The sequence below is a fragment of the Coregonus lavaretus genome, assembly GCF_964263955.1.
Source record: "Coregonus lavaretus genome assembly, chromosome: 23".
Taxonomy (NCBI): domain Eukaryota; kingdom Metazoa; phylum Chordata; class Actinopteri; order Salmoniformes; family Salmonidae; genus Coregonus; species Coregonus lavaretus.
The window spans coordinates 38,024,450-38,096,538 of NC_140010.1; the positions used below are offsets into that span (position 1 = coordinate 38,024,450).

The 72,089-nt window shown below is 42.9% G+C and overlaps 2 protein-coding genes and 1 pseudogene across 3 annotated transcripts in view; all 3 read left to right on the forward strand.

Moving 5' to 3' along the window:
* The window catches only part of LOC311150515 (regulator of G-protein signaling 5-like), a 10,019-nt pseudogene extending 7,564 nt beyond the window's left edge, over window positions 1-2,455 (forward strand). The window contains exons 3-5 of the transcript in view: window positions 562-633; window positions 2,208-2,221; window positions 2,263-2,455. The product of the transcript in view is annotated as a regulator of G-protein signaling 5-like (transcript). The remainder of the gene's footprint in view (window positions 1-561; window positions 634-2,207; window positions 2,222-2,262) is intronic.
* A 12,427-nt stretch (window positions 2,456-14,882) lies between these two features.
* Window positions 14,883-49,306, forward strand: LOC311098798 (carboxyl-terminal PDZ ligand of neuronal nitric oxide synthase protein-like; the record flags this gene model as incomplete). Its single annotated transcript, XM_084139372.1, has 10 exons — window positions 14,883-14,987; window positions 15,460-15,531; window positions 24,724-24,816; window positions 25,490-25,548; window positions 25,683-25,791; window positions 30,909-31,053; window positions 31,528-31,652; window positions 34,996-35,148; window positions 41,905-42,073; window positions 48,768-49,306. The coding sequence occupies 10 exons, from the start codon at window positions 14,883-14,885 to the stop codon at window positions 49,304-49,306; spliced, it is 1,569 nt and encodes a 522-aa protein (XP_083995498.1).
* Window positions 49,307-66,327: 17,021 nt separating this feature from the next.
* LOC311098794 (discoidin domain-containing receptor 2-like) overlaps window positions 66,328-72,089 on the forward strand; it is a gene marked incomplete at both ends in the record, with an annotated part of 9,380 nt that continues 3,618 nt past the window's right edge. The window contains 9 exons of the mRNA XM_084139363.1: window positions 66,328-66,400; window positions 68,392-68,494; window positions 68,745-68,988; window positions 69,371-69,518; window positions 69,752-69,863; window positions 70,341-70,524; window positions 70,893-71,136; window positions 71,492-71,560; window positions 72,026-72,089. The exon at window positions 72,026-72,089 is cut by the window's right edge and continues 73 nt beyond it. Coding sequence (XP_083995489.1) covers window positions 66,328-66,400; window positions 68,392-68,494; window positions 68,745-68,988; window positions 69,371-69,518; window positions 69,752-69,863; window positions 70,341-70,524; window positions 70,893-71,136; window positions 71,492-71,560; window positions 72,026-72,089 — 1,241 coding nt within the window. The remainder of the gene's footprint in view (window positions 66,401-68,391; window positions 68,495-68,744; window positions 68,989-69,370; window positions 69,519-69,751; window positions 69,864-70,340; window positions 70,525-70,892; window positions 71,137-71,491; window positions 71,561-72,025) is intronic.

Below are 72,089 nucleotides of genomic sequence, written 5' to 3' on the forward strand. Positions count from 1 at the left end.
TATAGCCCAGAGGACGTTTGTTTTTTTTTTGTTATTTTGTCAAGTGTTTATTCTTATTAATAAACATGTACGCATACCACGCTACACCTTGGTCTGACCCGTCTCTCAACGATCGTGACAGGTTCTTAATGTGGAATGCAGTGTTTGGTTTTCGCCAGACATATAATGGGACCCATCTCGTCCAAAAAGTTGACTCAAGTTTGTCAAAAAGCACCTGGAAGCACCTGGATGATCATCAATATTTTTGGAAGAATGTTCTATAGATAGATGAGTCAAAATAATAACTTTTTGGACGATGATCAACAACCAACTTGACAGAGCTTGATATTTGTTTTAAATAATAATGTGCAAATATTGTACAATCCAGGTGTGCAAAGTTTTTAGAGACTTACCCAGAAAGTCACAGCTGTAATCGCTGCCAAAGGTGTTACACAACAAAATATGGATTAAGGCAAGGGGTATGAATACTTTCTGAAGGCACTGTACACACTTACAGGGATAGAAATATACATCCCTATTTTCCTGGACGTCCTTTATAAATACAACACATTATAAAAAAAGATGTATCTTTCAAGACCATCAAGAGAGGAAGCATCACAGGGAAGGCCCTGGACAATGTACTGACCAACAGCTGTAAGTGTCAACAGACATACAATATCCCTAATTAGACCATGTTGCAGTCAGTCATTTACATTTACATTTTAGTCATTTAGCAGACGCTCTTATCCAGAGCGACTTACAGTTAGTGAGTGCATACATTATTTTTCTATTTTCCATACTATTTTTCATACCCCCGTGGGAATCGAACCCACAACCCTGGCGTTGCAAACGCCATGCTCTACCAACTTATGGTATGGGCAGGCATAAGCTACGGACAATGAACACAATTGCATTTTATTGATGGAAATTTGAATGCACAGAGATACCGTGAGGAGATCCTGAGGCCCATTGTCGTGCCATTCATCCGCTGCCATCACCTCATGTTTCACCATGATAATGTCGCAAGGATCTGTACACAATTCCTGGAAGCTGAAAATGTCCCAGTTCTTCCATGGCCTGCATACTCACCAGACATGTCACCCATTGAGCATGTTTGGGATGCTCTGGATCGACAGCGTGTTCCAATTCCCGCCAATATCTAGCAACTTCGCACAGCCATTGAAGAGGAGTGGGACAACATTCCACAGGCCACAATCAACAGCCTGATCAACTCTATGTGAAGGAGATGTGTCGCGCTGCATGAGGCAAATGGTGGTCACACCAGATACTGACTGGTTTTCTGAACCACACCCCTACTTTTTTTTAAAGGTATCTGTGACCAACAGATGTGTATCTGTATTCCCAGTCATGTAAAATCCATAGATTAGGGCCTAATTTCTTTTTTCAATTGACTGATTTCCTTATATGAACTGTAACTCAGTAAAAAATATATATTTTTGTTCAGTATAGAAAAGGTAAATGTCTTACCCAGTACATTTTGTAATATCTGTGCTTAACTACACATCACATACACCTGAACTCTGTCACATAGGATACACTGAAACATGGACCTTCTCTTTATTATGAATTTATCAGAGTCCAAAACGTGTATGCGTACGCACAGCAGTATTCTAGAATATTAGACGGTTGGCATTCATACTTTCCGAATTCTCAGCACGGCTCAAGCAATTTCTCCACTGTCAACACATTCAAATGAATAGAGGACGCGTACGTGGAGCCACGTTGGTTGGGAATTTTGGTGAGGTGCTCGTTCGGGCTGTGCGTCCGCCCGCGGGTGGTGATCTCAGAGCCATGTAGCTATGTCACAATGGGACGCTGGTCTATCACTTTTCTGCATCTTTGCACTATGAATTGCTACATCCATTTTTGGACTTAGAAATGAATCATATGTACCCATTGATTCTTGAAGAATATAACTTATAAATGGCTCATGAGCTTAGTTTAACTGTCACACCCCATCAGAACCCAAAATATAAGCTTGTTTAACTCCAATGTTTGTAAATAAAGAAAACGTAAGCAAACACTATAGCCTCAAAACATGGTTAAAACTCTAAATTAAATCATGGATGATCAGTCTTTGCATCCATAGCTCTGTCTATGAATTTGAGAGAGGTTACATTTCTCCAGACCCATCCCTCAGCTTTTTACTGAATCAGGGGTGGGGCGACCACTTTGTTATTGTTTCTGCTGCTGATTGCCGCTTTAAGGCACTATCCCTGAGGTAATTTGGTTCTAATGCTCAGCTGACTCTGCCTCTAACAGGTAAACATTGACCACTTCACATTGAGGAACCTGGGCCGACTCTCCTATGACCTTTGACCTGGCCCAGAGACAGGTATTTGCTCTGATGGAGAAAGAGTCATATGGGAGGTTCCTCAAATCCACAGACACCAGGAGATTAGAAAGTAGCATCTCAAACACTGGTTGGCTGGAGTCATGTCATCGGACTGATTGAGTGGGTGGGTGAGTGGATTGATTGGTGGGTTGGTAGGTTGATTGATCAGACTGATTGGATGGTTCTTAGGTTGATTGATTTATTGATTGGTCTGTTGGTGCGTTTTTGGAATCGGATATGTACAGTGCCTTGCAAAAGTATTCATCCCCCTTGGCGTTTTTCCTATTTTGTTGCATTACAACCTGCAATTTAAATTGATTTTTATTTGGATTTCATGTAATGGACATACACAAAATAGTCAAAATTGGTGAAGTGAAATTAAAATATAACTTGTTTCAAAAAATTCTAAAAAATAAATAATGGAAAAGTGGTGCGTGCATATGTATTCACCCCCTTTGTATTGAAGCCCCTAAATAAGATCTGGTGCAACCAATTACCTTCAGAAGTCACATAATTAGTTAAATAAAGTCCACCTGTGTGCAATCTAAGTGTCACATGATCTGCCACATGATCTCAGTATATATACACCTGTTCTGAAAGGCTCCAGAGTCTGCAACACCACTAAGCAAGGGACACCCCCAAGCAAGCAACACCGTGAAGACCAAGGAGCTCTCCAAACAGGTCAGGGACAAAGTTGTGGAGAAGTACAGATCAGGGTTGGGTTATAAAAAAATATCCAAAACTTTGAACATCCCACGGAACACCATTATATCCATTATTAAAAAATTTAAAGAATATGGCACCACAACAAACCTCCCAAGAGAGGGCCGCCCACCAAAACTCACGGACCAGGCAAGGAGGGCATTAATCAGAGGCAACAAAGAGACCAAAGATAACCCTGAAGGATCTGCAAAGCTCCACAGCGGAGATTGGAGTATGTGTCCATAGGACCACTTTAAGCCGTACACGCCACAGAGCTGGGCTTTACTGAAGAGTGTCCAGAAAAAAGCCATTGCTTAAAGAAAAAAATAAGCAAACACATTTTGTTTAACACTTTTTTGGTTACTATATGATTCCATATGTGTGTATTTCATAGTTTTGATGCATTCACTATTATTCTACAATGTCGAAAATAGTAAAAATAAAGAAAATCCCTTGAATGAGTAGGTGTCTCCAAACTTTTGACTGGTACTGTATATATCGTTTTTTTTCCCCCAGTCGGATAAGCACTCCAAACAGCCTACCCGACTGCTTGAAGGCGTCCTCATGGTCCTAAATCCCACCGTTGCCTTGTTTTGTATCACATTCCAATAACAAAACTTGGGGGGGACAAAAATGCCATTTCAAAATGTAGGGGGGACATGTCCTCCCCGTCCCCAGTGAACGTTGCGCCCCTGGTAGCAAATTATATGCTACATGACAGTCTCCTTGCAAGGTTTGAGGGAGGATTAGGTGACAGTGCACTGACAACACAAGTGAACCTATATCACTAGCTACACACACTGCCAACGGATGATATAGTTAGTACATCAGAGCTTTAAATGATACATGCATGACACCTGAAAATAGAAAGTGTTTTAATTAAATTTACATTTTAGTCATTTAGCAGACGCTCTTATCCAGAGCAACTTACAGTTAGTGCATACATAATTTTTTTTCATACCCCCTGTGGGAATCGAACCCACAACCCTGGCGTTGCAAACGCCATGCTCTATCAACTGAGCTACATCCCTGCTAAATCATTCTGCAATAAAAAGATGTCAAGCAAGGTAACCTTTTTTCAATCTGTTTAACACTTTTTTTTACATGCTATAGCAAATGTTCTTGGAGAAAGCTAAATCTCAAGTTCGAACAATTCCAGCCCTGTTCCTAACTGTATTTCACTGTTAGACATCCAGAATATTGCTTATCTAGTAAAACCTAGTGTCTGTAACTCTCATCATGGCCTTAAAAACAGATGACTTGTTTTGGGAAGGGGCTTTCAAGCTGAAGCAAAGATTATATATTTGGGTTGAATATAGAAAATTCACTTTTTCAGCTGCCCTGACAAATCACCAGCACAGTCACTATCCAGACTGAAGAATAACTGAATACCAACCTTTGTGTCAGGTTAGGGATTTGAAGATGCTGTATGAACATTATTCTCTTGAGGACATGAGCATGACATGTCACATAAGAAAGTGTGTTATTTTGGTATTGGTGTATCAGGCTTTCTATGCCTCACAAAGGAGGCCATTAATTTCAGAACACTAAGGCAAGAAAGAGTGAGGTTACAGTGACGGTGACTGGCAGACATTTTGGTTCAGTGATTTATTTCAGATGTCATTCCCAACTCAACATGGTCAAACTCCATTTCCATCAAGCCAAGGACATTTTGTCAGTACTTACTGTGTCAAACTCTAAGTGAATTCAAAATGTGGAACTAATATAATTCGATAAGAAGAACCATTGAGCCAATTTCCTGGTTATTGTTTACTATTTCTATTGAAAATCAATCTGAAATGGTACATTACGCTTGCACTACATTTACATTTACGTCATTTAGCAGACGCTCTTATCCAGAGCGACTTACAAATTGGTGCATTCACCTTATGATAGCCAGTGGGACAACCACTTTACAATTTTCAATTGTTTTATTTTGTTTCATTTTGTCTTACTTTTTGTATATAAAAAAAACTATATATATATATATATATATATATATATATATATATATATATAGCGATTCTTTTTCTAATTGTATATTATTTTTTCGAGTATATTTATAATTTTCATTAGTTTTATATATATATTGTTTTTTTTTGTTACTTTTATTTTTACGTTTGTTGTTGTTTTATTTAATTTTTTTGTGTTATGTTTTATATATATATATATATTATTATTATTATTATTATTATTATTATTATTATTATTTTAAATTTATATTTTTGTGGGGGTGGGGGGGGGGGGGTAGAAGGATTACTTTTATACTATCCCAGGTATTCCTTAAAGAGGTAGTGTCTCTGGAAGGTGGTCAGTGACTCCGCTGTCCTGGCGTCGTGAGGGAGCTTGTTCCACCATTGGGGTGCCAGAGCAGCGAACAGTTTTGACTGGGCTGAGCGGGAACTGTGCTTCCGTAGAGGTAGGGGACCAACAGGCCAGAGGTGGAAGAACGCAATGCCCTCGTTTGGGTGTAGGGACTGATCAGAGCCTGAAGGTAAGGAGGTGCCGTTCCCCTCACAGCTCCGTAAGCACCATGGTCTTGTAGCAGATGCGAGCTTCAATTGGAAGCCAGTGGAGTGTGCGGAGGAGCGGGGTGACGTTAGAGAACTTGGGAAGGTTGAACGCCAGACGGGCTGCAGCGTTCTGAATGAGTTGTAGGGGTTTAATGGCACAGGCAGGGAGCCCAGCCAACAGCGAGTTGCAGTAATCCAGACGGGAGATGACAAATGGCTTGGATTAGGACCTGTGCCGCTTCCTGTGTTGAGAGAAATCCGGCATGTGTTATAATGTTGTTGAGATTTGTCAGCATGTAATCGTTTCCAGTTTCAAGTTGTAATGTCACATGCACAAGTACAGTGAAATGCCTTTCTTGCAAGCGAACCGCAACAATGCAGTAATCAATAACATTGTAATGCAAAAATTAACAAGGTAGAACCAAAACTTAAAAATAAGAAATAAGAACACAATAAAGTAAGTAAGGGTACTGTAAATCACTTTGGATAAAAGCGTCTGCTAAATGGCATATTATTATTATTATTATATACAGGGTCAGTTCCAGTACCATATTTACAGTGTGCAGGGATACTGGATCGATAGAGGTAGATATGTATAGGGACAAGGTGACTAGGCATCAGGATATATGATAAACAGAGTAGCAGCAGCGTATATGATGATTGTATATGAGTGGGTGTGCGTGTGTAGAGTCAGTATACATGTACACTACGGGTCAAACGTTTTAGAACACCTGCTCATTCAAGGGTTTTTCTTAATTTTTACTATTTTCTACATTGTAGAATAATAGTGAAGACATCAAAACTATGAAATAACACATATGGAATCATGTAGTGATGAAAAACATGTTAAACAAATCAAAATATATTTTATATTTGAGATTCTTCAAGTAGCCACCCTTTGCTTGATGACAGCTTTGCACACTCTTGGCAGTCTCTCAACCATCTTCATGAGGTAGTCACCTGGAATGCATTTAAATTAACAGGTGTGCCTTCTTAAAAGTTATTTTGTGGAATATCTTTCCTTCTTAATGCGTTTGAGCCAATCAGTTGTGTTGTGACAAGGTAGTGGGGGTATACAGAAGATAGCCCTATTTGGTAAAAGACCAAGTCCATATTATGGCAAGAACAGCTAAAATAAGCAAAGCGAAACGACAGTCCATCATTACTTTAAGACATGAAGGTCAGTCAATCCGGAAAATGTCAAGAACTTTGAAAGTTTCTTCAAGTGTAGTCGCAAAAACCATCAAGCGCTATGATGAAACTGGCTCTCATGAGGACCGCCACAGTAATGGAAGACCCAGAGTTACCTCTGCTACAGAAGATACGTTTATTAGAGTTACAAGCCTCAGAAATTGCAGCCTAAATAAATGCTTCACAGAGTTCAAGTAACAGACACATCTCAACATCAACTGTTCAGAGGGGACTGTGTGAATCAGGCCTTCATGGTCGAATTGCTGCAAAAAAAAAACACTACTAAAGGACACCAATAAGAAGAAGAGACCTGCTTAGGCCAAGAAACATGAGCAATGGACATTAGACCGGTGGAAATGTGTCCTTTGTTCTGGAGTCCAAATTGGAGATTTTTGTTTCAAATCGCAGTGTCTTTGTGAAACGCGGTGTGGGTAAATGGATGATCTCCGCATGTGTATTTCCCACCGTAAAGCATGGAGGAGGAGGTGTTATGGTGTGGCGGTGCCTTGCTGGTGACACTGTCTGGGATTGATTTAGAATTCAAGGCACAATTAACCAGCATGGCTACCACAGCATTCTGCAGTGATACGCCATCCCATCTGGTTTGGGCTTAGTGGGACTATCATTTGTTTTTCAACAGGCTGCGTAAGGGCTATTTTACCAAGAAGGAGAGTGATGGAGTGCTGCATCAGATAACCTGGCCTCCACAATCCCCTGAACTCAACCAAATTGAGATGGTTTGGGATGAGTCAGACGGCAGAGTGAAGGAAAAGCAGGCAACGAGTGCTCAGCATATGTGGGAACTCCTTCAAGACTGGGTGAAAAGCATTCCAGGTGAAGCTGGTTGAGAGAATGCTAAGAGTGTGCAAAGCTGTCATCAAGGCAAAGCGTGGCTATTTGAAGAATCTCAAATATTACATATATTCTGATTTGTTTAACACTTTTTTGGTCACTACATGATTCCATATGTGTTATTTCGTAGTTTTGATGTCTTAAATATTACTCTCCAATGTAGAAAATAGTAAAAATAAAGAAAACCCCTTGAATGAGTAGGTGTTCTAAATCTTTTGACCGGTAGCGTATGTCCATATCAGTGGAGGGTGCTGAGGGGAGGACGGCTCATAATAATGGCTGGAAAGGAGCGAATGGAATATCATCAAACACATGGAACCCATGTGTTTGATGTATTTGATACCATTCCACCTATTCCGCTCCAGCCATTACCACGAGCCTGTCCTCCCCAGTTAAGGTGCCACCAACCTCCTGTGGTGCATATTATGTGTTTGCGTGTGTGAGCAAATTATGGAGTGAGTGTTTTTATGTGTGTTGGAGTGTCTGTGTGTGTAAGTGTGTAGGGCCCTGTGAGTGTGCATAGAGACTGTGCAAGAATAAAATACAAGGCTCAAGTCAGTCCGTGTAGCCATTTTGTTAGCTATTTAGTTAGCTATTTATTTATTCTTATTTTATTTAACCTTTATTTAACTAGGCAAGTCAGTTAAGAACATTCTTATTTACAATGACGGCCTACACCGGCCAAACCCGGACGACGCTGGGCCAATTGTGCGCTGTCCTATGGGACTCCCAATCACGGCCGGTTGTGATTCAGCCTGGAATAGCACCGCCCTTGATCGCAGTCTTATAAAAGCTGTTCAGGGATAGAAGCTGTTCAGGAGCCTGTTGGTGTCAGATTTGATGCACCGGTGCCATTTGCCGTGCGGAAGCAGAGAGAACAGTCTATGGTTTGGGTGGTTGGAGTCTAACAATTTTCTGGTCCTTCCTTTCACACCGCCTGATATAGAGGACCTGGATGGCAGGGAGCTCGGTCCCAGTGATGTATTGGGCTGTTGGCACCACCTTCTGTAGCGCCATGCGATCCAGGGCGGTGCTGTTGCCATACCAAGCAGTGACGCAGCCAGTCAAGATGCTCTCAATGGTACAGCTGCATAACCTTTTTGAGGATTTGAGGGCCCATGCCAAACCTTTTCAACCTCCTGAGGGGAGGAGGGGCTGTCGCACCTTCTTCACAACTGTGTTTGTGTGTTTGGACCATTTTAAGTTCTTAGTGATTTGGACACCAAGGAACTTGAAGCTCTAAACCCACTCCACTACAGCTCTGTTGATATGGATGGGAGCGTGCTCGCCCCCCCGTTTTCTGTGGTCCACGATCAGCTCCTTGGTCTTACTGACATTGAGGGAGAGGTTGTTGATCCGGCCCCACACTGCCAGGTCTCTGACCTCCTCCCTGTAGTCTGTCTCATCGTCGCCGGTGATCAGGCCTACCATATCGTGTCATCAGTAAACTTGATTATGGTGTTGGAGTCGTGCGTGGCCACGCAGTCATGGGTGAACAGGAAGTACAGGAGGGGACTAAGCACACATCCGTGTTGAAGGTCAGCGTAGCGGAGGTGATGTTGCTTACCCTCACCACCTTGGGTAGACATGTCAGGAAGTCCAGGATCCAGTTGCAGAGGGAGGTGTTCAGTCCCAGGGTCCTAAGCTTGGTGACAAGCTTGGAGGGGACAATGGTGTTGAATGCTGAGCTGTAGTCAATGAACAGCATTCTCACATAGGTATTCCTCTTATCTAGGTGGGTGAGGGCAGTGTGGAGTGGAATTGAGATTGCATCGTCTATGGATCTGTTGGGGCGGTATGCAAATTGGAGTGACTCTAGGGTGTCTGGGATGATGGAGTTGATGTGTGCCATAACCAGCCTCTCAAAGCATTTCATGATTACAGATGTCAGTGGTACAGGGCGGTAGTCATTGTGGCATGAAACCTTTGAGTTCTTGGGAACAGGAATGATGGTGGTTATCTTAATAAAACATGTGGGGATTACAGATTGGGACAAGGTGAGGTTGAAGATGACCTTGAATATGCCTGCCAGCTGTTCTGCGCATGCTCTGAGAACGCGCCCTGGAATACCATCTTGCCCCGCGGCCTTGCAGGTGTTGACCTGATTAAAGACTTTACTCACGTCGGCCTCAGAGAGCGAGATCACCCAATCTTCTGAGTCGGTGGCGGCCCTCACACCCGGCACAATGTTGTTATTGTCAAAGTGTGCATAAAATGCATTGAGTCCGTCTGGTAGAGCGACATCGTTAGGCAGATCACGCTGGGTCTTCCTTTGTAATCCAGAGATCTGGTGCCATCCTCTGGACACTGTGAGAGTGTGGCCATGACAAAAAATTATGGAGCAGTCAAAACTACAATACTGTATAAATAAGGTTTGTGTCAATCACTCAATACATTCGACTAATATAGAGGATTGTCATTTACATTAGACAATTATTTTTGCATCCCAAAGTATTTATAATATGAGTTTTCTCCCAAATGTGTCTATTGTGATGGACATTTCTACCTGTGGTAACTGAGATATCCAGAGCAGTTGAATAAACCAAGAAGACTAAATAATAGAAGAAATCACAAAGTCAAGACTGTAAAACACTTCAAAACTGACTTCCACAGTGCAACTCCAGGTAGACAAACAGATTTAGCCATGAGGCAAGGGGTATCACTATAATGAAAGTTACAAATAAATGCATTCCGGCTAGTAGGTTCATTGGGTACGTTTACATGGACAGATTATTAGGAATACTCAAATTAATAAAATAGTTTGATTAAAATGTTTACATGCTTTGCAAGAGGAAAGATTTCCCTAATAATCCTGTTTACATGGTCAATCAAAACCCTTAAAGCCGCAGGTTTTTTTTACAGCAGCTATTTAACCACATCTGTCCTCCAGGTACATTACACATGGTCTTTGCCCTGTTGGTATTGTGTAGCAAATCCATTCTGGGGCCCATGGCTTGGTCCTTGTGCCTAAACCTATCAAATGGATTATGTGATTAGTTGTTGCCAAATAGTAACATCTGCATAGGCCTACTTTGTTAATCTGGAGACCAATAGTGAAAACAGTAGGCACGTTTGAAAACAGCAGCTGTGCTATTTCCAGATTATACCACTAGATGTCATACAACCCTTATTACATATTGTGTGGTTTTATCTGAATTGGAGAGAGAGTTGTACCAAAGATACTGGTAACTAACCCAACATATCTCATCGGCGTTGTTTCTAATGAGAGCAAATGAAGCATAGTGGGCAGAATAAATGGGCAGAGCCAAGCACGAGATAGTGAGATCCTATTGGCGCGTTTTAGTATGTATTTGCATATTTCCGTTAGGGAACACCTTCTCTGTGAAGTATTTCCCACTTACCACAGCCACAAAGTCATAATTGGCTATATAGTAAATATTAATGAAAACAAACATTTGCTTTTTGGTCTTCATTTAAGGTTAGGCATAAGGTTAGCACTGTGGTTAAGGTTAGGGTAAAGATTAGGTTTAAAATCACATTTTAAGAAAATACATTGGAGAAATAGGCAGGGTTTATCGTTATGACTTTGTGGCCGTGGTAACTAGTGACGATCCTGTGAAGTGCGCTTGTGCAATAACATAAAAATAAAAATAAACTTTAGCAAAGGGTCAATTCTACACTCTGTTCATAACAGATACTTGTATACAGAAAACTTCATTGAGATTGAATGTTTCATTGCCAATTTTCAGTAAATGTGAAATAGAATACGGCTTTGTAGTGAATTCCCATTAATATTATTTTTTCAACAGAACAGTCTCAACAGCCAATTATTGTATATATATTCGAGCATATGCAGAAACAACAACCACCAGTATTTCATTTCTCAAACGGGGGTGCGGGGGTGTCCGGTACGCCAGTGGCTGCTGTGCTCTGTTCCAATGAAAACAGTGGAATCCACCGATTTAAAAAACCCACAGCTGGTCTTCAAGAGGACGATGCTTTCAAGACAACTGGGAACTCTGGGAAAAAAACAAGGTCAATAGTTTGATAATTGAAAACGATCTTTCCCAGTCTAAGCTAATTTTTACCCACAGTTCCTAGTTGTCTTGAACGCAGCATTAGATGCTGGGAGGCAGGTAGCCTAGCAATTAAGAGCGTTGGGCCAGTAACCAAAAGGTTGCTGATTTCAATCCCTGAGTCGGCAGTTAACCCTCAACTACAACTTCTCCACAGGCGCCGATGATGTCGATTAAGGCAGCCCACCGCACCTCTCTGATTCAGAAGGGTTGGGTTAAATGCGGAAGACACATTTTAGTTGAATGTATTCAGTTGTGCAACTGACTAGGTATCCCCCTTTCCCTCATTTGTCACAGGCTCCGAGACAGCTTCTACCGCCAAGCCATAAGACTGCTAAATAGTTAATTAATGGTTACCCGGACTATCTGCACTGACCCTACACACACACTCACTAAATTATACTGAGTGCACAAAATATTAAGGACACCTGCTCTTTCCATGACATAGACTGATCAGGTGAATCCAGATGAAAGCTCTGATCCCTTATTGATGTCACTTGTTAAATCCACTTACATCAGTGTAGATGAAGGGGAGGAGACAGGTTAGACATATTTTTAAGCCTTGAGACAATTGATTGTGTATGTGTGGCATTCAAAGGGAGAATGAGCAAGACAACATTTTAGTGCCTTTGAACGGGGTAAGGTAGTAGGTGCCAGGCGCACCAGTTTGAGTGTGTGGGGGGGTGCAACTCAATATTAGGAAGGTGTTCCTAATGTTTGGTATACTCAGTGTATATATACACAGGCCGGTTCCAGGCATAAGCAACAGTCGGGGTTGCAACTTACTATTAAGAGAAAGAATATTATTAGAATACACCAGGTGCAATTTCTAAATTTGGTTGTGCATCAGCAGTTTTTCTCTTGTTATGTCAGTCATTGACAGTCACTCAATTAGCCATGTCAGCTAACAATTTTTGATTGGTAGTTAGTCTAGCCAGCTACAGTGCATTCGGAAAGTATTCTGACCCCTTGACTTTTTCCACATTTTGGTACGGTACAGCCTTATTCTAAAATTGAATATATTGGGGGTTTTTCCTTAGCACACAATACCCCATAATAACAAAGCAAATGACAAAGCAAAGACAGGTTTTTTACGAATTTTTCGCAAATGTTTGAAAAAAATTACAAGCTGAAATATTGCATTTACATAAGTATTCAGACTTTGTTGAAGCACCTTTGGCAGCGATTACAGCCTTGAGTCTTCTTGGGTATGATGCTACAAGCTTGGCACACCTGTATTTGGGGAGTTTCTCCCAGTCTTCTCTGCAGTTCCTCTCAATCTCTGTCAGGTTGGATGGGGAGAGTCGCTTCACAACTATTTTCAGGTCTCTCCAGAGCTGTTCGATCGGGTTCAAGTCCAGGCTCTGGCTGTCAATTGAAATCATGTCCAGTCAATTGAATATACCACAGGTGGACTCCAATCAAGTTGTAGAAACATCTCAAGGATGATCAATGGAAACAGGATGCACCTGAGCTCAATTTCGAGTCTCATAGCAAAGGGTCTGAATACTTATGTAAATAAGGTATTTCTGTTTTTTAAATTTGCTAAAATGTCTAAACCTGTTTTTGCTTTGTCATTATGGGGTATTGTGTGTAGATTGATGAGGGAAAAAAGTAATTTAGTCCATTTTAGAGTAAGACTGTAACGTAACAATAATAATAATAATAATATGCCATTTAGCAGACGCTTTTATCCAAAGCGACTTACAGTCATGCGTGCATACATTTTTGTGTATGGGTGGTCCCGGGGATCGAACCCACTACCTTGGCGTTACAAGCGCCGTGCTCTACCAGCTGAGCTACAGAGGACCAAAAGTAACAAAATGTGGAAAAAGTAAAGGGGTCTGAATACTCTCTGAATGCGTTGTATCTAAACTTGTTGTAATCATGGACAAATACCGACCGGGCACACAGGGTACATGCCTAGGGGCCCTGACCTCCATAGGGCCCCCATTGATATTGTTAGTCATTCTCACTCAGATATCATATTAACATGGCATAAAACATGGCAAAATGTGTAGAATTGCACAAAATTAGCTTTACAACGGTAAACATGTCTCTCCACCCGATGGCAAAATGGGTAGAATTGCAGGAAATTAGCTGTAAAACCGCACAGTTTTTCTCTTTGCCCCATGGCAAAATGTGTAGAATTGCAGAAAAACTTGCTTTAAAACTACAACATTTTCTTTACACTCATCATTTGCTGCTGATACTCTGTTCTTTATTTTACTTGTATTATTATCTATCCGGATACCTAGTCACTTTACCTTGACTTCATGTACATATCTACATTAAATAACTAATTGATCTGGTACTGGTACTCCCTGTAGCTCCATTCTTATTATTTTATTCCTCTTGTTAATCTTTTTTCTTTTTATTATCATTTTTAAACTCTGCATTGTTGGGAAAGGCTCGTAAGCAAGGATTTCACGGTAAAGTATACATCAGTTGTATTCGGCGCATGTGACAAATACAATTTGATTTGGCACGCGCGTAAACTGCGCATCACCTGTTGTTTTTATTTATGGATAATACAGGAAAAACGGACAACCTTGGCTTGATTCGATTAATCTGCCCGGGACCCCGGTTAGGCATGTTTTGCACCGGGTGAAAGTTGATTGCATTAGTTTTGGAACCGGGCTGCCTCCCAGGCTTGAGCCAGGTGCCCAGTTAAAAGCACACGCCAAAGTCGGCTCAAAACAAAAGTGAATGTGGAGTAAGGAGTAGGATGCTATGTTTTCACATGTAAATGTGATTGCTTTTGATACAATCGCTTTATCTGCCTTCCCAATGAAAACCAGTTTGACAATTCAAACATATATTTCATGGAAAAGAGATGTATGTTTCTGGACGATGCACCATGCTGCCTTGTTGACAACATGACCGGGGAAGATAAATGTTCGATTTGAGAAGTTCGCTCCTCCCTCACCGCTTTTGCCCGTTTCAGTCATAGACCGGTGCCCCGCGGCTCAGCATAATCGAATCCGGCCCTTGAGAATTGTGCGTCATCCAAAACGCCACTAGAGCGGCAGATATTCTAGCTCGGACTGTATCAAATTGGACCGCTAGACGCATATGGTGCTAACATAATTAATTTGTCGCGCACAGTGGTTCCATCCGAATGACCTCTGGGAGCTAGGCGACTAACCAATCAAAGACCTTCGTGAGTGTTGAGCGAGATGCGCGTATTTACAGTCTTCTAATAGCGTTGGCATAAAACTAGTGTCGGACTAGTCGTGTATCAGAAGGGCGATGCCAGGGATAACCAAGTATAATTTAGTGGATGATGCACAGGACTTGAGGATCCCCATGCACAACGAGGCGGCATTTCAGCATGGGGTCTGCTTCGAGGCAAAGGTAAGATTACCTAGTAGGCTATAAACAGCAGTAACTGCTTATCAATGTGGGGCAACAATGTAGCTAAGGATAGTAGGAGTGACCTGGCGTCGGGCTTAGTAAATAATGTATTGATATCCAAAATTATATTCTTCCAAAATATTATGACAATATAATGCAATGAGGATAGATTTACATATTATTATTTTTTGAATCGTACCCTAATATTACACTGTGCTTGTTGATTGAATTCTAAATACACTGTGTTAGATTATAGGTTACAGTGCGCTTTTTGACATCTATTCATACATTTTATTAAGCTATATACCCACTTGTTTGCTATTCAAATCCATTTACAGTACCCTAACAATTTCTTCAGAATGTATAGTGAACTCCTTTTGACAAGAAGCAGTTGAGATCAGAGTAAGAGTTGAAAATATCAATAGGCTACTTGAATTACTAATGACATCTCATAACTTTGTAAATATTATAGTACATTGGCAGTCTGGAAGTCGGTCGTCCCAATAGCCGAATGGAGATAGTGGCTGCAATGAGAAGGATACGGGTAAGAGACTTTCAACAATACTTCAACACAATTATGTAGTTGTTATCTGTAGGCCATAATATTACATGTTTTTCTCTCCCTTCCAGAAATGATACTTTGTCTATATTAGGAGTATTGCAATGCCCTTCAAAACTTGGACTGTATGTGTGTGTGTGTGTGTGTGTGTGTGTGTGTGTTCATGTGTGTGCATGCCGAATATATTTTTAAGAGACTAATATTCTACTCTCTCACATTGGTATGGTATCTGCATATCAAACAGAATGACATTGCTTCTTATCAAATATTGCAAATCAATCATACTATTCTAAGGCTATAAGACTATAATAACAGTCTAAAGGCCCGCACAGACTGTACGATCTTCGCCATCTTTTGCCACGATTTTGTGGACCCAGACAAAAAGTCCAAGTTTTGGGCAAATTCTTAGGTCATAAATGATTGTCGGACATCTTGGCTAGTTCAGTGTGACAGAAGCTGTGTTCGAATACCCATACTAACATACTGTATACTACATACTTATTGAGTATATACTACATACTGTTAGTTCATTTAAGTATACTGTAAACAAATGGTATCTTTCAGTTGAGCATACTAGCGCTTCACCTGTCTACCGGAAGTTGATGCTGTTGCTATGCAACCTCTTGCTAGCTTGTTAGCATAACAAATTACTAGCTAGACATTTTACGATTCCGGGTGTGTTCGCAAATTCAATCTGGAGTGCCAGAGAGCGCTCAAAGTAGGAGGAGTAGGATTGAACCGAGCGTTCTGACCTTACAACGGCAGTCAAGCAGCCAAGCTAATTGGCTAACGTTGGCTAGCTACTTCCAGACACAAATGAGAGAATACTTCACTCTGACCAATTTTCGCGCCCTAGCAGAGCTGGTTAGGCTGTTTTCATGTTATCCAGAGCATTGGTGACTGTAACTGTGCTGCTGGCAACAATTTAATTATGCTTTTTTTTGGCAACATTTAATACTGACACCGGCCATATTCAATGGGTGTTGAGCGTTCGTAAATTCATCAGTTATTCTGCGCTCTGGCACACTCAAATGAGAGTGCTCTGAATTGGAGTAGATAGCCAGAATTAACAATGTCCATTGAGAACGTACAACGACTTAGCTAAGAATGACATGAATAATCAAGACAATAAACGTTGGGTAGTTAGTTAGATAGCATATAGTTAATATACTGCCTGGCAAGTTCGATGTATTAGTAACCAACTAACGTTAGGTAACTTGCTAACATACCGGTACATACTGCTGTAATGCTATGCGGTTCGTAAGGATAGCGTAGCTAACAAATTGTCAGCCAACATAATGAGTAACATAACTTATTTGAAAAGTCATTACTTTATTACTTTGCTCAACATTTTCTTAACATTTGTCATAATTAGTTAAAGCAATGAATTTATATCCGCTCTCGTCGGACTTCGGCTGCATATTTTCCACCATTTTATTCAAATCTGAAAATATGAAGCCACACCCATTTTCTGAAGAATTGCATTATGGGCCCTAAAAGCACGGAAATAGTGTCCACTGCTTGTATACTTCGTATTTTGTCAAATTTAGTATGACATCCGGGAACTTTTGGCATACTAACTATATCCATACTATGACCAATAAGCATACTACATACTCAATTTACTTCACAAATAGTAAGGTTAGTGCGGTAAGTATGAGTATTCGAACACAGCTAGAGTCTACGTCTGCCGATTAAGTACCACTACGTGCGGTCGTAGGCTCGGACAAAGTTATGGCAGTGTCAGAACTTTCTAGCATTTATAGTGTAGTGTTCCTGGTGTTACGAGCCGATCCCGGTGACTGACCAATAGTCATAGACTGTTCTCTCTGCTACCACATGGCACGCGGTACCAGAGCGCTAAGTCTAGGACCAAAAGGCTCCTTAACAGCTTCTACCCCCAAGCCATAAGACTGCTGAACAATTAATCAAATGGCCACCCAGACTATTTACATTGACAAATACATCGCTGCAGTTGACGTAGCAGTCAGCTGACGTAGCCTCGCAAGACAATCGCAGAATGTGGCGACAGAACTGAAGCAAATGGTACGATCTGGCCAGGTTGGTATCAAGATTTTAATTTGGTAACATCGCACAGTGTGACGGAATAATCGTAAAAGACTGAATCCGATGTACAGTGTGGGAAGGCCTTAAACCAACCATCCCTTCTAATCTTATAAAACCAATATATACTAACCATCTCTGTATGAAGAGTCCTCTTTCTAAGTCTTAAAATCAATATCCCTAACAATCTCTTTAAGAGACGTCCTCTCCTCTGGAGAGATGAGACAGAGATGGCAATGGTGTCTGGCATTAACGGATACTGCAGTGGCCAGAATATTACAGTGTTACAGAGATGATTTAACTGCTGCAGAGTCAGCTGGGAGAGCCAAATGTTACATTTAATCTAGTGATGCCTCCTCGTCTGTGTCACACAGTGGTTGGCCAGTTCCTCAATGACACCCAGAGAGAGACAATTTCTATAAGTTCAAGTTTTATTGTCACATGCACAAGTACAGTGAAATGCTTAAGTTGCCTGCTCTACCCAACACTCCAGTAATCAATATCAAAATAGTTTAATATATATATATATATACAGTACCAGTCAAAAGTTTGGACACACCTACTCATTCAAGGGTTTTTCTTTATTTTTTACTATTTTTACAATTTTTACTATACTGTAGAATTATAGTGAAGACATCAAAACATTGAAATAACACATCCGGAATCATTTAGTAACCAAAAAAGTGTTAAACAAATCAAAATATATGTTATATTTGAGATTCTTCAAATTAGCCACCCTTTGCCTTGATGACAGCTTTGCACACTCTTGGCATTCTCTCAACCAGGTTCACCTGGAATGCTTTTCCAAAAGTCTTGAAGGAGTTCCCACATATGCTGAGCACTTGTTGGCTGCTTTTCCTTCACTGCGGTCCAACTCATATCAAACCATCTCAATTGGGTTGAGGTCGGGTGATTGTGGAGGCCAGGTCATCTGATGCAGCTCTCCATCACTCTCCTTCTTGGTCAAATAGCCCTTACACAGCCTGGAGGTGTGTTGGGTCATTGTCCTGTTGAAAAACAAAATGATAGTCCCACCAAGTGCAAACCAGATGGGATGGTGTATCGCTGCAGAATGCTGTGGTAGCCATGCTGGTTAAGTGTGCCTTGAATTCTAAATAAATAACAGACAGTGTCACCAGCAAAGCACCCCCACACCATCACATCTCCTCCTTCATGCTTCAAGGTAGGAACCACATATGCGGAGATCATCCGTTCACCTACTCTGCGTCTCACAAAGACACGGCGGTTGGAACCAAAAATCTGACCAAAGGACAGATTTCCACCAGTCTAATGTCCATTGCTCGTGTTTCTTGGCCCAAGCAAGTCTCTTCTTCTTATTGGTGTCCTTTAGTAATGGTTTCTTTGCAGAAATTCCACCATGAAGGCCTGATTCAAACAGTCTCCTCTGAACAGTTGGTGTTGAGATGTGTCTGTTACTTGAACTCTTTGAAGCATTTATTTGGGCTGCAATTTCTGAGGCTGTTAACTTCTGCAGCAGAGGTAACTCTGGGTCTTTCTTTCCTGTGGCGGTCCTCATGAGAGCCATTTTCCGTATTTTCCGTATTTTCTGACCTTTATGTCTTAAAGTAATGATGGACTGTCGTTTCTCTTTGCTTATTTGAGCTGTTCTTGCCATAATATGGACTTTGTCTTTTACCAAATAGGGTTATCTTCTGTGTACCACACCTACCTTGTCACAACACAACTGATTGGCTCAAACGCATTAAGAAGGAAAGAAATTCCACAAATTAACTTTTAACAAGGCACACCTGTTAATGGAAATGCATTCCAGGTGACTACCTCATGAAGCTGGTTGAGAGAATGCCAAGAGTGTGCAAAGCTGTCATCAAGGCAAAGGGTGGCTACTTTGAAGAATCTCAAATATAAAAGATATTTTGATTTGTTTAACACTTTTTGGTTGCTACATGATTCCGTATATGTTATTTCATAGTTTTGAAGTCTTCACTATTATTCTACAATGTAGAAAATTGTAAAAATAAAGAAAAACCCTTTAATGAGTAGGTGTGTCCAAACCTTTGACTGGTAGTGTATATATACTTTTACTTTTACTTTTGATACTTAATTATATTTTAGCAATTACATTTACTTTTGATGCTTAAGTATATTTAAACCAAATACGTTTGGACTTTTTCTCAAGTAGTATTTTAAGTAGTATCTATTAAGGTATCTTTACTTTTACTCAAGTATGACAATAAGATACTTTTTCCACCACTGCTGCCAGGTCTCTGACCTCCTCCCTGTAGGCTGTCTCATCGCCGTTGGTGAGCAGGCCGACCACTGTCGTGTCGTCAGCAAACTTAATGATGGAGTTGGAGTCACACAGTCGTGGGATAACAGGGAGTACAGGAGGGGGGCTAAGCACACACCCCTGGGAGGCCCCTGTGTTGAGGGTCAGTGTAGCGGAGGTGTTGTTGCCTACTCTTACCACCTGAGGTCTTCCCGTCTGGAAGTCCAGGATCCAATTGCAGAGGGGGGTGTTCAGTCCCAGGGTCCCGAACTTGGTGAGAAGCTTGGACGGCACTATTGTGTTGAACGCTGAGCTGTAGTCGATGAACAGCATCCTCACATAGGCATTCCTCTTTTCTAGGTGGAAGAGGGCAGATTAGAGTGTAATTGAGATTGCGTCGTCTCTGGATCTGTTGTGGCAATATGCAAATTGAAGTTGGTCCAGGGTGTCTGGGATGATAAAAGGAGGAAAGTGAAGGGGAATATTTTTTGTGAACATAATGGAATAAAGCCCAGTAAGAGAGATAACTTCTAAGGAGGAAAGTGAAACATATCCGTTGTGAACATTAAAGCATGGCACCCAACAAGTGTTTATTTAAATCATGCTTATTGGATTAGGTTCCACTTCCTCTGTTGGCGTACAAAAGGGGGAAAATTAGGAAAGTAAAGTGTCCTTTCTCAGCATAATGGCATTGGGCCCAACACGTGTTTAGTGTTTATTGAAGTCATACATCTTGGGCCAGGTTCCCTTGTTGGCATACAGGAGAGTACATGTCCTACTGTATGGTGGAAATGTTAGCCTGGTCCCAGATCTCTTTGTGCTGCCAACTCCTATGGTGATTTCTGGCAAGACAGTACAAGCATATCTGAAACCAGGCTAGGTAAGACTGCATCAGCTGGGACTAAAAAACACCACATCCGTTCTACAGGCGTTGCTGCCTTCTAAATCCCATACAATAGCATAAAGAGAGGGGAAATGCCCACTTTGCTCTATTCTCTATTTCTAGGCTTTGTGAGGCAGAACTTTGTTGATACACATGAATATAGGAGACCCATCCTCTATGTTCCCCCTCATTTCCCACTGTCAGAGGATAAGGGAAGGAGGTGGATGATGCTGTCTAGCCCCAGTGTCTATAGGGCTGTGTGGGGGTGGATGGTGGTGTGTAGCCCCAGTGTCTATAGGGCTGTGTGGGGGTGGATGGTGGTGTGTAGCCCCTGTGCCTATAGGGCTGTGTTGGGGAGGCAGTAGCAGGGATGCCCTGACATGTCTAATCTTTCTGGTTGTCCATCCCTTCCCCCACCTCAGGCATAATATCATTTTCACACCACTGAACCTGTGCTGAGCCAGGCTGTACTGTGCTGGCCTGGTTACGCATCTTTGATTGACCACGTTCCGAACCCGGATATCCTGTGTAAAACAAGACTGTGTTAACCTGTTAAGCTAACGCCTAGGCATTAGTTCGGGGCACCAACGTAAGTCTTCATGTCTACTGCACTCTTCAGGTCACGCTATAATGGTCAGTTAGCACTAAACAGTTTACCACTAATAGAAAAATAAGGGAGAAAATAATTATGTGTATTTACAGTTGAATTAGCTGGCATACAGAATCAAAGCAAAATCCCCCACAATCTACATTTCAATCATTTAGCAGATGCTCTTATCCAGAGCGACTTACAGGAGCAATTAGGGTTAAGTGCCTTGCTTAAGGGCACATTGGCAGATTTTTCACCTAGTCGGCTCGGGGATTGGAATGTATAGGCTCAGTGTCGGATCAAAAATGCACAATCAAGTCTCTGTTTTAGTTGAGCAACAATGCCTCTGTCCTCCAATAAAAAATCCATCAAGAAATCCCAAAAATGAAAAATGCAATGAAATAATAATTCAGCCTAAAATAAAATGAAATAAGGCAAGATCTTACCAGTTCAGTTGCTAGGAAAATACTCCACAGAGAAAACCCCCACATATATAAGTTGGCTTTAGAAATAGCCTTCCACACTTTGGTTCCTGTAAGTCAATAGTCCACACAAAGGAAACTTCTCTTGATGATCAATACAATATCCCTAAGTTTTGAGAAAGTTTTCACTTGTATGGGTGAGAACTATGCTTTTAAACTATTCCTTGTTTTACTACGGTGTGCGACTAATGAATACACCCTGTCACGATCGTCTAAGGAGGGAGAGGACCAAGGCGCAGCGTTGAAAGCAAACATATTTATTTATTAAATGCTCACACGAGCAAAACAACGAAACGTGACGTCCTTGGTTACAAAAAACAAACCAACACGGAACAAGAAACCACAACACAAAGTGAAAAGACCGATAGTTAAATATGGCTCCCAATCAGAGACAACCAGCTGTCACTCGTTGCCTCTGATTGGGAGTCACTCAGCCCAACATAGAAAATCAAACATAGAATACACACCCTGGCTCAACATAACATTGTCCCCAGAGCCAGGGCGTGACAGTACCCCCCCCCTAAAGGCGCGGACTCCGACCGCGCCAACTAAATCCCACAGGGGAGGGACCGGGTGGGCACTCCGCCTTGGCGGCGGATCCGGCTCCGGGCCTGATCCCCACTCCCTCTCCAACCCCCCAAAGTACCCCTGGTCCGGTCTGGCCCCGCTGGCCGGAGCCGGACTGACGATACGCATCCCTGGCTTGGTGCGTGGAGCAGGAATGGACCGGACTGGGCTGGCGACGCGCACCACAGACTTGGTGCGGAGAGCAGGAACGGGCCGGACAGGGCTGACGAAACGCACCACAGACTTGGTGCGGAGAGCAGGCACGGGCCGTGCCGGACTGATGACGCACACCACTGGCTTGGTGCGGGGAGCTTGGATGGGCCGGACTGGGCTGGCGACGCACCCCGTAGGCTTGGTGCGTGGAGCAGGGACTGGCCGGGCTGGGCTGGCGACGCACACCGTAGGCTTGGTGCGGAGAGCAGGAACGGGCCGGACAGGGCTGACGAAACGCACCACAGACTTGGTGCGGAGAGCAGGCACGGGCCGTGCCGGACTGATGACGCACACCACTGGCTTGGTGCGGGGAGCTTGGATGGGCCGGACTGGGCTGGCGACGCACCCCGTAGGCTTGGTGCGTATCGTCAGTCCGGCTCCGGCCAGCGGGGCCAGACCGGACCAGGGGTACTTTGGGGGGTTGGAAAGGGAGTGGGGATCAGGCCCGGAGCCGGATCCGCCGCCAAGGCGGAGTGCCCACCCGGTCCCTCCCCTGTGGGATTTAGTTGGCGCGGTCGGAGTCCGCGCCTTTAGGGGGGGGTACTGTCACGCCCTGGCTCTGGGGACAATGTTATGTTGAGCCAGGGTGTGTATTCTATGTTTGATTTTCTATGTTGGTCTGAGTGACTCCCAATCAGAGGCAACGAGTGTCAGCTGGGTGTCTCTGATTGGGAGCCATATTTAACTGTTTGTCTTGCACTTTGTGTTTTGGTGGTTTCTTCTGTCACGATCGTCTAAGGAGGGAGAGGACCAAGGCGCAGCGTTGAAAGCAAACATATTTATTTATTAAATGCTCACACGAGCAAAACAACGAAACGTGACGTCCTTGGTTACAAAAAACAAACCAACACGGAACAAGAAACCACAACACAAAGTGAAAAGACCGATAGTTAAATATGGCTCCCAATCAGAGACAACCAGCTGTCACTCGTTGCCTCTGATTGGGAGTCACTCAGCCCAACATAGAAAATCAAACATAGAATACACACCCTGGCTCAACATAACATTGTCCCCAGAGCCAGGGCGTGACACACCCCAGGAAGTGATTGTGGGTGTGGCTAAGGTGTGACCACAGGAGGAGCCCACAGCCTATACATATCTAAAGGAACCATGAAATCTTGAAGGTTACAACTTTAATGAGCATCATTTATTCCAGTGGGGCAATTATTGCTGGCAGGCACAGGATATATTGAAAGACAATCCTATAGAAAGCAAGACAATACAATCAAATGGCAATACAGTGAAATAGTTCACACAATAGTACGGTCCATAAATTAGTCCATAGTCCAATACAAAAAATTAAGTAAAAAGTCAGCCAATAGAACAGGCAGAATATCATATATTTTTACAGGAGAAGAAGAGCAGCAGGGAGAATCTTCAAACCTTTGACATGAGAGAATCCTGATTAGTCTTTTGGTTGAGGATCGGAGGGGGGAAAAATGCTTTTGATAAAAGTCCTCATTTGATCAAATCGACTTCTGATGTTGTATTTCCTCATTTGGGGAAAACATGTTTATTTTAGATGAGTATTTGTTGTTTTGATGTCTGGCCCTGATCTCTGGTCCCTTTTGACTGCAGTGAGGCAGCGGCAACGGTTCTAACTAATCTAACTAATCTAACTAATCAAGGGCAAGGATAAAAGCGGTGCACACTGCTGAGTCTTCCTTCATGTCTAATGCACTCTGAGGGGAGGGGGAACATTGTTGCTGGAGACTTTGCCAGCTCTACAATCTGACTTTGCCCGTTTTCTTCAGCCTTTGTGTTGACTCAAACTTTGATTTACTCTCAGCAGCAGATGGTGTCTTGTAGGGACAACGATGCTAAATACTTAAGTACTCACTCCCTGCCTCAATATACATGTTTCCATCCCTTTGCATCTCAACAGGAACTGTATCTCTGACAAGGTTGAGGAAAATTGGAATTGGAATCTGAGTTTACTTCCTGAATAGGAATAAATTGAAATGGAATTTACCCCAACTCTGCTCTGTGGTTATGTGCAAACTATAATGACATGATACACATACACAAAGTCCATGATGTCACACCTAGGCTATATAGCATGTGCTTGTATGGATCATTTTATATTCCAGTTTCATGTACAAATCTATGGAATTTACATTTCCCCTAACAGTATGAATTCAAATTGAAGAACATCAAGAAGAAGAAAGTCAACATCATCGTGTCTGCGGATGGTGTAAGGGTGGTTTTGCGAAAAAAGAAAAAGGTAAGTCTCCTTCAAAATATGAAACGCTGATGAAGTCGGAGTAGCTACCAAAACTTTGGTATTCGTGATGAATCAATGTATTATTGAATTTTTGAATTATTGTATTATTTAATTATTGTATTGTATTATTGTATTATTTACATTTACATTTTAGTCATTTAGCAGACACTCTTATCCAGAGCGACTTACAGTAGTGAATGGATACATTTCAATTTCAACTTTTGTACATCAACTATTATATTGCACCAAGGTCAATGATACAAGTAACTGAAACTGTTATGTTATTTCTTAGCCCATCATATTGAAGGGCTAGATTTACTAAATGTTTCCACCAGTGTGAAGTGTGCAACTGTTATTTTCCAGACGCAGTAAAACAAAGAAAATTAATCATCAATGATGAAAAGGCAGTTTTATTGTCAAATGTTAAACAGGCTTTCTTTGCATATGGAGGCGGAATGGCTTATGGTTGTGAAATGTGGTTATTTGACAAATGATTGAATGCCATAGCTCTTTGTCCTTCATGGAAGCTGCAAGGTCCCTCATCTTGAGTGTCTCTGCAGATGGAAAAAGTTTAAGACCGTCCATATATATTTCTTATAGGTGAAATACCTATAAGTCATAGAAGTGAATTTCAGCATTGTGTAAGTGTTGTTGTTCTGTGGTTGTGTTCCAGAGGAAAGAGTGGTCATGGGATGACAACACAGTGATGATAACACAAGACCCAATCTACAGGTAAAGACAGGCGCAAAGTGTCCTCAAACAAAATCTTCTTTAAGACTATTCTTTGGTATGTCCATACAGACCCATTGATGATTTTTGGTTGAGTAGTTAAGATTGAAATCAAGACATTTCCCCGTCCCATTTAGGATTTTCTATGTGTCACATGATGCCCAGGACTTGAAGATCTTCAGTTACATTGCGAGAGATGGAAAGAGCAACATGTTCCATTGTAATGTCTTCAAATCCAAGAGGAAGGTAAGACCTTGGAGATCCTATAATTCGACAGTATATGTTCTATGTGATTATATGGGTAAGCCAGTGTGTAGCTCTGTGGGAATGGGCTGGGTATGAGATGAAAGTTATCCACAGGTTCCAGATCAGTGATATATAATCCGCTTATTTCTACAGGGTATCAGATCGTGGCAGCAGCTGCTTAGGGAAGGGGGCTGGGTATAGGGAATGTGCCATGATTCATTATATTTTACTTGGAGTCTTGGGACTCTTGGATCAATAGGGATCTTCGAGAGCTTTGTCTATACAAACACACACACGCACACACACACATTTTTTTCTCCTCTATACACAGTATACACACCTGATGAATTTCAATTTCACACAACCCTGCATGCAAGAAAAATTCGACCCCATAGCTGCATATGAAACAGCACCAATTTTCAGCATAACAAAGCCTGGATAGCATCCCCACCAATGAGGTTGGCTCTCATCACTTCACCATGGATACCAGTCATGTACTGTAGACAGTGACTGAGTGAAGCAGCATACTAATGAGTGTCTGTGTCCCAAATGGCACCCTATTCCCTATTGGGGATTATGGGCCCTGGTCAAAAGTAATGCACTACATAAGGAATAGGGTGCCATTTTGGACGCAGTCAGTGAGTGAGGTGGGAAGAAAAAGGCTTTTAATTCTGTCCTTAATGTCATCTTCAAGCTGTACCACCCACCATCTTTACTTACCAGAGAACAGAGACACAGTCTGTAATCCTGCATAGTGTAGTCGTGCCATTCAGATGATTCCAGCCTTGAAGCTCATATCTCAGGCTTCCAGATCGAACTTTGGCCATTGGAGGGGACGGTGAACCGCTGATACTGGACTTGATTTACTGGCCTTCATGTGGCCTCCCATGGATCACTGTATAGGGTTTATAGTACCCCCGGAATCTTAGAGCTTGCCTTGTCATCCAGGTGGCTCAGTTGGTTGAAGCACAGTGCTGGTTTCACAAAGGTTGTGGGTTCAATTTCAGCAGTGGCCATGTCAATACAAAATGGGTGGTGATCTACCGAAAATGAAAAAAATAGTGTTATACAGTATAGAACAGTAGTACATACTTTACATAGCATACCATGAACATATAACTATGTTTAGGACTAGATTACACCATAGAAACCCACAGTCACACACAACATTTGCTCTGGCTTAGTGAATGACAGCATTGTGGCAGCATACCTCCGCTAAGCTACAGAGACGTGTGAATGTGAGGTCTTTTAAAAGCACACTGTCAATATCCCGCTGAGAATGAAAACAACCAAGACAAGCCGCCTTCAGACCTTGCAGTATTATTGCTCTAGGTTGGATAACTATATATAACTATAGATAACTATAGATAACTATATACAGTGCATTCGGAAAGTATTCAGACCCCTTGACTTTTTCCACATTTTGTTAGGTTACAGCCTTATTCTAAAATGTATTAAATATTTTTTTTCTTCTCATCACACAACCCCATAATGAAAAAGCAAAAACAGGTTTTTATACATGTTTGCAAATTTATAAAACATAACAAACTAAAATATCACATTTACATAAGTATTCAGACCCTTTACTCAGTACTTTGTTGAAGCACCTTTGGCAGTGATTACAGCCTCGAGTCTTCTTGGGTATGACACTACAAGCTTGGCACACCTGTATTTGGGTGATCCTCTCAAGCTCTGTCAGGTTGGATGGGGAGCATCGCTGCACAGCTATTTTCAGGTCTCTCCAGAGATGTTCGATCGGGTTCGAGTCCGGGCTCTGGCTGGGCCACTCAAGGACATTCAGAGACTTGTCCCGAAGCCACTCCTGCGTTGTCTTGGCTGTGTGCTTAAGGTCGTTGTCCTGTTCGAAGGTGAACCTTCGCCCCAGTTTGAGGTCCTGAGCGCTCTGGAGCAGGTTTTCATCAAGGATCTCTCTGTACATTGCTATGTTCATCTTTCCCTCAAGTCTGATTAGTCTCCCAGTCCCTGCCGCTGAAAAAAATCCGCACAGCATGATGCTGCCACCACCATGCTTCACCGTAGGAATGGTGCCAGGTTTCCTCCAGAAGTGATGCTTGGCATTCAGGCCAAAGAGTTCAATCTTGGTTTCATCAGACGAGAGAATGTTGTTTCTCATGGTCAGAGTCATTAAGGTGCCTTTTGGCAAACTCCAAGCGGGCTGTCTTGTGCCTTTGTCTGAGGAGTGACTTCCGTCTGGCCACTCTACCATAAAGGCCTGATTGGTGGAGTGCTGCAGAGATGGTTGTCCTTCTGGAAGGTTTTCCCATTTCCACAGAGGAACTCTGGAGCTCTGTCAGAGTGACCATTGGGTTCTTGGTCACCTGTCTGACCAAGGCCCTTCTCCCCCGATTGCTCAGTTTGGCCAGGCGGCCAGCTCTAGGAAGAGTCTTGGTCGTTCCAAACTTCTTCCATTTAAGAATCATGGAGGCCACTGTGTTCTTGGGGACCTTTAATGCTGCAGACATTTTTTGGTACCCTTCCCCAGATCTGTGCCTCGACACAATCCTGTCTCTGAGCTTTAAAGACAATTCCTTCGACCTCATGGCTTGGTTTTTGCTCTGACATACACTGTCAACTGTGGGACCTTATATAGACAGGTGTGTACCTTTTCCAAATCATGTCCAATCAATTGAATGTGCTACAGGTGGACTCCAATCAAGTTGAAGAAACTTCTCAAGGATGATCAATGGAGCTCAATTTCGAGTCTCATAGCAAAGGGTCTGAATACTTATGTAAATAAGGTATTTCTGTTTAAAATGTTTAATACATTTGCAAAAATGTCTAAAAACCAGTTTTCACTTGGTCATTATGGGGTATTGTGTGTAGATTGATGAGGATTTTTATTCATTGAATCCATTGTAGAATAAGGCTGTAATGTAACTTTCCGAATGCACTGTATAACTGTATATACAGTGGGGGAAAAAAGTATTTAGTCAGCCACCAATTGTGCATGTTCTCCCACTTAAAAAGATGAGAGAAGCCTGTAATTTTCATCATAGGTACACGTCAACTATGACAGACAAATTGAGGAAAAAAAATCCAGAAAATCACATTGTATGATTTTTAATGAATTTATTTGCAAATGATGGTGGAAAATAAGTATTTGGTCACCTACAAACAGGCAAGATTTCTGGCTCTCACAGACCTATAACTTCTTCTTTAAGAGGCTCCTCTGTCCTCCACTCGTTACCTGTATTAATGGCACCTGTTTGAACTTGTTATCAGTATAAAAGACACATGTCCACAACCTCAAACAGTCACACTCCAAACTCCACTATGGCCAAGACCAAAGAGCTGTCAAAGGACAACAGAAACAAAATTGTAGACCTGCACCAGGCTGGGAAGACTGAATCTGCAATAGGTAAGCAGCTTGGTTTGAAGAAATCAACTGTGGGAGCAATTATTAGGAAATGGAAGACATACAAGACCACTGATAATCTCCCTCGATCTGGGGCTCCACGCAAGATCTCACCCCGTGGGGTCAAAATGATCACAAGAACGGTGAGCAAAAATCCCAGAACCACACGGGGGGACCTAGTGAATGACCTGCAGAGAGCTGGGACCAAAGTAACAAAGCCTACCATCAGTAACACACTACGCCGCCAGGGACTCAAATCCTGCAGTGCGAGACGTGTCCCCCTGCTTAAGCCAGTACATGTCCAGGCCCGTCTGATGTTTGCTAGAGTGCATTTGGATGATCCAGAAGAGGATTGGGAGAATGTCATATGGTCAGATGAAACCAAAATATAACTTTTTGGTAAAAACCCAACTCATCGTGTTTGGAGGACAAAGAATGCTGAGTTGCATCCAAAGAACACCATACCTACTGTGAAGCATGGGGGTGGAAAAATCATGCTTTGGGGCTGTTTTTCTGCAAAGGGACCAGGACGACTGATCCGTGTAAAGGAAAGAATGAATGGGGCCATGTATCGTGAGATTTTGAGTGAAAACCTCCTTCCATCAGCAAGGGCATTGAAGATGAAACGTGGCTGGGTCTTTCAGCATGACAATGATCCCAAACACACCGCCCGGGCAATGAAGGAGTGGCTTCGTAAGAAGCATTTCAAGGTCCTGGAGTGGCCTAGCCAGTCTCCAGATCTCAATCCCATAGAAAATCTTTGGAGGGAGTTGAAAGTCCGTGTTGCCCAGCGACAGCCCCAAAACATCACTGCTCTAGAGGAGATCTGCATGGAGGAATGGGCCAAAATACCAGCAACAGTGTGTGAAAACCTTGTGAAGACTTACAGAAAACGTTTGACCTGTGTCATTGCCAACAAAGGGTATATAACAAAAGTATTGAGAAACTTTTGTTATTGACCAAATACTTATTTTCCACCATAATTTGCAAATAAATTCATTAAAAATCCTACAATGTGATTTTCTGGATTTTTCTTCCTCATTTTGTCTGTCATAGTTGACGTGTACCTATGATGAAAATGACAGGCCTCTCTCATCTTTTTAAGTGGGAGAACTTGCACAATTGGTGGCTGACTAAATACTTTTTTTCCCCACTGTAACTATATATAACTATAGATAACTGTATATAACTATATAACCAATGAATTCCTGAGAGCATTGCGCCTTGTAGGGTCTCAAGGAAAAACGTCTCTGGAATGAACCAATCAGTTACAACGCCAGCATGCACCTACAGCAGATGAGTAAGGAACTGAATTACCTCGCTCTTTCTTTTGTTCTCCTCCTCTTTCCACCCCTCACTCCCCCCTCTTTCTATTTCCCCCTCTTTCAACTGTTTCTTCTTCTATCTCCTTCTCACTACCAACCTCTCTCTTCCCCCTCCTTCCTCTTCCCCCTTTCCCTCTCTCTTCCCCCTCCTTCCTCTTCCCCTCTCTCTTCCCCCTCCTACCTCTTACCCCTTTCCCTCTCTCTTCCCCTTCCCCCTTTCCCTCTCTCTTCCCCCTCCTTCCTCTTCCCCCTTTCCCTCTCCCTTCCCCTTCCCCCTTTCCCTCTCTCTTCCCCCTCATTCCCCTTCCCCCTTTCCCTCTCTCTTCCCCCTCCTTCCTCTTCCCACTTTCCCTCTCTCTTCCCCCTCTCCTCCCTCAACTCACCTATCCCCCCCCCCTCCCCATGCCCACCTCCAGTCCCAGGCCATGCGCATCGTGCAGACGGTGGGCCAGGCCTTTGACGTGTGCCACCAGCTGACCCTGCAGCAGACAGGGGAACAGAGCTCAGAGGATGTTGGGGACACCAGCACTGTCGACGCAGAGGGGGCAGACGCCGTGCCAGGTGTGACTCATTTGCCCACACACCATACCATCTTATTACCTAGTACCTACTTTTTCATATTTGCACAGCGGTGACATTCTCTACTGAGGCTGAATCAGTTACATTTACATTTTAGTCATTTAGCAGACGCTCTTATCCAGAGCGTCTGCTACACATACTGGCCCCCCGTGGGAATCAAACCCACAACCCTGGTGTTGCAACCGCCATGCTCTACCAACTGAGCTACACAGGGCCCATGTGTGTTGTGACTCCAGCGAGTGTGGAGAGCAGCCAAGTTTGAATTCCATGTTTCAGTTTTTGGGTCTGAGAAAAGCGCTATAAAAATACTATGTACTATTTATTTGTATATAAGGAATGGGTTATGTTATGCGTTTTTGCTGGTGATAGTTGGTTCTTTTGTTTGTTGATAATTTTTTTCTCTCTCTATCACTCTCATTTCTCCTCTCTCTCTCTCTCCATCCTTCTCTTTCTCAGCCAAGAAGAGGTTGGCATTGTCTGATTCGACCGACCTTGAAGCCACTACAGAGGAAAGCATCGACTGTTTGTCATCCGACCTGGACAAGAGCAAGAGCCAGGACCTTCTCAGTAAAGATGGAAAGGTAATGTATATGACCTGGGTTGTGTTTATTAGACCAAACCGTTGCAAAATGTTTTACAAAACAAAACACAAATATGTGTTTGTATTGGACAAGTTCAGGTAGTACATTATTTCACTCAGTTTCAAAACCGTTTCGCCCTACTATATACACTGCTGGAAGAAAGGGTGCTATATAGAACCACAAAGCACCTTATTTTTAGCAGTGTAAAGTAGTGTTACCCAACATATACAGTGCCCTACAATTCCACAACCAAAGCTCATCCTTACTACTTAAGACACGTTTGACTAAAATAAGGTATTGAAATCACCATCATCTAACAATTTCAAACCTCATAAATACTGTAAACAGAACATGTTTTCTGCATATGATGTCGCCCTCAAAGGAGCTTTATACAAATCAACAGCCGCTACTGAAGGATATAGTGTGGAACTGGGTTGTTATCTCATGTTTGTTGTCATAAGGTTGAGAAATATTTCATAGGGTTGTGTTGTAATATTGATGTGTTCCTATGGTTTATTGATGAAAACGCACAGCATGATGCTATCCAGTGCTCTACTAACCATCGTGTCATACCACCCGCTATCACTCTCTCTCTCTCTCTCTCTCTCTCTCTCTCTCTCTCTCTCTCTCTCTCTCTCTCTCTTCTCTCTCTCTCTCTCTCTCTCTCACTCTCTCCCTCTCTCTAACTCTCTCTCTCTCTCTCTCTCTCTCTCTCTCTCTCTCTCTCTCTCTCTCTCTCTCTCTCTCTCTCTCTCTCCCACTCTCCCTCTCTAATCTCTTTGGCTCATGTAATTGAGTGAAGTCAATTATTCCATATTGATACGATAAGGACGACTGTTGCTTTAGTTTACAGTAAATGTCTTATAACAAGGACATTCTCTCAGTCAGAGTACGGTTGAACGGTCTGTCTTTTATTGTATACCATCAATATAATAAACAAATAAACTGGTAAACTAAGGATCATCCTAAAAACAAACCATACCTATATCTGAAATGAGCTGAGATTGACTCTTAACTCTAGACTCTAGATAAGTTGTTGTACTGTAACGTGGTAGATGTCTGGCTAGCATGCTGTACAATACAATGACATCCATATTTACTATAAGACTGATAACAACCACTCTCTTTTAGTCCAATAGTCTATTTTTCGATTTCAGTTTCGATCATTTTTTAAAGATTAAATGCACTACACACTACACTAAACGCAGAATAAAACTATTAATAAAGGTCCCATGATGGTAGTGACTGCCCATTACTGCTTAACACTTATTTACCATAATTTATTCACATTACTTAACTTTAATAAAATATTTCAGTTGTGGTGTATATTACATTTGTTTATTTGATGACTTTATTATTTCTTTCCAAGTCATCATCTCTATAGAGCTGCTGCCTATGCTGTCTGACAAAATCACTATTTTGTAGTTCTTCAAAGTAAATAAGGCATACTTCTATGACTGCTGAATACCAACTATCAATCACTTAGATCATGTTTTTCAGGTAGAGATACTGTACCTCACGAAGCAACAGCTGCTCTCTGTATCACCTCATGATATTGCACTCTTCTCTCTTCCATAGGAGCAGTCGTAAAAGAAACACCGACCAGACAAGTAGCTGCGCAATGGTCATTGTAGTTAATTACCATGTTTTTAATGCACTAAACTATGCAGAATATTAGCCTGTTGGAAACTACTAATTCCCTAGTACATCGCACAGTTCAGGCTGGATCTGATTTATCTCTAGACAAACTGTGCGATGTGTGCATTGAGCTCACCAAAAAATAAAAAATATGAAATGGAATTCAAATAATTGAACCGACATTGTTCAATTAGTTGTTTAAAAAATGAAAAAAATAATCGCTCAGCACTAGTCTCTTGTAAGAGGTCTTCTTTCCCTCTCTCTCTCTCGCTCTTCCGCTTTCTCTTTCTCTCTGCTTGTCAATAGCTTTATCTTGGCTGGCTAATTGTATGACACTGTATTGTAGCTTATTGTATTGTATTAAATTGCATTGTATTGTGTTGATTCCCAGACAGATGTATTCAGAGCACAGAACTACTATTATTATGGATCTGTCCTTGTCCTTGCTTTATGATGATAGGCCTATAGGTGAAGTGCAATAGCTTTCCAAATAGAGCTTTACCTACTGTCATATACACAATTATAGCTCGCAGTAACATAATGACAGTGATGGAAAAAGTGCCCAATTGTCATACTTGAGTAAAAGTAAAGATACCTTAATAGATACTACTTAAAATACTACTCGAGTAGAAGTCTAAAAGTATTTGGTTTTAAATATACTTAACTATCAAAAGTAAATGTAATTGCTAAAATATACACTACCGGTCAAAACTGTTAGAACACCTACTCATTCAAGGGTCTTTCTTAATTTTTTACTATTTTCTACATTGTAGAATAATAGTGAAGACATCAAAACTATGAAATAACACATATGGAATCATGTAGTAACCAAAAAAGTGTTAAACAAATCAAAATATATTTTATATTTGAGATTCTTCAAATAGCCACCCTTTGCCTTGATGACAGCTTTGCACATTCTTGGTATCATTTCAAATTCCTTATATTAAGCAAACCAGACAACACCATTTCCTTGTTTTTTATTTATTTAGGGGGGCACTCTCCAACCAGGGGCACACTCCAATACTCAGACATCATTTATAAACTAAGCATGTGTTTAGTGAGTCCACCAGATCAGAGCCAATAGAGACGACCAGGGATGTTCTCTTGATAAATTGGAAAATGTTCCTGTCCTGCTAAGCATTCAAAATGTAACGAGTACTTTTGGGTGTCAGGGAAAATGGATCGAGTAAAAAATACATTATTTTCATTAGGAATATAGTGAAGTAAAAGTAAAAGTTGTCAAAAATAAAAATAGTAAAGTAAAGATACTCCAAAAAATGACTTAAGTAGTACTTTAAAGTATTCCTACTTAAGTACTTTACACCACTGCATAATGATACCATTCACCAATGGGAAAATCAAGGCTTACTGTCAGATGGAAAAGAAATCATGAACATTTTGCTCAACATAAAGATAGTAACTAATTTCTGCCTGAATGCACATAGGGTAATGTACAGCATGGGGTTGCAAAATTCCAGTAACTTCCTCAAATTGTCCTGGTTTTCCTGAAATCCTGGTTGGATTCCCGGAATCAGGAGGGAATAATCAGCAAATCTGGGAATCCTCCAATCAGGATTTCTGGAAAAGCAGGGAATTTTGGGAAAGTTACTTTAATCTTGCAACCCTAGCAGTATGTATGCAATGTGTATTCTCAGTCATTATAGCTCATTAATCACTGACCTGGTCTTCATTTTCCCCATCCAAGGACCCAGCCCAGCAGCTGACCTCCTCCAGGTCGGGGCCACCTGTGTCAGGCTTGCTAGACGTGGACTCCCCCTGCTCTGTGGAGCACCAGGTGCAGCTGCTCCAGAGACAGCTCCAGCAGCAGGAGCAGCAGGCCCAGGCTGCTGCAGCACAGGTAGACACACGTTTCCAAACAGTTCCAAATTATGGTTTGCCTTGTTGAACGCAGCTCATGTGTGGGGGTCTGCGTTATTCAAACATGTTGATGTTCAGTTTGCCAAAGTAATGTACATGTCACGATCGTCTAGAACAGACGAGGACCAAGGCGCAGCGTGGCAGGCAAACATACTCTTTATTAAGAGACACGATCAAAACAACAAACGATACGTGACAGTTCACGGTCTACCATAAACAGACTAGAAACAAAATCCCACAAACACGAATGAAAAACAGACTGTATAAATATGGCTCCCAATCAGAGACAGCCAGCAACACCTGACACTCGTTGCCTCTGATTGGGAGCCACTCTGGCCAACATAGAAATAGCACCCATAGAAACAAAACACATTGATCTACACACCCTGGCTCAACATAACAGTGTCCCCAGAGCCAGGGCGTGACAGTACCCCCCCCTAAAGGCGCGGACTCCGACCGCGTCAACCAAATACCACAGGGGAGGGACCGGGTGGGCACTCCGCCTAGGCGGCGGATCCGGCTCCGGGCCTGATCCCCGCTCCCTCTCCAACCCCCCAAAGTACCCCTGGTCCGGTCTGGCCCCGCTGGCCGGAGCTGGACTGCACACTGATGGAGCGGATTGCTCTAGCTCCGGCGTAAAACATCTGACCAGTGCCGAACCAGGCACCAGTGGAACAGGCACGGGCCGTGCCGGACTGACGACGCCCACCACTGGCTTGGTGTGGAGAACAGGCACGGGCCGTGCTGGACTGACAACGCACACCACTGGCTTGGTGTGAGGAGCAGGAGTGAGCCGAACCGGGCAGACGAAACGCACCACTGACTTGGTGCGGGGAGCAGGAACGGGCCGAGCCGGGCTGACGAAGCCCACCACTGACTTGGTGCGGGGAGCAGGAACGGGCCGAGCCGGGCTGACGAAGCGCACCACTGACTTGGTGCGGGGAGCAGGAACGGGCCGAGCCGGGCTGACGAAGCGCACCACTGACTTGGTGCGGGGAGCAGGAACGGGCCGAGCCGGGCTGACGAAGCGCACCACTGACTTGGTGCGGGGAGCAGGAACGGGCCGAGCCGGGCTGACGAAGCGCACCACTGACTTGGTGCGGGGAGCAGGAACGGGCCGAGCCGGGCTGACGAAGCGCACCACTGACTTGGTGCGGGGAGCAGGAACGGGCCGAGCCGGGCTGACGAAGCGCACCACTGACTTGGTGCGGGGAGCAGGAACAGACCGGACCGTACTGGGGACACACACCACTGGCCCTACACCGGGATCTGGAACGGGCCGGACCGGACTGGTAACACACCCCAGTACCTCTCGCCGTGCCTCTACACCTTCCATCCCCTCTTCTACCAGTGGCCCCCGTAACCTGGCGGCCTCCTCTGCCAACCCGCTGGACCGCTCTATCGCGGCCTCCTGCTGCCCCGACGTCGTGAGCCCCCCCCTAAAAATGTTCTGGGGGTCTCTCCTCCCCGTGGGCCAGGCCTCTATAGTTCTCGCCCAACTCTCGCTCTTCTGCCTCCAACTCCCGCTATTCAGCTCCTCAATTGGCTTGACCCAGTCGAAGCTCTTCCTCCATTGTTCCCAAGTCCACTCTCTCTGCTCTTCACTCGGCTTGACCCAGTCGAGGCTGCCACGGAGATCTGCTAGGGATTTCCCTGGCGATGGCTCCTCGACTCGCTGCTTGGTCCAGTTGTGGTGGGATTTTCTGTCACGATCGTCTAGAACAGACGAGGACCAAGGCGCAGCGTGGCAGGCAAACATACTCTTTATTAAGAGACACGATCAAAACAACAAACGATACGTGACAGTTCACGGTCTACCATAAACAGACTAGAAACAAAATCCCACAAACACGAATGAAAAACAGACTGTATAAATATGGCTCCCAATCAGAGACAGCCAGCAACACCTGACACTCGTTGCCTCTGATTGGGAGCCACTCTGGCCAACATAGAAATAGCACCCATAGAAACAAAACACATTGATCTACACACCCTGGCTCAACATAACAGTGTCCCCAGAGCCAGGGCGTGACAGTACATTTCACTGTTTTTTTTTTGTTGTTGTTTTTTTTAGGGGGTAGATCAGCTTTAATATTGCAGATAGATTGTAACTTCCATCAATGTAATTGTCTGCATCACTTCCAATCCCCCATATGTTATCTTTTTTCTCTCACATATATACATATATATATATAGATATATATATTTACATATATACATATACACATACATACATATATACATACATATCCTTTAAAAATATATATATTTCCCTTTATTACTTTCCAACCCCACAATCCCCTCCCCAATTGGAGTAAACCAGCGAACATATATACTTATTATGGACACAGCATGTCTTACACTAGTTATCTTGTTGTTATTAGTTGTTGATATTAGTCCCATCCTTCAGCTCCATTCAACACCTCCCATCTATCTCTTAACACCATCCATATTGGATTTCTATTTGCCATATATTTTTCAACTGTACTGTGATGTTTTACAAAAGTTCTGAACCTTTCTATTCTCATTGTTTCTACAGTTTGTGAATTGAAAATAAACATCTTTGCTAAAAGTATTATTATATTATTGATCTATTGACTATGACTTTTCAGATCTGCAGGGTCAGCTCCATGCAATATTGCAATCCTTCAGCCATTCCTGGACCTGTGTCCAGAAACAAGCTACAAATGGACAGTACCAAAACAAATGATCTAATGATTCTGTCTCTTCACAGCCAAATCTGCAGAGCTGTGAAGATTGTATCCCCCATACAAATAACATTCTATTGGTAGCAAGAATTTTATATAATAATTTAAATTGAAAAATTATAAGTTTTGAATCCGGCGTCGTTTTGCGTATCAGTTCATAAACACTATGCCATGGAATCGGTACATCAAAAATCTCTTCCCAACTATTTTGTAATCTATATGGGACGGCTGTCAATCTTTTGGTCCTTAAATGAAACTGATAAACTTTTTTATTTATCACAATTTTCTTTAACCAATTATGTTCTTTAATGCAAGGCCGACAGACAAGTTCCTTACTTTTTCCTGCTTGAACTTTCCACTTACATTTTTGCGGTAATGCTGCAATTATTTGGTTGTAATTTTGGGTAGAGCAGACATTTCCATATGTTTTTGTTAGCTGCATGTGCGACATAACTCCACCATTCCTACTGATAAAATAATTTACGAAGATTATATATTATATTTTTTATCAATTAGTATATTTTAGTTTAACCACAATATTTGTTGCAATATTTGTTCTGTCATTTCTGGAGGATTAAATTGAAATTGCATCCAACTTTCAATGGCTTGTTTTAGAAATAGTGATATTTGGGAGATGATTTCCTTTTCAAATACCTGAAAGTGAGGGGTTGTAATCTGAATAAAGGGAAAAAGTCCCTTCTTGAACATTGGGTGAGACAATCTTACTAGTTTGCTAGAGAACCAGTTCGGATTTAAATGTATTTTTTGTATAACTGAAGATTTTAGTGATAGGTCTAATGCTTTAATATTTAATAATTTTCATTATATAAATAGGCCCGTTTAATTTTGTCTGGCTTGCCGTTCCAAATAAAATTGAATATTTTTTTCTCATATAATTTAAAAAACTGTTCGCTAGGCGTAGACAAGACCATAAGCAAATAGGTGAACTGGGATAATACTAAAGAGTTAATCAGTGTGATTTTTCCACAAATTGACAGGTATTTACCTTTCCATGGTAGCAAGATCTACTTTTGCTAACTTTCTATATATTTTTTTTGGAGTGAGATCATTTATTTCATTTGGGATATGTATTCCGAGTATATCCACATCACCATCAGACCATTTTATTGGTAAACTACATGGTAATATAAAAATTGTATTTTTTAGTGATCCAATACGTAATATAGTACATTTATCATAATTTGGTTGTAATCCAGAGAGGTTAGAAAATGTATCTAGATCCTCTATGAGGCTGTGGAGGGATTCAAGTTGTGGATTTAAAAGAAAACATGAATCATCAGCGTACAATGACACCTTTGTTTTTAAGCCCTGGATTTATAATCCCTTTATATTATTGTTGGATCTGATTTTAATAGCTAACATCTCGATGGCAATAATAAATAGATATGCCGATAGTGGACAACCTTGTTTCACTCCTCTTGACAGTTTAAAACTTTCTGAGAAATAGCCATTATTTATTTATTTTTCACCTAGGGTTACTATACATGATTTTAACCCAATGTATAAGAGGTTGTCCAAAATTGAAATGCTCCAGGCATTTATATATAAACCCCAGTCGTACTTTATCAAATGCCTTTTCGAAGTCTGCTATGAATAGTAGGCCTGGCTTCCCAGATTTTTCATAGTGTTCTATTGTTTCCAGTACTTGCCTTATATTATCTCCAATGTATCGCCCATGTAAAAAACCTGTCTGATTAGAATGAATAATGTCCGACAATACCTTTTTAATTCTATGCGCTAGACATTTTGCTATAATTTTTGCATCACAACACTGAAGTGTAAGGGGCCGCCAATTTTTTTAATGGACTGGATCTTTATATTTTCCACTTGTATCCTGTTTCAGTAATAATGAAATCAGGCCTTCTTCTTGAGTGTCTGATAATTAACCATTTACATAGGAGTGGTTAAAACATGCTAATAACGGTCCTCTGAGTATATCAAAAAAGGTTTGTTATACCTCGACTGGTATGCCATCCAACCCTGGAGTTTTCCCGGACTTAAAGTCTTTAATTTCATCCAGAAGTTCCTCCTCTGTAAGTTCCTCCACCTTCACATGAGTCTTTCTGTATGGCTGTTAGTTTTACATTATCAATAGAAAAAATCTCTACAATTTGCTTCAGTTAGAGGAGATGGAGGCGACTGAAACGAAAACATATGCCTAAAGTACTTTGTTTCCTCCTTCAAAATATCATTTGGTGAATCATGGGTGACTCCGTCATTTGTAACCAGTTTCAATCAATTATTTTTGGTAGCATTCCTATGCTGAAGATTAAAAAATTATTTGGTGCATTTTTCCCCATATTCCATCCAGTTTGCTTTATTTTTATAATATATTACACTTCATCTTTCTTGAATAAGTTTCTCAATTTCTTTTTGTTTTTCCTCTAATTTATTCTGAGCCTCTATGTTACAGTTTTTATTGCTATCTATCTGTTCTGTTAGACCTTCTATTTCCTTTGTTAGTGTGGACTCTTGACCTAAATTGCTTTTGTTTTCGAGATGAGTACTGAATTGCATGGCCTCTAAAGGCACATTTAAAGGTGTCCCATACAATAAGGGGATTTGCTGTACCTATGTTATATCAGAAAAAATAAATTATAAATTCCTCTGTCCTAGTTAAAAACAAGTTACATTTCACTGTTTGTAATGGCAGTTAGACCAGAAACAGATGCTTGGACTTGTCATGCACTACAGTACCTTTTCAGATTGTTAGCTAGCAACTTTAAACTGCAGTGTGTGTGTGGAGCACAAGTGGCTCAACTAGGGTTGCAAAGCTACCGGGAATTTACCAAAGTTACTGGATATTCTGTCATTTTGATAATTAACAGGTAATCTTTGGCAATCTATGGTAACTTTGGTAATTTATACTTGAATAATTTTTTAAAAATGTATTCATATATAGTATTCCGTTTTTTGTAACTTTGGCCATATTGTCCACGAGTTTCTAGTGGATACACCATATGGTTCAAGAGAAAATGTATAAAAAAAGCATCTAATCAACAATGGTATTATTTTTCAATTAACGCTGCAACTCTTCCAACTATTGACTTTTTATACAACTGCCACCAGTTTGGCGCCAAAACATTTATAACAAAAGAAAATAAACAAAAGTGTGTAAAAAAATATATAAAGGATATTTTATGCTGAAACCCTCATATTAAACACCAATGGGATTCACTAAGTTTATGGTTTATATTTAGGGTGATGTTTTACAGCCTTGTCATAAAAATGTGTATTTTTAAATCATCTTAGCTATTTGATTATTTTATATATTTTACATGCGATAAGGCCAGACAGAGGACCAGAGATAATTACAGACACCTGTGATAATCTGAAGTACCCTAAAAGGTCACTAGATGTCATATGATAAAATAAAAACATGAAAGTTAGCAAAATTCAGGTAAATTACTGGAAAACGTAGAAAGTTTATTTCCAGTAACATACCTTCCCTTTGCAACCCTTGGCTCATCTATTGTCACACACTCAAACCTTTGATTTAATTCGTTTAAGGTTGCAACCCTGAGGTACCCCTCTAATGATTGACAGTTCATCAAGGGAGAGGTATTGCCTTTTGCTGCTGTAGCTGTAAGCGACGACAAGACAGTGCTTTTCATCAAAGGTAGCTCTCAGCTCTGCTGGTGTAATAAGACATTCCTTATGGCTAATGAGCAAGCCGGCTCAAAGGTGTCACTCTGTGCTCTCTTATCTGTTTCTCGTTCTCTCGTCTCTTTCCTATAATCACATGGCTTTTGGTCTAATGAGTTTTGGGCTTGCTTTTGATTATAATGAGGGATTCTATCTAATGCTGAGTGAACAGCGTTAGAATTGTAGGAGTGAAGAAACATTTGATCAGTGGGTGTGTGTCTGTGTGTCCCGTGAATTTCAATTAGATGATGTGTGTGTGTGTTCGCATTTGTGCGTGCCCCTGGTGTGTGAGCATGCACACAAACATACCTACATACATATGTGTATACACTCTCACCTCCCTTCTACATGTGCCTACCTAGGTGTGTGTGCTCCAGGACCAGCTGTCAGTGGAGGTGTGTGCCAGGACAGATGCCCAGGCCCGGGTCCAGAGACTCCTACTGCAGAACACTGACCTACTGCAGCACATCTCCCTACTGGTCAAACAGATCCAGGAGCTGGAGCTCAAAGCTGCTGGAGGACTCAGCACCAGTGAGTTCTTCTTCTTCTTCTTCTTCTTCTTCTTCTTCTTCTTCTTCTTCTTCTTCTTCTTCTTCTTCTTCTTCTTCTTCGTAAACCAGGTCAGAGTCAGATAGGTACAGGATGGCAGGCAGGCTCGAGGTCAGGGCAGGCAGAATGGTATGGCAGGCGGGCTCAGGGTCAGGTCAGGCAGAAATGGTCGGAACCGGGAGGACTAGAAAACAGGGACTGGAAAAACAGGAGCACGGAAAAAACGCTGGTAGGCTTGACAAGACAAGACGAACTGGCAACAGACAAACAGAAAACACTGGTATAAATACACAGGGGATAATGGGGACAAATGGGAGACACTTGGTGGGGGTGGAGACAAGCACAAGATAGGTGAAACAGATCAGGGTGTGACAGTAACCCCCCCCCCCCTAGGGGCGCCACCTGGTGTCCTACCCGGGCGCATACCTGGTTGACCGGGGTGCTGGCGGTGAAGGTCAGCGATGAGGGCTGGGTCCAGGAAGTCCTTAGCGGGGACACAGCACCTCTCCTCCGGGCCATAACCCTCCCAGTCAACCAGGTACTGGAAACCCCTGAAAGTTTACGGGATTCCACTCTGAGGGGCAGATCCCGAGTAGAGAGCCATACCCTCTGCCCAAGACGATAGTGGGGAGCTGGGGTCCGGTGGCGGTCCGCCTGTCGCCGATACCTGGAGGTGTTCTTAAGAAGAGCGGACCGGGCTCTCTTCCAGGTACGCCGACAGCAACGGACAAACATCTGGGCTGAGGGGATGCTGACCTCTTGCTCTGGGAAGAGCGGAGGCTGGTAACCCAGGGAACACTCGAAAGGCGAGAGACCAGTGGCCGAGCAGGGTAGGGTGTTCCGTGCGTACTCCACCCACATGAGTTAGTGGCTCCAGGTGGTGGAGTTGGCCGAGACGAGGCACCGAAGAGTCGTCTCCTGGTCCTGATTGGCACACTCCGACTGGCCGTTGGACTGAGGATGAAACCCGGAGGACAGGCTGGCCGACGACCCAATGAGGGTGCAAATCGCCTTCCAGAATTGGGACGAGAACTGAGGACCATGATCGGAGACCATGTCGACCGGAAGTCCATGGATTCGGAAGACGTGCTGCACCATGAGCTGGGCCGTTTCCTTGGTTGAAGGTAACTTAGGGAGGGGAATGAAATGGGCGGCTTTAGAAAACCTATCCACCACTGTAAGGATGTTGGTGTTGCCATCAGATGGAGGGAGTGACAAAATCCAGGGATATATAGGACAAGGGGAGATGAGGCACAGGGAGTGGTTAAAGGAGGCCAGCCGGAGCTTGCCGCTGAGTCTTGTTCTGAGCGCACACAGTGCAGGCGGCGACGAATGAGGAGACGTCAGAAACCATAGTGGGCCACCAAAAACGTTGTCGGATGAAAGCCAGGGTCCAGCAGAAGCCGGGATGACAGGTAAGCTTAGAGGAATGGGCCCATTCCAGGACCGGGGAGTGGGCCGAATCAGGGACGAACATCCGGCTAGCCAGGAACGCTGCGCCTTCCGGACCAGGCTCTTGATTCCCCAGACAAGTGTAGCAGCGAGACAGGAGGTAGGGAGGATGGTCTCAAGGTCTGATGGTGTAGCCACATAACTATACAGGCGAGAGAGAGCATCAGGCTTAACATTCTTGGACCCAGAGCAGTAGGTGATAGTGAAGTTAAACCGAGTGAATAACAGAACCCAATGAGCTTGTCTAGAGTTGAGGCGTTTGGCGGTGCGGAGATATTCAAGATTCTTATGGTCGGTCCAAACCAAGAATGGGTGTTCTGCCCCTTCAAGCCAGTGCCTCCACTCCTCCAGTGCCATCTTGACCGCAAGAAGCTCCCAATTACCAACGTCATAGTTCCTCTCAGCAGAATTCAGGCAATTAGAGAGGAAAGCGCAGGGGTGCAACTTTTGGTCCTGGGCCGAACGTTGGGACAGAAAGGCCCCCACTCCAACATCCAAGGCGTCAACCTCCACCACGAACTGACGGGACGGGACCGGATGGGGATGGGGGCTGTGGTGAAACGATACTTAAGATCCAAAACGCCCTGTCAGCAGCTGGGGGCCATGTGAGCGGCACCTTAGGAGAGGGGAGTGCAGAGAGGGGAGAAGCCAGTATGAAAAATGTATGCACTCACTAACTGTAAGTCGCTCTAGATAAGAGCGTCTGCTAAATGACTAAAATGTAAAATGTAAGCCAGGGTGCTGTAGCCCCAAATGAAACGGCAGTAGAAATGTGCAAGTCCCAGAAAACATTGCAACTGCACTCTAGAGGTGGGTTGGGGCCAATCCACCACCGCTCTCACCTTGTCGGGATCCATCTGAGCGTTCCCTTCAGCCATGACGTATCCCAGAAAAGAGATAGTGGAGCGATGGAATTCACACTTCTCTGCTTTCACAAACAACTGGTTCTCCAGGAGGCGCTGAAGGACTTGGTGGCCATGGAGGACATACTCTTGAGCAGAACGGGAGAAAACAAGGATGTCATCGAGGTAGACAAACACAAACCGATTCAACATGTCACTGAGCACATCGTTGACCAGGGCCTGGAACACTGCGGGAGCGTTGCTGAGTCCAAACGGCATGACTAGGTACTCGTAGTGCCCGTTAGCTGTGTTGAAGGCTGTCTTCCACTCGTCTCCTTCCCGTATCCGAACTAGGTAGTAGGCGTTCCGAAGGTCCAACTTAGAGAAGATGGTAGCACCCTGGAATGGTTCGAAAGCCGAGGAGAGGAGTGGTAGAGGGTAACGATTCTTAACGGTGATGTCATTGAGGCCCTGGTAGTCGATACATGGACGCAGGGTCTTGTCCTTCCTTTCCACAAAGAAGAAACCTGCGCCGGCAGGGGAGGCAGAAGGACGAATGCTCCCAGCCAGAGAGTCCTCAATGTACTCCTCCATGGCCTTGGTCTCAGGGCCAGACAGGGAATGTAGCCGCCCACGAGGCGGTGTGGTGCCCGGGAGGAGGTCAATAGCATAATCGTAGGGACGATGCAGAGGAAGGGAGGTGGCGCGAGCCTTGCTTAAAACCTCCAGGAGGTACTCCGTGGGAACGGCGGAGAAATCCGAGGCTTTTCCAGAGCCCGCAGGTTGACGTCTCGGGGCAGGCTGCGCCGCCTTAAGGCAATGTGAGTGGCAGAACGGGCTCCAACCCAGGATAGAACCAGTGGTCCAGTCAATCAGGGGGTTGTGCCTCTGGAGCCATGAAAATCCCAAAACAACAGGAACATGGGGAGATTCAATAAGGAGAAGTGTATGGACTCACTGTGATTGCCCGACACTCGCAGGTTAATGGGAACCGTACTGTGAGTGACCCTGCCAATGGAGTGTCTGTCCAGTGCACTAACGGAGAGGAGTTGAGTGGAGATACCCAGCTCAGATACTAGAGTAGCGTCCATGAAGCTCTCGTCGGCCCCAGAGTCAACGTGCACCCGGAGAGCAGGTAGCTTAGTGGTTAAGAGCGTTGTGCCAGTAACCGAAAGGTCGCTGGTTCTAATCCCCGAGCCGACTAGGTGAAAAATCTGTCGATGTACCCTTGATCAAGGCACTTAACCCTAATTGCTCCTGTAAGTCGCTATGGATAAGAGCGTCTGCTAAATGACTAAAATGTAAATTTATACCGGTCACCCCACAGCAGGATAACAGGGAAAGGGATACGAGTTAGAGGACTCCCAGTATGGCCCACCAGTGTACTCGTACCTACTGATGAGCCTGGTTTTTTTACTGGACAGGTGGATATGTAATGCCCTGTAGCACCACAATACAGGCAACTGTTGGAGCTCAGCCTGCGTAATCATTCCTTAGGCGACAATCTAGCCCTGCCCAGTTGCATAGGCTCTGGAGTAAATGAGTCGCCCGTCCCCGATGATTCCCGAGGGGGCTCGGGTGACTTCGGATCCTCTCTGGGATGCAGGTGTCGGGGACTTCTGGGGTTCTTTGAAGGCGAGAAAGCAGCCGCGGGCGAGCGAGTGTGGCCGAGAACAGACCTCCTCTCCCTCCTGTGTTCCTGTAGGTGCCCATCAATCCTTATAGTTAAGGCTATGAGGGAGTCGAGGTCCAAGGGTAACTCCAGAGTTGCGAGCTCGTTCTTAATCTCCTCCGATAATCCATGAAGGAAGACGTCGAACAGGGACTCCGGGTTCCAGGCACTCTCGGCGACCAACGTGCGAAAGTCTACCGTGTGGTCTGACGAAGTAGAAGTAGCTTTCTGGCCGCCTCTCTCCCAGACACCAGAGAATCGAACACCTTCCTCTCCGTTGTGGCATGCTCCCTGATAGATAGTCCACGGGATTGCTCCAGTAATGATTTTAAACCCTGGTCATGGCTTTCCGCCAAAGTATGGAGTCCTTCCATAAGGTTCTGGAGTAGCTCCTCATGTCTTCCAATGGTGGCTCCATGCAGGGAGACAGTGTTGCGGAGCTGGTCCGAGTCTGCTGTGTCAGTCATGGCCAGTTCGTAACATAACGACACAGGATGAGACACAGATGCAGACACAGGAGGCAGATGGTTAGAGTCTCTGATATTTATTAATAGACAAGGGGCAGGCAAGAGGCAGGTCGAGGACAGACAGAAGTTTGTAAACCAGGTCAGAGTCAGATAGGTACAGGACGGCAGGCAGGAGCACGGAAAAAATGCTGGTAACAGACAAACAGAAAACACTGGTATAAATACACAGGGGATAATGGGGACAAATAAGAGACCATGTGTACGTGTGTGTAGAGTGTGTGTGTTATCATGTGTATGCATGTGTCTGTGCCTGTGTGTGTGTGTGTGTCTCTTCACAGTCCCCGCTGTTCCACAAAGTGTATTTTTTATCAGTTACCTGATGTTGAATAGAGTTCCGTGTAGCCATGGAATAGAGTTCCGTGTAGCCATGGCTCTAAGTAGTACTGTGCGCCTCCCATTGTCTGTTCTGGACTTCGGGATTGTGAAAAGACCTCTGGTGGCATGTGTTGAGGGGATTACATGGGTGTCCGAGCTGTGTGCTAGTAGCTTAAACAGACAGCTATGTGCATTCAGCATTTCAATACTTCTTGCAAAAACAAGTAGTGATGAAGTCAATTTCTCCTCTACTTTGAGCCATGAGAGATTGACATGCATATTATTAATGTTAGCTGTCCGTGTACCTTTAAGGGTCAGCCGTGCTGCCCTGTTTATTATAGACAGACGTCTCCCCATCTTAGCTATTGTTGCATCAACATGTTTTGACCATGACAGTTTACAATCCAGGGTTACGCCAAGCAGTTTAGTCACCTCAATTTGCTCAATTTCCAGATTATTCATTACCAGATTTAGTTGAAGTTTAGGGTTTAGTGAATGGTTTGTCCCAAATACAATCCTTTTAGTTTTGAAATATTTAGGACTAATTTATTTCTTGCCACCCATTCTGAAACTGACTGCAGTTCTTTGTTAAGTATTGCAGTAATTTCAGTAGCTGACGTGTAAAGTGTTGAGTCATCCGCATACATAGACACACTGGCTTTACTCAAAACCAGTGGCATATCATTAGTAAAATTGAAAAAAGTAAGGGGTCTAGACAGCTGCCCTGGGGAATTCCTGATTCTACCTGAATTATGTTGGAGAGGCTTCCATTAAAGAACACCCTCTGTGTTCTGTTAGACAGGTAACTCTTTATCCACAATATAGCAGGTGATGTAAAGCCCTGTGTAGCTCAGTTGGTAGAGAGCATGGTGCTTGCAACGCCAGGGTTGTGGGTTCGATTCCCACGGGGGTCCAGTATAAAAAAATAATAAAAATGTATGCACTCACTAACTGTAAGTTGCTCTGGATAAGAGCGTCTACTAAAATCTAAAATAACACATATGTTTTTCCAGCAGCAGACTATGATCGATAATGTCAAAAGCCGCACTGAAGTCTAACAATACAGCTCCCACAATCTTTTTATCATAAATTTCTCTCAGCCAATCAGTCATTTGTGTAAGTGCCATCCGTGCATGTTGAATGTCCTTCCCTATAAGTGTGCTGAAAGTCTGTTGTCAATTTGTTTACTGTAAAATAGCATTGTATCTGGTCATACACATTTTTTTCCAAAAGTTTACTAAGGGTTGGTAACAGGCTGATTGGTCGGCTATTTGAGGCAGTAAAGGGTGCTTTACTATTCTTGGGTAGCAGAATGACTTTTGCTTCCGTCCAGGCCTGAGGGCACACACTTTCTTGTAGGCTTAGATTGAAGACATGGCAAATAGGAGTGGTACTTTTTCTTCATCCCTTCTCTCTTTGATTGTCTGCCTTTCTTTATTCCTCCTTCTCTCTTCATCCATCTGTCTCTCTTCATCCTTCCCTCTCTCTTCTCTCCCCCTCTCTTCATTCCTCCCTCTCTCCTCTCTCGCCCTCTCGTCATGTCTGTTTTCTCTTCTCCTCTCTCGCCCTCTCTTCATCCCTGTTTCTCTTCTCCTCTCTCGCTCTCGCTTCATGCCTCCCTTTCTTCTCCTTCTTTGCTTCTCTTGCTCTTCCTCTCATTCTGTACTGTCATGTATTTAATAATGATCAACATTGACATCACAGCTCCTCAGCAACACTGTCATCTTGCCCTTTTTAATCTATCATCATGCCCTCCCTCAACTCACCTCATCTCTCTCCTCTCTCTATATTCCCTCCACTCATCTTCTTTCCTCCAATCTCACTAATTCTCTCCTGCTCTCTCTCCTTCTTCTCTGTTCTCTCCACAGTGGGCTCCCAAGACAGTCTTCTGGAGATCACCTTCCGTGCCAAGCCCCCCTCTGTGCTGCGTGACATTGCCCCCACCTCCATGGGCCCCCTGCAGGGTCAGCCCCAGCCCCAGATCACGAATGGCCCCTGGGCCTCCATCCTACCAGGGGTCTCTCCACCAGGGACCAGGGCATTGGACAGTCACTCTCTGGGTCCGGGCGGCAGCGCCGTGAGGCTGGAGTGTTTCCGCTTCCCCCGCAGTGGGGGAGGGGATGACCACCATAGCCAGAACCAGGACCAGGAGGCTGAGAGTCCAATCTCGGGTTGCCCAGGCGGGGGCTCCCCTCTTGGGGGAGAGGAGGTCCTTGGAGCCCTAGAGCTCCTCCGTTTCCGGGAGTCGGGGATCGGTTCGGAGTACGAGTCCAATGCAGATGAGAGCAGTGACAGGGACAGCTGGGGGAAGGGCGAGGGGGCAGGGGCTGAGGGCGCGGCACGCCTCTTCAACGTAATGAATGCGGAGAGCCCCGCGGACTGTCTGGGTGATGAGGTGGCCGTGTAGCATTCCGCGGCTTCGCTTCACCCAAGAACAAAATCATATCACGCAGTCTACAGTTCCCCTATGGTGTTAACTGCTCACCACCCTCCAAACTCTGCTCTGCAATCCTTTTGTTTGATATTTGTTGTTTGTGTGTTGCATTGTTTTTATTTGTTGGATATTTTATTATTTGTTTATATTTGCCGTATTTGTTTATATTTGGTCACATTTGTCCGATGTTTGTTTATATCTGTTGCAGATGTTTACATGTGTTTGCATTTGTTTACATTTTTTCATATATATTGTCTCAGCTCTTGACTTGCTGCTGCGGTTCCTGCTCTCCTAGGCTTACTGCAGTGTAGTCTGTGTCACAGCTATCTAAATATATGGCTCTGGTCTGTGTTATTGGACCATTGTGTAACAGTGAAACACACCCACCCAGCATGGCCAGTCATTGGCATAGTTTTTTTATGAAAAGACTTTGAATGGGTTGAAAATGAATAAACGTCCAATGTGAAGACCGTGAACTTCAAAAGCCTGCTGTACTAGTACTGTATTATGTGAATGGCTTTAATTTGTGATGGACAATTGATTCAAGACAGTTTACATTCAAGTTTTCATACACCATAATGCTCCATGCAGTATGTCCTATTTCCCAAGACTTTGGTACAATTCACTTTTGAGCCAACTCAATATCATACAGCCAAAAAGTTATTAAGCATACTGTAAAGGCTTCCGCATGCTTCGGTTAGGCTGGCGGCTAGGCGAACCGAACGATTGTGCTCGCATACTCCCTTAAAATACCTTAGCTTGAAAAATGAGAAAAAGCGGCAATAGTACTTTTTGTCCATTTTGAGATGCCGTAGCCATTATACACTTCCTCAAAATAGTCGGAATTAATCTAGGATAACTCAAGAAATCTGATATTAATTTTGACATTTTTGTTGAGGAGATATATGTCGCGCAATTTTACATCTATCTAAGATGTTTGGTGCAATTGAAAAAATTTGCATGAAAATGAGTTGTCTTTTGTTGAATGACAACAAATAGTTCATTGAATAATCCCTACTCTTGACCAATGACTGATGAAGGGGCGTAGACTTCGGCTAAAAACGTTGGCTTGCCTCAATAATTTTTTTTAGTGTACATGAACAGCCGAAAAACCTGTGGCTGAAGACCAAAATGAACAAAAACGTCACAAAATGTCCCGGTTTTAAGCCAATTGAATATCACATAGCCAAAATGTTATTACGCCTATATCTACAGTAGCTCAACATAGCTATTTTCTGTCTCTCCCAAGATTAAGGCTGTTAGGATTCAGTTTGGGGCCAACAATATATCACTACTCTTTAGACATTTACTGACTTTATCGTCCCCCTAAGGACAATTTGTTTGCAGCACAGAGGTGTGTGTAACAAAATCAGCAGCAGCATATTTAGCAGGTTCTGCTCTCCCTGCAGCTTGGCTGTCACTGCTCCCTCATGTCTTTGTACTGCACCACAGCAGCACTGTCATGTTCTAATGGCCCAGCTGTCAAACAGCAGGACTTTTTGACTGGGCTCCAAGCCTCTGACTCATCCTATTGGGGCCACGTCTTTGAGCACTCTCCAAATTGATAAATCTCTCTCACTCTCTTTTTTGTGTGTGTTTTACTCTCTCTCTCTCTCTCTCTCTCTCTCTCTCTCTCTCTCTCTCTCTACTCTCTCTCTCTATCTGCATGCTGGGAGTGTTTGGTGCATGCTGGGAATTGTAGGAGCGAGTGCGAGTGTTGTCTGGAGTTAGATCGCCTGTGTTTTCTTTCTTGTTTCCTTTTCTTGGTGGTTTTCCTTTTTCTATGCATGATTACGTTGTTGTTTTTTTGTGGTAGAATTAGTTATATTTTATTTCTTGTTGGAATTTCCCTGGTTTTGGTGGGGATGGCGACACACATGGGGACGCCGTCCCTGTCACTTCGGCACGGCTTCAGGTGTGTTACTGAAGCTACTGTCACTGTGGAGGAGTTTCTGGTCGCCGTAGCAGAGAAGGTAGGCTATGAAAATGTTGCTTACTCATCGCAGATGAATAAAGCGGTGGTGTTTTTTCTAAAAGAAGAGCGTCTTGTCGATCGAATGGTTGAGCATGGCGTACGTCTTAAAGGTATGCTTATTCAAGTTACGCCGCTTTTTTCTCCGTCAACAAGGGTAATGATTTCGAATGTACCGCCGTTTATTCCCAATGAGCTATTGGAGCGTGAGTTATTGCGGTTTGGGAAGTTTGCAAGTTCAATTAAGATTGTCCCGCTGGGTTCCAAACACCCGGCTCTGAAATAGGTTAAGTCGTTTCGGCAACAGGTGTTTATGTTTTTGGACTCACCGGAGCAGACTTTGGAGTTATCGTTTAAAGTATAGTATGACAACAGTGTTTTGAGTGTAGGGATGTTGCTTGCCCGAAAAGGGAGAAGGTGGAGGGAGGGGCGTGGGTGGTCCTCGTAACGCCTGGGCCCACTGATGTAGGGAGAGGTGGGCCAACAGTGGTAGAGCAGCCACAAGCACCTGTTGCTGAGGAACAAGTTGTCCGTGTTGAGGGTACTGAGTTGCAGCTTGTACCAGAGGGGAACATAGCGTCTGATGTGCAGCAGAAAAATATTGTTGTAGGAGGTAAGGACGGATCTGGGGAGCCTTCTTCTACCCCTGCCCCCACCCCCCCCCCCCCCCCATAAAAAAAAAGAAGAAAAAAAGTGGTTGTCCCACTGACTGTCATAAGTTGAATGCACCAATTTGTAAGTCGCTCTGGATAAGAGCGTCTGCTAAATGATGTAAATGTAAATGTATTTCCACCCAACTGGTGAGGAGATGCCCAGTACGAGTGATGGGGTACAGGAGGGGGTTCAGGTGGAGCTAGTTTCCAAGGTAGTGGAGGAGATGTCCATTATGAGTAATGGGGTACAGAAGGGGGTTCAGGTGGGGCTAGTCTCCCAGGTAGTGGAGGAGATGCCCGGTACGAGTGATGGAGTGCAAGTGGGGAGTGTTGAGAGGGATGTGGCAGAGGGTAGTCAGGGGTCTGTGGCCTCAGTTGAGGAGGATCAGAAGAAAGATATGGACATTTCTGATATCTGTGTTGATATGATAGCAGCTGGCGACGACTCAATTTACAATCTAGATGAGGTAAATGGGTTCCTGGACCAGACTTTTGGGAAATCTGTTAAATTGGCATATTTTTTTGTGAGGTCAGCTGTGGTGTTACAGAAGACGGTAGGGTTAGATGAGTTGAGTGTGAAGAAGCGTTTCCGCTTGAGGAAATGTTTTACTGCTGTCACGGCAGCAAAAGGTAGTGGGAAATGTGGTAAGGTTAAGAGAAAATTAAAACAATGATGACTATCATGCCGCAATGTAATAGGGTGCTTTTTTCTCTTTGTCCGGTTTCTCTGTGGTTTCTTCTGTTTATCCTAATGGTGGAAGGGACAGAAATAAGAGGGCCCGGGTATTAGAAGTAATAAAACAGAAAGGGCTTAATGTAGTTTTCCTACAGGAGATACATAGTGATGAGGCTAATGAGGTTGACTGGGGTATGTGGTGGGAGGGGCAGCATATACTCAGTCATGGTACTAATTTCAGTGCTGGGGTGGCAATTTTGCTTTCCTCAGGCTTAGGGGTGACTGTGGTATCTACAACAAAGATTGTCAAGGGTCTGATTTTATTGGTCAAGGCGGATATTATGTTTTTATTTTTATTTGTTTATGTTTATGCTCCTAATGAGGGTGCAGAGCGTATTGCTGTATTTGATCAAATAAAGGAAACCTTAAGACAGTGTGACCAAGAGGGGTGTATGGTTTTAGGGGGGGACTGGAACTGTACAGTGGATTTTACTGTTGACCGCGCTGCTGAAGAACCTCACCTGCGGTCAGCAATTTGTCTCTCTGGTCTACTAACTGAGTTTGAGCTTTCTGATGTGTGGAGAGTAAGAAATACAAAAGTTAGGCAGTACACATGGCTAAAGGTTAATGAAGGTCATTTCAGTGCATCCAAGGTTAGACAGGCTGTGTGTATCTGAGCACTGCTGTGGTAGGGTTGTAAGATGTGACATTACTCCTGTGCATTTTTCTGATCACCATATTGTTACTGTTGATATTCACTTGTCCTGTCCACGAAGGTCATTACCTTATTGGTATTTTAATGTTAAGCTATTACATGACGCCATGTTTTGGGAAAAGCTTTTGTTGTTATGGGAAAAATTGAGGGTTATTAAATGGAATTCTGAGTCCTTGAGACAATGGTGGGAGGTTGGGAAGGCCCAAATACATGTGTTTTGTCAACAGTATACTGCTCTGTCTAGTATTGAAGTTACAAAATGTATAGCGCATAGAATTAAAAAGGTATTGTCAGACATTATTCATTCTAATCAGACAGGTTTTTTACATTGACGATACATTGAAGATAATATAAGGCAAGTGCTGGAAACAATAGAACACTATGAAAAATCTGGGAAACCAGGCCTGCTATTCATAGCATTTGATAAAGTATGACTGGAGTTTATATATAAATGACTGGAGCATTTCAATTTTGGAGAATCTCTTATAAAATGGGTTAAAATTATGTATAGTAACCCTAGGTGTAAAATAGTAAGTAATGGCTATTTCTCAGAAGGTTTTAAACTGTCAAGAGGAGTAAAACAAGGTTGTCCACTATCGGCATATCTATTTATTAAGGCCATCGAAATGTTAGCTATTAAAATCAGATCCAACAATAATATCAAGGGATTAGAAATCCAGGGCTTAAAAACAAAGGTGTCGTTGTACGCTGATGATTCCTGTTTTCTTTTAAATCCACAACTTGAATCCCCCCACAGCCTCATAGAGGATCTAGATACATTTTCTAAAGTCTCTGGATTACAACCAAATTATGATAAATGTACTATTGGTAAACTACATGGTAATGTAAAATTTGTATTTTTTAGTGATCCAATACGTAATGTATTAGATCACAAAAAAATACAATTTTTACATTACCATATAGTTTACCAATAAAATGGTCTGATGGTGATGTGGATAGACTCTGAATACATATCCCAAAGTAAATAAATGATCTCACTCCAATAAATTTTAAAAAAAGTTCGCAAAAATGGTCTTGACTATGCCTGGCGAACAGTTTTTTAAATTATATGAGAAAAAAATACTCAATTTTATTTGGAACGGCAAGCCAAACAAAATTAAATGGGCCTATTTATATAATGAATATGAATTCGGAGGACAGAAATTATTAAATATTAAAGCATTAGACCTATCACTAAAAGCTCCAGTCATAGAAAAGTTATACTTAAATCCAAACTGGTTCTCTAGCAAATTAGTAAGATTGTCTCACCCCATGTTCAAGAATAGCCTTTTTCCCTTTATTCAGATTACAACCTCTCACTTTCAGTTATTTGAAAAGGAAATAATCTCCCAAATATCACTATTTCTAAAACAAGCCATAGAAAGTTGGTTGCAATTTCAATTTAACCCTCCAGAAACGACATAACAAATAATGCAACAAATATTGTGGTTAAACTCAAATATACTAATTGATAAAAAAACATTACTTTTTGAAAAAATGTTTTTAAAAGGTGTAATCTTCGTATATGATATCATAGGTAGGACTGGTGGAGTTATGTCGCACATGCAGCTAACAAAAACATATGGAAATGTCTGCCGGCCCTGCATTACAGAATATAATTGGTTAAAGAAAATTGTGATAAATAAAAAAGTATACCAGTTACATTTAAAATCAAATCAAATCAAATTGTATTTGCTACATGTGCCGAATACAACAGGTGTAGACATTACAGTGAAATGCTTACTTAATTTAAGGACCAAAGCATTGACAGCCGTCCCATATAGATTACAAAATAGTTGGTAAGAGATTTTTGACTAACAGATTCCATGGCATAGTGTTTATGAACTGATACGCAAAACGAAGCCGGATTCAAAATTTTTCAATTTAAATTATTATACAAAATTCTTGCTACCAATATAATGTTATTTATATGGGGGATACAATCTTCCCAGCTCTGCAGATTGTGCTGCGATGAGACCAGAATCATTAGATCATTTGTTTTGGTACTGTCCATTTGTAGCTTGTTTTTGGTCACAGGTCCAGGAATGGTTGAAGGATTGCAATATTTACCTGGCGCTAACCCTGCAGATAGCACTATTGGGTGATCTGAAAAATCATAGACAATCGATCAATAATCTTATAATAGTTTTTAGCAAAAATGTTTATTATCAATTTACAATCTGTAGAAACAACGAGAATAGAAGGGTTCAGAACTTTTGTGAAACATCACAGTACAGTTGAAAAATATATGGCAAATAGAAATCCAATATGGATGGTGTTAAGAGATAGATGGGAGGTGTTGAATGGAGCTGAAGGATGGGACTAATTGTGGCGGGTGATTTGGACGGAGTCAGGCGCAGGAGGGTAAATCACAGAATAAACAGTTTATTTGGTAAGACAGCGGTACGCAGCAATGCGTAAAACACTCGCCCACCTCTCTTCCTTCGGGAGGGTAATCGAAGACTGCCCGGATGAGGCGAGCGAACTCCCCGTAGTTGTCCAACGCGTCTCCTCCTTCACTCCAGACCGCGTTGGCCCACTCCAGGGCTTTCCCCGAGAGGCAGGAGACGAGGGCGGACACCCTCTCCCGCTCCGATGGAGCCGGGCTGATGGTAGAAAAATAGAGGTCAAGCTGCAGGAGGAATCCCTGGCAGCGGGCAGCTGTCCCGTCATACTCCCACGGTCGGGATAGGTGAATCCCTCTGGGTGCTGGGGTGTGGGTGGCTGGATCCGGTTGCTCAGCTGGTCCCGAAGGGTCGGATCCTCTCCTCTCCAGGCATTGGACGACCTGGAGAACCCGATCCATCACTTCGCCCAAGCTGGCAAGCATATTGGAATGCTCCAGGACCCGCTCCATGACTCTAGGCATATTCCTGTCTCCTGCTGACTCCATGCTGTTGGGTGTGTGATTCTGTGGCGGGTGAGTTGGATTGAATCAGGCGCAGGAGGGTAAATCACAGAATAAACGGTTTATTCGGTAAGACAGTGGTATGCAGCAATGCGTAAAACACTCCAGTGCGATAATACGGCGCACTGGAGAAAAGCATGGCACACGGGTGAATATCCCGGCGATACAAAATACAATACAGCTCCACCGAGCTATAGTAACCTCCACAATAAACAATCACACACAAAGACAAGGGGGGCAGAGGGAATACTTATACAGGTACTGAAGAGGTGATTTGAACCAGGTGTGTGTAATAAACAAGACAAAACAAATGGAAGGATGAGATGAGGAGCGGCAGTGGCTAGAAGGCCGGTGACGACGAACGCCGAAGCCTGCCCGAACAAGGAGAGGAGGCAGCTTCGGAAGAAGTCGTGACACTAATAACAACTAACAACAACTAATAACAACAAGATAACTAATGTACAGCATACTGTGTCCATAATAAGTATATAGGTTATAGGCTGAGAGCTTTTGTGAAAGAGCACAGTTAGAAAGATATGGCATATAGAAGCAAACCGGATGGACATCATGAAAATGATCGGAGAGGTTGAGGGTAGAGGAAGTTCAGGAGTAAAAACAAACAAAATAGAATTATTGTAAAATTGACTGTGTCCATAAAATGTATATAGTATGTATAAGCTGGAAGTAGAGGCCTAAGCGTTGTTGTTCACTAGTTTACTCCAATTATGGAAGGTCCTATATCGACATAACCCGAAAGGCCGCTCAGCAAGGAAGAATCCACTGCTCCAAAACCGCCATAAAAAAGACTTTTTTTGCAACTGCACAAGGTGGGTGGCAGCATCATGTTCTGGGGGTGCTTTGCTGCAGGAGGGACTGGTGCACTTCACAAAATAGATGGCATCATGAGGAAGGAAAATGATGTGGATATATTGAAGCAACATCTCAAGACATCAGTCAGGAAGTTAAAGCTTGATCACAAATGGGTCTTCCAAATGGACAATGACCCCAAGCATACTTCCAAAATTGTGGCAAAATGGCTTAAGGACAACAAAGTCAAGGTATTGGAGTGGCCATCACAAAGCCCTGACCTCAATCCTATAGAACATTTGTGGGCAGAACTGAAAAAGCGTGTGCGAGCAAGGAGGCCTACAAACCTGACTCAGTTACACCAGCTCTGTCAGGAGAAATTGGCCAAAATTCACCCAACCTATTGTGGGAAGCTTTTAGAAGGCTACCCAAAACGTTTGACCCAAGTCAAACAATTTAAAGGCAATGCTACCAAATACTAATTGAGTGTATGTAAACTTCTGACCCGCTGGGAATGTGATGAAAGAAATAAAAGCTGAAATAAATAATTCTCTCTACTATTATTCTGACATTTCACATTCTTAAAATAAAGTGATGATCCTAACTGACCTAAGACAGGGAATTTTTACAAGGATTAAATGTCAGGAATTGTGAAAAACTGAGTTTAAATGTATTTGGCTAAGGTGTATGTAAACTTCTGACTTCAACTGTATGTGTTTATATGTATGTATGTGTATATGTATGTGTATGTATGTATATGTGTGTATATATTTGCGAGAAAAAAAACATGGGTGACTGGAAGTGATGCAGACAATTACATTGATTAAAAAAAAGACAACACAGGGACTAAGTGCCCTTCGCTCCCGCTTGCCAAGCACTAACTACTGACCTTCAAGGCCTGGGAAGTAGCTAGCTACCTAGTAGCCAATATCAGGGTGACAGTTACAGTAAGCACACGCATACAACGCATGAAGCAACAGTACACTGATCATGAGTAGGCCCTTTTAATACAAAATAAACAATTGTCAGTTTTATAAATATATATATATATATATATATATATATATATATATATATATATATATATATATATATATATATTACTCATCCTCTGGCTTCAAAACAAAGTACAAACTCTCGCGGTATGGTAGCTCAAATGTATGGTAGTTGTGTGGTAAGAAACAGAAGAAAAATACACTGCTCAATCAATCAAACTGTTTATCCTGTAGCAGAGCGCTTTCCAGATGCTTTTGACACACCCACTTCTTTCCTTTCGACACACCCATTCTCCATACTCCGGTCGCCATATTGGAATGCAGCTACCCCCTTCTCACCTTTGGAACAACAACTTCAATTGTTAGAACGGTTACTTGACTATCTTGTCAATATAATAGAAAATCTTTGGTCATGGTCAAGTACTTCCTTATTATTGCTTTCCTGCAAAGGTATTGGCTGTTTGGGATTTCACACCCACGATAAGCAAACATGGATGAGTAGGCTGGTGTGTAGAAGTTTTGATTAATCTGTTGCTTTCCTAAAAGCACTTCCAAGAAAAGATTTAGTAACATTCATAACAGAATATAATTTAATAATAATATAATTTAATAATTTAACTCTCAATATGTACATATTGTATACCATATTGGCAGGACTGGCTATACTGCCATTCTTCCTTTACTTCCGGAATCCCTATGGCAGTCCGTTCACAGCTGATCAGTGTTGTGTGTGAAAAGTGTTAAACAGACAGAACTCTGATAGGAGGACCAGGATCTAGATGTTTTTCTCCATGATGAACTGTGTGTGCAGTAACTCCCAATAACCACCATTATCACTAACTAAAACGAACTACCAGTAACCACCACTAACTCACACTAACTACCAGTACTAACTCAAACTAACTCCAAGTTACCACCACTAACTATTATAGCTCAAACGTACTAGGCGTCACGACAGACCCGGGTTCGATCCTGGGCTGTATCACAACCGGCCGTAATCGTCGGGAATACCATACGGCAGTGCACAATTGGCCCAGTGTTTTCCGGGTTGGGGAGGGTTTGGACGGAGGGGCTTTACAAGTAGGCCGTTATTGTAAATAAGAATTTGTTCCTAACTGACTTGCCTAGTTAAATAAATAAAAATAACTCAAACGTACTACAACTATCACTACAGATGTAGGATCTTAATTTGGTTACCCTGTTGCAGGAGAACTTTCCTACAATGCAGGACATTAAAAACTTGTAGTGTTGAAGTTTGTAATTTCCACTTTGAAATGTCAGACTTGACTGTACAAAACCTTAAGAACACCTGCTCTTTCCATGACATAGACTCACCAGGTGAATGCAGGTGAAAGCTATGATCCCTTACTGATGTCACTTGTTAAATCCACTTCAGGTTAAAGAAGGATTTTTAAGCCTTGAGACAATTGAGACATGGATTGTGTATGTGTGCCATTCAGAGGGTCAATGGGCAAGACAAAAGATTTAAGTGCCTTTGAACAGGGCATGGTAGTAGGTGCCAGGCGCACCGATTTTGTCAAGAACTTCAACGCTGCTGGGTTTTTCACGCTCAACAGTTTCCCATGTGTATCAAGAATGGTCCACCACCCAAAGGACATCCAGCCAACTTGACACAACTGTGGGAAGCATTGGAGTCAACATGGGCCAGCATCCCTGTGGAACTCTTTCGACACCTTGTGGAGTCCATGCCCTGACAAATTGAGGCTGTTCTATGCTTAGAATTCCATGGCATTATTTTATAGTATGAAGAAAACAATTGAACAAAGCTGAATAAAATAGAAAGGATATTTACTCCAAACGATTTATAAATTTTAAGGCTGCATGATGCGACTCTAATGATGATTTGAAAAAAGTTGCATGAAAGGCATGAGCTCTGCTTAGTTCTTTGTGCAGGCTGTACACACTTCATTAGTCTCTCATTCACAATTTGACAAGCACTTGATAATGCCTCAAATTAACCCAGCGGCATCCCCTTTATGTTGTCATAAATGGCCGTTGTGCCCTTGGGCTGTGAATATAATAATTTTAATTCCCTTCTCCCTGCGTTCTGCGTGCTCCGAAGCACCTCTCACTCACGTGGCTCTCCGTCACGTGATTGGGTCTTTCTCACAGGCTACAAGTGAAGACAGACCCATTGGGGATGCATATTGAAGATATTGGAAGAACTGTCCACATGTACTTTTCGTCAGCCAACAAGATGAGTAGGCCTAACGAACAGCACTAGCCTATGTCAATCTACTATCCCCCATGGTACAAAAGTTGACCTATTATTTCTGTGCAATAAATAAATATTCCAAAGATAGTCTGGGACAGTTGTGGGATGCGATAGATCCCAAATTAATACAACCACTAGCATCAAAACCTTTTTTATGCAATGAGGCTGACACAACTTATCAGAACGTTTAGCTTAAAATATTGATAAACTATTAGGCTATTTCTTCACATTATAAGCACAGCAATGCGCACATGGCAGCAGGCTATAAGCACGAATGTCCATTAGCAGGAAAACACCAGTATCAAAAGTGACCACAAATACGATTATGCATGTAATGCTTTTACCATAAAGGTGCATTTTTATGGTGAAAATTATCTTCTCCAAACTTGAAACTCACGCACTGTGTATGTATGCCAGTTAGGCTCTGCACCCATTGTAAAGCGGATTAATGTGCTTCATTTTAAGAAGTTATTTGGCCACATTAGTTGTGACTCATCCCAAACCATCTCAATTTGGTTGAGGTCGGGGGATTGTGGAGGCCATGTCCTCTGATGCAGCACTCCATCACTCTCCTTCTTGGTAAAATAGCCCTTACACAGCCTGGAGGTGTGTTGGGTCATTGTCCTGTTGAATAACAAATAATAGTCCCACCAAGTGCAAACCAGATGGGATGGCGTATCGCTGCAGAATGCTGTGGTAGCCATGCTGGTTAAGTGTGCCTTGAATTCTAAATAAATCACAGACAGTGTCACCAGCAAAGAACCCTCACACCATAACACCTCCTCCTCCATGCTTTACGGTGGGAAATAAACATGCGGAGATCATCCGTTCACCCACACCGCGTATCACAAAGCCACGGCGGTTGGAACCAAAAATCTAAAGGACAAATTTGAAGGCCTGATGAAGGCCTGATTCACACAGTCTCCTCTGAACAGTTGATGTTGAGATGTGTCTGTTACTTGAACTGTGTGAAGCATTTATTTGGGCTGCAATTTCTGAGGCTGGTAACTCTAATGAACTTATCCTCTGCAGCAGAGGTAACTCTGGGTCTTCCATTCCTGTGGCAGTCATCATGAGAGTGCAACTGCACTTGAAGAAACTTTTAAAGTTCTTGAAATGTTCCCTATTAACTGACCTTCATGTCTTAAAGTAGTGATGGACTGTTGTTTCTCTTAGCTTATTTGAGCTGTTCTTGCCATAATATGGACTTGGTCTTTTACCAAATAGGGCTATCTTCTGTATACCCACCTACCTTGTCACAACTCAACTGAGTGGCTCAAACGCATTAAGATATAAAGAAATTCCATAAATTAACTTTTAACAAGGCACACCTGTTAATTTAAATGCATTCCAGGTGACTACCTCATGAAGCTGGTTGAGAGAATGCCAAGAGTGTGCAAAGCTCTCATCAAGGCAAAGGGTGGCTATTTGAAGAATCTGAAATCGCGAATATATTTTTATTTGTTTAACATTTTTTGGGTTACTACATGATTCCATAGTTTTGATGTCTTTACTATTATTCTACAATGTAAAAAATAGTAAAAATAAAGAAAAATCCTTGAAAGAGTAGGTGTGTCCAAACTTTTGACTGTTAGTGTATATACAGTGGGGGGAAAAAGTATTTAGTCAGCCAACAATTGTGCAAGTACTCCCACTTAAAAAGATGAGAGAGGCCTGTAATTTTCATCATAGGTACACGTCAACTATGACAGACAAAATGAGAAAACAAAATCCAGAAAATCACATTGTAGGATTTTTAATGAATTTATTTGCAAATTATGGTGGAAAATAAGTATTTGGTCAATAACAAAAGTTTCTCAATACTTTGTTATATACCCTTTGTTGGCAATGACACAGGTCAAACGTTTTCTGTAAGTCTTCACAAGGTTTTCACACACTGTTGCTGGTATTTTGGCCCATTCCTCCATGCAGATCTCCTCTAGAGCAGTGATGTTTTGGGGCTGTCGCTGGGCAACACGGACTTTCAACTCCCTCCAAAGATTTTCTATGGGGTTGAGATCTGGAGACTGGCTAGGCCACTCCAGGACCTTGAAATGCTTCTTACGAAGCCACTCCTTCGTTACCCGGGCGGTGTGTTTGGGATCATTGTCATGCTGAAAGACCCAGCCACGTTTCATCTTCAATGCCCTTGCTGATGGAAGGAGGTTTTCACTCAAAATCTCACGATATATGGCCCCATTCATTCTTTCCTTTACACGGATCAGTCGTCCTGGTCCCTTTGCAGAAAAACAGCCCCAAAGCATGATGTTTCCACCCCCATGCTTCACAGTAGGTATGGTGTTCTTTGGATGCAACTCTGCATTCTTTGTCCTCCAAACACGACGAGTTGAGTTTTTACCAAAAAGTTCTATTTTGGTTTCATCTGACCATATGACATTCTCCCAATCCTCTTCTGGATCATCCAAATGCACTCTAGCAAACATCAGACGGGCCTGGACATGTACTGGCTTAAACAGGGGGACACGTCTGGCACTGCAGGATTTGAGTCCCTGGCGGCGTAGTGTGTTACTGATGGTAGGCTTTGTTACTTTGGTCCCAGCTCTCTGCAGGTCATTCACTAGGTCCCCCCGTGTGGTTCTGGGATTTTTGCTCACCGTTCTTGTGATCTTTTTGACCCCACGGGGTGAGATCTTGCGTGGAGCCCCAGATCGAGGGAGATTATCAGTGGTCTTGTATGTCTTCCATTTCCTAATAATTGCTCCCACAGTTGATTTCTTCAAACCAAGCTGCTTACCTATTGCAGATTCAGTCTTCCCAGCCTGGTGCAGGTCTACAATTTTGTTTCTGGTGTCCTTTGACAGCTCTTTGGTCTTGGCCATAGTGGAGTTTGGAGTGTGACTGTTTGAGGTTGTGGACAGGTGTCTTTTATACTGATAACAAGTTCAAACAGGTGCCATTAATACAGGTAACGAGTGGAGGAGACAGAGGAGCCTCTTAAAGAAGAAGTTACAGGTCTGTGAGAGCCAGAAACCTTGCTTGTTTGTAGGTGACCAAATACTTATTTTCCACCATAATTTGCAAATAAATTCATTAAAAATCCTACAATGTGATTTTCTGGATTATTCTTTCTCAATTTGTCTGTCATAGTTGACGTGTACCTATGATGAAAATTACAGGCCTCTCTCATCTTTTTAAGTGGGAGAACTTGCACAATTGGTGGCTGACTAAATACTTTTTTTCCCCACTGTATATATATATATATTTATTTTTTTGTGGTCGGGGAGCCTCCTAGCGGTCAGGGGCCCTAAGCGACCGCTTATGTCACTTATGCCTGGAGACGTCCCTGATGCCCTCTCATGGTAAACTCCATTACTGAGGTGTGGCATTAAACCAATTCAGTGGCAGTTCCAGGGCAGTGTCTCAATTCATACTAAATTGGCACATGAGCTGGACACAAAAGAACCACTGTTGAAAAACTGGTGAGATCCACTCACTGCTGTCAGTAAACAAAGAGTTTACATTCTGCATGATACTTTTAGAAGCCCTATAAAACATAATCACTCCCACAGTAATGAACAGGTTTCCACAGGATGAATGTGAACTCGGGTCCTCAGGTTCAGTAGCCCTTGGCTGCTCAACAGAAGCCAGCGCTAAACTTACGGCCCCTACAGCTCTCCAGGCCATAATTGAAACCTTATGTGGATCAGGTGGAATTCTGGGGCTTTTTGGCATCACACCAAAGAATCCCAGAGTGTGTTATTTTGATTTCATTTTTTTCCATTTCTCTTTCCTCTAGCGAGAGAGCTTGCTTTTACGTCAGCCCTTTTCCTCCTCCTTTCCCAGTAAGTCTATCCCGGGAAGAAAGTATATTACAGCGTTCCCAGATCTGGAATTGTATCCAGTTGATTACGGAATAATATTCCCCTGGACTACTAATGATTTTGGGAAGGCAGTGAAAAGTAAGTGTAGTCATTATTCTCTCTTCTATGACTCTTTTATAGACTGTCACTTGGCATTGTGTTCTGACACTGCTAGTAGCCACGTTTCAGTGACAGCTATGGGTAGATTTGTCATCAATGAAATTGAAAGCTGAGAAAAGTTGAACTGGTACCTTCCAACTTGATTGACATGTAAATATAAATAAGTTATTTAACAGAAATCAGTTATTTTCCATTAGATAATAGTTCACTATTTTATATTTATTTTATTTGTTTGAGGAAAAGGTGGAATTCCATTCTCTTCTAATGATTTACTTTATTTTATTGTATTTATGTTCATTTTAATACTTTATTTGAATACACCAGTAACCAGTGCCAGTGCCAGTATTAACATATAAGTGACACAAGGTCCTTAACATTATCAGTATATTAGCCATTGTGGATATGACCTAAACGCTGAGTTGTTTTTCTAATTACACATTATTATAACTAGGGCCCAGAGTTTTGTGACCTGACCAGAGGAAAACTCCTGACCCTACACATACAGTACACACACCCAACTGAGGTAGAGAGCAGTCAGAGTTTAACATGATGAAATAGGCCTGAAGCAGGACAGGACCACACAAAAGCACAAAGGCAGCACTTTACAGCAAGGATCCGTGGGCATCAGATACCGTCCATGTGAATTCACCAACTCACCAGGGCTACACAGAACCACACAGTCAGTACTTTTCCCCCCGCTCACATTTTTGGGGTAAACTCACCACATAAATTACTGAAAGTACAGGAGGGTAGCCATGTAGCACATATTTGTGCAGCAGGCATATTTCACGGAGACATTTACAGGCCTTTTACAAGGTAAATAAGCACTGGGGACTTATAGTGCATGCACTGTGGATGGAGGGGTAGTCAATTACCTGAGTAGACTGTACAAGGGGGTGTCTGTGTATGTCTGCCGCTGGTTGGTACCAATGGCTTAGATGGGTGCATAATCTTAGAACGTGTTTAGAGGGTATTTTTTGTATACTGTATGCATTGTATGGTTGGGGTCAATTCCATTTCAACTCCATAAAGAGTGAGTTGAAAATCCTAATGGCGAATGGATGCCCCTTTTAATTTCTTGAATTGAATTTGACTGGGTGGAAATGGAATTGACCCTACCCTGATGCATTGGATCAATCAATCTAGCGATTGATCAATAAATCAATAATTCTTCATCATTATACCAAAGGGACATTTTATTTATTGGCAGGGGACATTAAAGTGGTAAAATATATTAATCATAAATGAAGAGTTTATTTCCAAAATGCTATATCCACCAATTTTTCACATTTGTGTTTTTTCATCAGAAATGATTGCTTATGCTTACCTTCATGTGTGTTTAAATAAATGACTGGTCTCAGATTTTTTATTAAAAGATTTTAGATGTGTAGGATTATTTTGTTGTTGTTGCAAAACTCTATAGCCTATATCCATTGTTCAGCTGGAATGGAATGTTCGTATCCTGTATATTTGACTGTGATATGTGGTTGTCTCACCTTAAGATGAATGCACTTACTGTAAGTCACTCTGGATAAGAGCAGCTGCTAAATGACTAAAATGTCAAATGTAAATGTTTTACATACAGATCTCATATTACTGTATTTTTTTTTTTTTTACATTTACAAATATTGATGTCACAAATGTATCATTTATACAGTTCTTTATAAAAAATATACTTATTTGTTACATTTGACTGTGTAAAACGTAACAGTACTACTTATTGCTCTTAGAATGAGTCGGATATATAGCATTTAGCAAAAACCATGATCATTTGTCTCTGAAATGAAACCATCAAGTGATAGATTTTAAACAAATACATCTCTGTCATTGAACAACTCCATGCTTTTATTAGATGGTGAAAAAACACACCAATTTCTTTCATAATTTCTTTAAACAATAAAAGCTAATTTACTAACATTTCTATTTATATAGAGAAAAAGTAAAGATTAGAGAGAAGGCTAGCATTCACCAATGGACAGTACAAGTACAACCCCTTCATAAGTAACATTACATACAGAGTGTGGTTGTTGTTGTTGTTGTTATACTGAACTTGTGAAACCTTCTGTTTGGTGTTCAGCTCCTGCCTCTGAGATGAAGGTCCTACAGATAAGACATGGTCTCCTGCTATTCCTCCTCACTGCTGTAAGGACCCAAGTCAACCCAGGTACTGTACATGGAGGTCAACCATAGCCTTTTCACACTATCAGAGCAGCACTGTGCTGGCTTAAATGTCCTCTCCAGCATGGTTCCAGCAACTATGGTGGATGCGTAAACAGGCCAAGACAGTACAGCTTGACTTGGTTGACTCAGTAGTCTGAAAAGGATGTTAAGTGTTTGTTAACTCATTTTAAGATGTTACATGTTCATATCACGTCTCTGCATTTTCTAAAGTGTTTATTGTTATTGTACATACATCTAACTGAAAGAGATATTACCATATTCTAGTCAAATCAAAATGTTGACATAATCGATATACCAGCACGCCGTAAAAGCTAGGTGGGCTGGTTAGGTCATCACCGTCTGTGACGAGGACTGAGTATACGAAGAGGCAGGATGCAGACGCAGGAATTAACAAGGTCAAGGTTTACTTAACAATGACAAAGATAGAGTAAACGACACGAAGCTAAACAATCACACACAACATCATCCAGAACAGTCCAGGGCTAAATAGGGGTGGTGATGAGATGATGAGGTGCAGGTGCGCTGGAGGGGATTAGGGCGCATTGGGTTTCCATTCCGGTGTTGCCGAAGTGGTGCGCTCAGACTGGTGGCTCAGTAGACCGGCGAATCAGAGCGCCGGAGGGGAGCAATGGGAGAAGACGTGACAGTGCCATTGTGTGTGTGTGTGGGTGCGTGTGTGTGTGTGTGTGTGTGTGTGTGGTTTAGCTATTGGTCCATTGGTCAGACAGCAAATATGTGAGAACAGGCAAACCATTCACAGGCTGGGGGCATTCAGGAAATGTCTGAAAAGCAGTAGGTGGAGGAGAGGAGAGGCTGATGGTGAAAGAGGCTGCTGGAGGTATGGAGTGAGCTGTCGAGACTCATGTCTGGTGTGTGTGCTTGTGTGTGTGTGCGTGTGTTTGTGTGTGTGTGTGTGTGTGTGTGTGTGTGCATTTGTGTGTGTGTGTGTGTGCGTGCGTGCGTGCGTGCGTGTGTGTGCGTGCGTGTGTGTGTGTGCGTGTGTGTGTGCGTGTGTTTGTGTGTGTGTGTGTGTGTGTGCATTTGTGTGTGTGTGTGTGTGTGTGCGTGTGTGCGCGCGCCTGTGTCAGTGCTAAGGAGCAGGATGACAGGAGAGGGACTCATTCATAACCTCGCCTGGACTTTTCCACTTGAAATAGTTTGAAGCCTATTTTGTCCGCAAGCTCTCCAAGTCTATTTCTATGTTTCAGTGTTACTTTGAGTTGTCAGCAGTTACAGAATGAAGAGTAATAGGCAGGTACAGTAAGAGTAGGACAGAGTCAGAAGTTATGCACGATAAGTTAACTACATCACTGACACAGTAGGTGAAGAAGCCATTTGGTCTCTCACACACACACCTCAATTGCTGTTTTAACAGCTCATGGTTTTTCTCTTTCTTGCTATGATAAATGTTGATGTTTTAAACTACCATAATCATATCTTGAGCAATTTGAGTCCTTTATATTTTTTTATTTTTTTAGTTTCCAATGGTTACAGCTCTAAGTCTAAAACTATCTATAGCTTTGGCTCTGGTACAAATTAGAGAAAAAAAGATGCAAAATAAAGAGGAAAGCTGAAGGGGCCCCTCCCTACTCTTTTTGCTTGGACTGGCACCTACATAGTGATGCCTCTGTTTCAGTGGAGGGGCCTCCCAGGCCTAAAGGAAGAAGCTGGGGGAGGGTTGTGCCCTGTCCACTTCAGTTCTGACTCAATCCAGATCCTACCAAATGCATGTGCAGTGCGGCACACTCATGGACATTGGGCATACATTCCCATGCATAGATACACACACATGCATGCACACACACACACACCAAACGTCTGAGTGACTTGTTGATGACATGAGTTGAATCTGTTTAATTTGCCATTGTCATAGCTTTTAACTAGGTCCTGGAGTTTTTCCTGGTCAGGCCACGTGGTCAGGAAAAACTCCTGGCCCTAAAAACATGCATCTATATACACTGTATCTGCTTTTAGGTGTGTGTCGGTATCCTCTGGGTATGACTGGAGGACAGATTCTTGATGAGGATATCTCTGCTTCTAGTCAGTGGTCAGAGTCTACAGCAGCAAGATATGGCAGGTATGCTATCTGCATTGTCACCATATTGTAGACGCGTACACACTAAACTCTTTTCCGTCAGGTAATCAGAGTACTGACTGTACTGTCTGAGTGAAGGCAAGCCTATGCCTATTGCCCTTCACCAATCCAACCTTGTCAGATCAGTGATCCCTTAAAATAAGGGAGGAAGGCATTTTTATTATTCAATTGACTAAATATTCCCTTCTACTCCTTTCCCCCCTCCTCCCTTCCTTCCCCCTCTCCTCCTCAGATTGGACTTTGACGATGGAGACGGGGACGGGGCATGGTGCCCTGACATCATGGCCGAGACGGACACAGGCGGCCTGAAGGAGTTCCTCCAGGTGGACCTGCGTTCGCTGCACTTCATCACGCTCGTGGGCACCCAGGGTCGCCACGCCGACGGCATGGGCAACGAGTTTGCCCAGCGCTACCGCATTAAGTACAGCCGCGACGGCAGCCACTGGGTGGCCTGGCACGACAGGAAAGGCAGGCAGGTGAGCAGATGCAAGCTAGTTTCCACACTACCAGAATCCATTCTGACATCCGATTTCAATGTTTTTCCAATGTTGATTCAATGTCCTTTTGCTCACTGGTCTGGGTTCAAATAGTATGAGTTTTCTTTGAAATACTTTGAGTGTTTTATTGAGCCTGCCTGGAGTGCCAGTTGGTGCCCAACTGTTGGGCTGGGTTTTCATTTTTGGGACTACTCCATTGGTTGCACAATCTTGCTTTGATTGGCTTTGTGATTGGTGTGACTTTTCTATAACTTCCTTTCTTGTCTGGCTGTGTTTGTTGGCGTCAGCTGTTTAGTGACTGTAGTTTTTGGATGATGATGATGATGATGATGATGATGCCCTTTCCTGTTCCTGTCTGTAGGTGATCGAGGGGAACATGAATGCCTATGACGTGGTGCTGAAGGACCTGGAGCCACCCATCATCGCCCGCTTCGTACGCTTCATGCCCATCACAGACCACTCCATGATTGTGTGCATGAGGGTAGAGCTCTATGGCTGTGAATGGCTAGGTCAGACACACTACAGTACATCCTATATCTAATCCCATCCTGTACTATCCTACATCCTATATCTAATCCCATCCTACATCCTTTCCGTATATGAAACTGAAAGAAAAGGTAATAGCCTAGATGCTCCCAGAGTTGGAATGTAAAGCAAAGTTTAGACCAGGCTGATGTAAAATGGCCGCTATCATTGATTGTGACCTTTCCTTTGACCTGTCCCTGGCTGTGTGTTATTGCAGATGGCCTGGTGTCCTACAGTGCTCCGGCCGGCCAAGAGATGACCTACAGAGGCCTGGACGTCCACCTCAATGACTCGGTCTACGATGGATCCATGGGTCTACGGTCAGTTGGGTTTGTTTTAGTATATTTGTACTTCAACAGTGGCATATTGTAAGTACAAAACTGTTAAGAAGCGTTAAGTGGTCCACATCCGGAGTGACTCTGACCCGAAGGTACTATTTAACAAAGTTGTGGGCCATTCTTGGCCCATGTGAAGATTCTGTGTACAACCCTTGTCACACTACTGAGCTAAGCGGAGCCAAGCTGTACTGCCCTGGCCTGGTTTTGTATCCACCATAGTTTCTGGAACCGTGCTGAAAAGAACAATGTGAAAGGAAAATATCCAAGCCAGCACAATACGGTTCGGGTCAGTACGATAGTGTGAAATTATGACGTGTAATACACAAGTGGAGGCAACACAGGCATGATAGCAACAAAGACCTATTTTTCTCGTCTCTCCCCCCAGTATGGGTTAGGGATTAAGTGCCATGCTCAAGGGCACAACTGTAGCGGATGGGAGTAATGGTCCTGTCTCCTCTCTCCCCCCAGTATGGAGGAAGGCCTGGGCCAGCTGACTGACGGGACGTGGGGTCTTGATGACTTCCTCCACAGTCACGTGTACGGCGTGTGGCCCGGCTACGACTACGTGGGTTGGACCAATGAGAGCTTCCCTAAGGGCTACGTGGAGATGACCTTCGAATTTGACCGCGTCCGCAACTTCACCTCGATGAAGGTGAAAGGTCAACTAGTACAAAAGGAGATGGAGGAGGATGTGGTTTTACCATGTTCCCAATGGGCAAAACTGGGCAAAACTGGTTGAAATTCTGGTTGTATTGACGTAGTTTCAGACAGACCATAACCCTGTGTCATTGGTCCACTCAATAGGTATGCAAGAGATACTGTATTCAGCCACATGTGGAGGTCTGTTTTGTCCTTCAAGAGTGGCTGAACATCTAGGCATATGTCCTACAACTTTAGCCTCCAATTGTTTCATCAGTGGCTATCCAGTTTGTTCTTCAAACCATGCAGTGACAGACAGTATACTACAGTACACTCTGCTCTCAAGTTTTATAGTTGATAGTTCTCCTCCTCTCTCCGTAGGTGCACTGCAATAACATGTTCAGCCGCGGCGTGAGAATGTTCCGGCAGGCCTCGTGTTACTTCCGTACGTCCGATTCGGACTGGGAGTCCCAGCCAGTGTCCTTACGTCTCCCGGTGGACCGGGTCAGCCAGAGCGCCCGGTTCATCACCGTGCCCCTGGGGGACCGCATGGCCAGCACCATCAAGTGCCGCTTTGCCTTCAACGAGGCCTGGATGATGATCAGCGAGGTGGCCTTCCAGTCAGGTGAGACTTGAGAAGCCTGGGTCATGTCCAGTAGGGCTCACTGTAACAAAACATTTTTGAAACAGGAAATAAAAATCTTATTGTGTTTTAGTTCAGGTGGTGTCTCCCTGTTCCACTCTGTTTCTAAATAGATGATGACATTTCTCCTCTTTCTTTCTTTCTTTCTTTCTTTCTTTCTTTCTTTCTTTCTTTCTTTCTTTCTTTCTTTCTTTCTTTCTCTCTCTCTCTCTCTCTCTCTCTCTCTCTCTCTCTCTCTCTCTCTCTCTCTCTCTCTCTCTCTCTCTCTCTCTCTCTCTCTCTCTCTCTCTCTCTCTCTCTCTCTCTCTCTCTCTCTCTCTCCCCCTGTCTCTTTCAGCAGGGACAGCAGTTTATAATACATCTCCGACTCCCCGCAAACGTGGCCACCCGACAAATGTTCTTCCAGGTCAGCTCCAGCTACATTCTTACCTATTTTGCCTTCGCCAACCCTCTCTCCTTTTGCATTCAATAGTGCCCTCTGCTGCCTGTTCTTAAAATGCTGTTGCATTAATTGTGATGAATAGAGGTTAGTTACAGTGAAATATGAGGGAAATTACAACAGCATTAATGAATGATAAATACAACACTTACTGAGGATGACATTATAATGAGTTTTTATGAAAACCTTACATGTGATGTGAGCACTAAACGTCTTGATGACAACCCTTTCTTGTAATAAATATTATACTGCCATGTTTCTAGCTGTCAAATCCTCAATGTTTCTAGCTGTCAAATCCTCAATTCCTTCAGTGAGGGATCTTGGATTCTTCTCTCCAATGCACTTTGACAGGGAGGTAAGGAATTGAGTAAACAAGGACGGAGGAAGCAACGAAGCCCTCTGTTAAATATTCTCTACCTTCTGGTACATTAGGAGATGACCCCATTCACAAAGTGGATGAAAGCAGCACCCGGATCCTGATTGGCTGCCTGGTGGC